Source organism: Pinus tabuliformis, chromosome 4_2 (assembly GCF_031772625.1).
Source record: "Pinus tabuliformis cultivar Carrire ecotype Pingquan chromosome 4_2, CPIR1, whole genome shotgun sequence".
Lineage (NCBI taxonomy): Eukaryota > Viridiplantae > Streptophyta > Pinopsida > Pinales > Pinaceae > Pinus > Pinus tabuliformis.
The window spans coordinates 723,421,992-723,494,080 of NC_142304.1; the positions used below are offsets into that span (position 1 = coordinate 723,421,992).

Genomic DNA, 72,089 nt, shown 5'->3' on the forward strand with positions numbered 1-72,089 from the left:
TGTAGAAATTTTAGATAAAATAAACAAAAGAAATGTTAGAAGAAATAAAGCTAGTAAAGGGACATAGATTTCACATCCAACAGAGAAGCCTAAAACAATGAGGAATAAAACTCAAAATACCCCTGTCATAGGTCTAAGAAGGAGCACCAAACTCAACTCAACAAAAGAATTACCCTCAAAGATCATATATCATATTAATGAAGAAACAGAAGAGGACTCAGAGGCAAAAGAAGGTTTAGAAATCCCTCCGAGAACATCTCCAAGAGTTTCATCACCAAAGGTTTAATCACCAACTTTCACCTCGCCTCCTTAGAGTCCAAGAAGAATAACACCAGAAATTGATCCTATGCAGCAAGATATTTATGATTATATTGAATCCCTAGAGAAAAGGGATGCAGCCAAAACATCAATCCCAATTCAAGAGGAAGAAGGCGTCTAGTTTAATGAACCATAAGAACCTCCAATAATTAATGTATCAAAACAGTAAATCTTCGAACTGGAGAAATTAAACAGGTACATTAAAAATGAAAATCAAGCCTTGAAAGAACATAATGAAATCCAAATATCTATGAGTTACAACCTCCTTTTACATCTAAGTCTGTGGTTTAAGAAGAACAAGAAACTAAAGAAGAAAAACAGGGCTTTACAAAGACATGTTATAAACTTGAAATATAAGATCCTCATGATAAGTGTCCAAGCAAATGCAATAGTTCAACAAATATATAAAATTTGTGTTTTGTATGAGGACATACAAAATCTATAGTGTGGGGGAATGTAGAGTTCCATAACTTTTTTGTTTTTACACCCTTTTTCCTCCATTTTCCTCTTTTTCATCATCATTATCAACTCAATAAAAGTAGTAAACCATAGATTTTGATAAGGTAAAATCTCTCATATGTCTTATTTTTCATATTCATTAATGTGCCTTATTATTATGTTAAAGATTTCATTAGCTACAGAATTAATATGATTCTACAACTATTTTACAAATTTGCAGCTATCTCCATGGTTTGCGGGGTTCTGGTGCACCAACGAAGCAAAGAAGCATATGGGCGGTTGAGGATCGATACCCTCATGGATCTCCTCCTATTTGCTCGAGCAAATTCACTAAAGGAATCAAACAGTGGCATCGTCAAAGGCACGGGTCAAACACATAGTAGCAGAAGTCTAAATGCATCATGTTTCTCTGATTTTCTTTCCAAATAGCAAATCGTCGAGATAACGCTTTTACCGTTAGGTTTTGAATTTGAATAAGGATTGATTAAAAGACCTGCAGGCGTAGAAGTCTCAAACTGTTGAGAACACATTTTATAAATAAACATGTATCCTCTGTAAAGGATCACAAGAAAGTAATAGTTACATCTTTGAAGAATTGTGAAATAGAACTTTGTTCTCATATTGAATTAAAGTTACCTTTCTGTTATTCGATGCATATGTGTGTGATTTACACCTACGTTATGTGGAGGGCTCCTGCAGATAGTCGAGGTTTATTTTATTTCATTTTATCACTTTATGTTATCACATTGCCATTTCGTTCTAGTCTAGTTTCCTTACTTTGCTATTTCATCATTTCATTATAACTCAGTTAAATATTGTTATTTTGTTTATCATTTCATTATTTCGTTTGTGCTTGAATTTCTTCACAGTTGTTTAATGGTTTAGTTTCTTCAATACTTTTTTCTTAATTATAGTTAGTGTTTTTATGCTTTTAGAATCAAAACTTGTATATACTCTATAGTCATCTTTAAAAGATTACTTTCATGCTTTTTAGAATCAGAGTTTGTGTATACTTTGTAGACAACTTTTGAAGGATCGTTTTCTTGCTCTTAGAATCATTTGAATTTCAATACTCTTTTTTAGAGTAGCAAGGTGTTTACGATAGGTTCATAATTTTAGAATGATTAACATAAGATATTTGAGAATGATAGTCAATATAGATATGACCTAGTAGATTAGTCTAATAGCTTAACTTCCATTCATTAATTTGTAGAAATCTAACTCTAATCTAATAGGAATCTAGATAACAACAAAAATCCCCAAAACAAATATAACCATCATCTTACAAACTGAAAGAAAGGCTTCTAGCATATATAGTGCAAGTGCACTTCATAAGTTTACCAACTCCAGTTGATAATTTATGCTTGCAATTTAAGAACATTAAATTAACCACACAAGAAGCATGAGGAATGTTGGACTTAGAATGATGTGGATGAATCACTGTGAAGATGAATGGTAATCGAAGCCCAACTCCAGCAAGATGAGTCAGAAGATGAACAACAGAATGTGAGAATCCCTGTTGGAGGTGTTGATCCCACAGAAAGTTAGCATCATCGGGCTCATGCAATTAGTATCAAAATATTGTCTTCTGATCTGCATTTCTTGTTGTTTTCTTAGTAAGAGTAATAAAGAAGTTTCCACTACTACAAAAATTTTGTGGATCCATGTATTTCCACATAATCCACACGTTTCTATAGAATTGGCACAATGCTACAAAATTGCTAAAGAGAAATGCATGGGAATTAATTGGGACAGTCAAATGGAGATTCACCATGCACTACCCCTGGGAGATTCACCATGCACAACCCCTAGGAGATACACAAAGTATTAGAGTATTAATAGTTGTTGAGAAGGTAGTAATGATGAAGGGTTAGAAGAACCAAGTAAAGAGAAGTCCAAGGCAAGTGGCAGTTACAAGTTATTTGATGTTAACAATAGAAGTTGAAGAAAAATGAAGGTAAATTGTAAATGTTTCTAAGATCGAAACTGGATTTAGATTTCACTAGGTTTAAGAAGGGAAAAATATTATCCTTCATATGGCATATCCAACAACAATAACTAATTTGGTGGCTAAATTTTTCAGCAACAAAGGACAACTGCATGTGGTATCAAGAAATACAAAATGAAGATAGCAGTACCATTAGATTATTGATATTCCATAAAGAAGAGTGGGATGATTACCTCAGCAGTGATGATTTCACTCATTTAGATGATGGCATCAGGTGATACTATATGACTTCATGAATCCATAATATTTCTAAGCGGTGAACAGGTCCAATGCAGCAGGTTCCATTCATAAGAAAAATCTCTGCAACACTTTGCAATTGAGTCTGTAAATAATCAATATGATTTTTTAGTGAGAAATATTCCTAACACAATGTTCCATGAACCAGTCACTGGATTATGTATTCAATGGAAATTATTTTTTCCACACAGACACCAGTGTCAATGACAAGCAAACTATTTCTAAAATCAAACTAGGAAATGGGAAAACAAATTAAAAGGAACAATTTAAAAAAAATTGTGATTTGAGATGTCCAAAAATGTTAAAAAACAATGCACATTTGTGGCATCAGAAGGCACCTCTTTTGGTAGCATAGGTGGAGTTGTGACGTGAAGCAATATTATAATATTTGAGGTACATAGAACAAGTAGAGGTTCAAAATGCTCTAGACATTAAAAAGGTGAGATCTTGGGTCTCATCTCAGCGTTCCCATTGGGGAGACCGATGAAAACCATTCACTAGTAGAAAATGATGAAATTAGTGACTAGGTGACTAGGTGACTAAAAACGTTAGTCACTGCGATTATTTCAAGTGAATTACTACTAAATTTGAACAATTTTAAGTGACCGAACTAAAAATGACTAACCTAAATCACTAATTTAGTCTAGGGATAAAATATACAACTAAATAATAAGTGACTAACTTAAGTGATTAATTTAGTCTAGGACTAAAATATATGACTAGATAATAAGTGATAAAACTAATAATGATTAGCTTAAATGATTACTATAGTCCAAGAATAAAAATATGACCAAATAACAAGTACAACAAGTATATGAATTACTCATTTATGTTAGTAATTTTTAATTATGTCACTTCGAAAACGAAAAATTGCAATTTTGATATTGAAGTGTTACATTTCACTACATGGGTCTCTGAATCCATCTACATTATTAAAATTTAGAGACAAAGGGGTCTCTAAATCCATCTACAGTGTTAAAATTATGAATACCCTTTTGTCTCTAAATTTTAGCACTGCAAATGGATTCAAAGATCCCCTTCTTTGAATCCATCTACAATGTTAAATTTAGAGACAAAGGGGTCTTTGAGTCCATCTGCAGTGTTAAAATTTAGAGACCCATTTAAGAGGGTCTCTAAATCCATCTGCAATGTTAAGTACATAAAAATGACTCAAAATGACTAAAATGTTCTAGTCATAACATCTAACATAAAAATGACTCAAAATGCACATACATTATCTTGAATCCCTTCTAACAAAAGCTATTATCCATTGCATTCTGAATAAAAGGTGATATGAGATTACTTTTGCTATGAAATGTTTGATTTAAATCATTTACTTGTAATAGTTCATGAATCTTAATGAAGAGCATTTTCATAAATATTTTGGAGTTAATAAGTTTCACATTACCTTCTTTTTGGACGTGTTCTAGAATATTGGCCTGGTTGAAATCTCCCTGAAACATAACATATGATAAAAAATAAATGCTAGTAAAGAAACAAAATTTCATAATTTTTTTTCTTTCTTCTATGCTATTGTTTCCTATGCTACCACCTTACAACGTTTACTTTGAAACATGTTGTGCAATTTCTAGTTTTATATGTTTGATGAATAGAGTGTTTAGAGTTTATATAGACTAATTTGTTATTGCCTTCTTGGGTGATATTCTTATACACTCCAAGACAAAAGAGGAGCATGAGTGACATTTGAGGATGGTGCTATACGTGTTGCAAGACCAATAATTGTATGCCAAGTTGAGCAAGTGCACTTTCTATCAAAGGAAAATCCATGATTTAGTTCAAAATGTCTTAGAGGAGGGCATAACAATGGACCTAGGGAATATGAATTAATCCATCAAAGGTTGGCCATCACCAAAGAATATTTCAAAGGTGAGACTCTTTATGGGTTTACCTAATTACCACATGATATTTATTCAAGGTTTCTATAAGATTGTACATTCAATTATTTCATTGCAACATAAATGAGTATAGACTGAATGGACTACAAATTGTGAAGATAATTTTCAATATCTGAAATATTTATTAACCAATGCACCTATTCTAAAGAATGCATATCCAAATGAGGATATTTTTAGTGTGCATAAATGCATGTAAAGAAGGAATTGGTGGACCCCTTATGCAAGATAGGCATGTCATATGAATTGAAGAAAATCAAAGTACATGAAGGAAATTATGCTACCCATGACTTGGAGCTTACAACTATTATCCATGCATTGAAAATGTGAAGACATTATCTTATGGGATGAAATTTTGAGTTGAAAATAGACCATAGCGGTTTGAAATACTCACATAGACAAATTAGATGGTTGGAATTCCCTAGTGAATTTGACTTTGACATCAACAACATTAAGGGAAACGAGAATAAAGAGGCTAACACACTCAACATTAAGAGGGTGCATGTAATGCATGATGCTATAGCTATTATCATATACAACATAGACTTAAAAAGAATAATTTTGGAAGATTATGATCAAACTAACACTATTTACAAATTAAAGAAGGCTTACAACAAGGTAATTCACACCAAAAATTTAAAGACTGCATGCTAGAAGAGGATGGAAACCTCTTGCAAAGGAACACAAGTTTATGATCCTAATTCTCAATAATTGAGAAATTTAGTGATAAAAGAACTATGTGATGCACCATATGTTGGACACTAGGGTACCAAAAAACTATTGTAGCTATAAGAATCCAATATTTTTGACTTAGTATGAAAAAACATGTGGTTGATTACATAGCCAAATGCATGTAATGTTAGAAGGTAAAGGCTAAACATAGACATCCAACATGATTTCTATATCCATTGTCCATTCCTAAATGCAAATGAGAAATTGTTACCATAAATTTCATCGCCAAGCTACCAAGGATAACAAGGTGAGATGATTCCATCATGGTATTGATGGACAAGCTTACGAAAGGAACACATATTATTTCAATTAAGTTGATTGATAAATAATCCAATATTGTGGAAATTTATATAAAAATGAAATTGTGAAGTTATATTTTGAGTTGGGATAACCTAGAAAACAAAGTGATTGTTGGGATATATATTATAAAAGAGATGTAAGAACATATGTTAAAGATACATAAAAATATAAAGGATACAATATAAGATAGGTAGAAAGTTGCGCAAACAAAGGAAAAATGCATAGATAATTTAGATTGGTTGGGCATGTGTTTTTCAAAGTGAAGGCTAAAAAGAGCTCACTAAAATTGGGAAGCTACCCAGAATCAATAGCACAATATTGTGGGCCATTTGAAATCCTAGATAAGATAATGTTGGTTATATACATTCTTGCATTACTCGCATCCACGAATATTCATAAAAGTATCTTTATTGAAAAAGTATGTGCCTAATCCTAACCTTGTGATTGATTAGACTATGGTCTAGGTGGAGCACAAACAAGACTTTTGGGTGGAGCCAATATGCATCTTTGACTCAAAATTCGAAGTGATCCTATACAAATCCATTATCTTGGTAAAGGTCCAATGGACCTACTGCAATCCTGAAGATACCACATGGGAGCATGAAGAGGCTATGTGGGAGGACTAGCCATAGATTTTTCATATTTTGAGGAAATATGAATGTGCATTTGTGCATAAATGACTAAAGACTCCATTTTTATAGCTAGGATTACTAAATTCCATAGCTTGGATATTTTAATGTCCAACTAGTGGTTGAGCCCTCAAAGGTAAGTGGGACAACCTAAAGGATTGTGATGGAGAGAAGGGAGTACTCTTCCTTGGATTATGTAGGTTTAGGGGAGTGAGAGTTTGGAATTTAAAATTTCTATAGGAGTTACAAAATTGTAAAATTATAGTGCTAAGATGTAATTGTTTTTTTATGTATATACATGTAAACCTATATGGTGATGTGCATCAAATATAGTGAAAACGTGTAGGGGGGAAAATGTAACACAACGGTTTTGATCACTAGATTAGAAATGTATATTTTTAAATATGATGAATGTGTAAATGCCAAGATATATAATATGTAAAAATGTAGCAAAATATCGCTAGCATTATTGGATTTCAATGGTTTCATTATGTAAGGTGACCAATGTGTGAAACTCGCAATAGTCGGGAGGAGACATCAAAAAAAATTATCCATGTTAAGGGTTGGTGTGGTCTAGGCCTAGTGTGATCGTCAAGTGATTTTGATGGCTTAGATGCCCTAGGTTATGGTTTCTTATATCACATGCTAGTCCCATAAGTCATGGACACAATATCAAACAAAAAATTATATGTAAACTTTTATATTGAAAATAATAATATAAAATACATCACTGGTTATAAAATGGACAAGAACATATTCATGGAGGACCTATCATTCCATAAAGGAGGGGGATAAAAATGGGTCCAAGGGTAAATCGCACATGCCTAAAATCCCATGTTATTAGCATAAATTAAATTTCATTACGATATAATCCCCATTTGACTTATTAAAACAAGTGATTGAATGCATTTTTGAGGTTGGTAGAAGAGTCATATCAATTAGTTATTGAAGCATGGGCTAAGTACACTCATGAGGGGAGTGGTTTTATTGAATGCATGTAAGAGGTGGGTGAGAGAGTCATCTCACCTAGATGTGAGAACATGTGATGAGTAAAATTATCTTTTGAATCATCTGAGTCAGAACATGCATAAGAAAAGGAATTTGAGTAGAGGAGATAGCTAACTTTCAAAAAGAAAGAGGACAAAAAAAACTAGAGTTTTGGTGCTACAAGAGGAGAAAATACAATTTGTGTTGAAAACCAATCTCTATTGTTGATATTTATGATAAGAACTAGCTTTGAATGTTTGTGAGGGGTTCTCATTTAGAAATCACTCAAGTGCTTGTGTAAAGGTTGACGTTGTAAGTGCTCCAATAATAGCTAGATTTCCTAAATCTCATAACTAAGAGATTCCTTACCAATCTATGTTAGAGCCCTAGAGGGGATGGAGATTAAATAAATATCATCCTTAGATTGTGAAAAATGATGGGAAATAGAGTTGGCAAGTAGGAATTATTGTAGGTGTCGCTTCACTCTTAATTTACTAGGTATTGGTATCTTAGTGTTGACTATAGACATCCATAGGAGCATGGTCACCTTTGTGGAATAATAGCCATAGATTAGGAGCGGCCTATTGTAGAGAGAATTAGTCCAAAAATAACTATGGTTGGATGGAATATTTGACATTTGTAGCTAGTTGTGTAAAACATTTATAAGGATAAATATTCCAATCACTCTATTATTTAATATGTAAATTTTATGCTTGAAGGTTATGTTCAATTTATGTTATGTATGTTTAAATGTTGTTGTGCATGATTAATTCATCTACATTCTTTAATTTTAAAATCATGGACAATCACATGAGCCTATATGTTAGACAACATACATTCATTTCTTTCAAAATGGTATTAGAGTTGGATTTATGGTAACATGCCTTAGACTAAGGGTCTAGGTATGTCACTCATCGTCTTATTGGTATGTTGTCAAAACCTAGCAAATTTTCAAGTAGAAGAATAAGTGTGATGAGGTTTAATCATATTTATCTCAAACATCCACAAAGAAATGCAAAAAAATACCCAGACAATAGAGAAAGTAAATCATACATGAATCCAAAGAAAAAATATTGGTTCTTATTCATCTCACAGTGGATTTTTTATAGTTTTACAAGGAGATCATCAATTGAAGAGTCAATCCTTAAATTTGGCATCCATACAAATTAAAGGCTAGAAGAAACAAAAAAATATGCAACTAACTAACAAACTAGCATTTAAGATCTAGAAAGGGATCCTTCATGGGAGGTGAACTACTAGTGATGATGCTCCTTGGCGATCATGGCCTAATGTGTCACATTAGGTCCTCCCAGCTTAGATGGATATTTTCCCCACTTTCTTCTCAATTTAGTGATGGAGCTATGTATGTGAAATTTATATTAGATAGGTTATCACTAAACTTGTGAGCACTACTAAAAATGATATGATGAACAAGGTTACAATGATGTGCACGAGCATAAGAATCAAAACGTACTCAATCTGTAGATGAAAAAAACTATGCTATGAAAAAAAATGAAAAATATGTTGTTGTAAGCTACCAAACACTACTAACATCATAGTGTGCCCATCATAAAATTCTAATATATAAAATGAAACAAAGATCTTATCCAAGATGTAAAAACTCATTGTGTAAGTATCTCACTCTTACACGCAAAATATTTAATCTCTAAGAGGAATTTGACTTTCAAAATGATCAACATACATACGTTTGTGACATTTCACAATGAATAAAAGTTATTATTTTACACAACATTTAAAAAAAAAACAAATGTCTAGAAAAAAACAAATGTCAAAAATTTTCAAATAAATTTAAAATAGATTGCTCAAAATTGAGTACCTAAAAATATATCTATCCATCCCATAATTTAACACATTTTGCTCAAAATTGGGCCTGTTGTTCAGCATATTTTACCATGATCTAATTCCCACCAAAAAACCAAAGGCCAGAACAATAGTTTTTCACAGCAATATCGATCTCCAATCTTCCCTGGAATATATGGAAACAGGAGGTCACACTGGATCAATCTTTAGGATATCTAGATCGATTCCCATTCTTCAAATCGATTGAAATCTGATGCCTTAGTTGTAGATTTGTTCATTTTCACATAGATTTGTTCTACATTTTCATAGGAAATTCAATAGTTATTCACGGACAGCTAGGGTTTTAGGGTTGAATTTCGATAAGGCGGATGGAGGAGGATCTCTTCAATAGCTCACCCCACAAAACATCGATTTTTTCGGCGCCTATTTTTGTATCTCCACCAATCTTGATCTTGCGAAGCTCCACCACGAAGAATGAGGATGTTACTTCGAAAATCTCGGCATCGATCGACAAATGCCCCTTCAGCCCCTGCTCAGGTCTCTGTAACTTCATCTTGCAATCCTCAGATTTCTTGACTCTGAATCTCAGTATTTTGGAAATCTCCTCACAGCTTCGATATTATGCTCCAGGATGGTTGAGTCGATGTGAGCCACAATTCTTGCTTTAGGGTTTTGTCCTCGAATAACCCTGAGAGGTCGAATGCAGGGGAAAGAGTGATAATGTCGAACGCGTTGAAGCAGACTAGATTCAGAATAAATAACACTGAATCAACATCGTTAAGGAGGCTAACATCGACATTGCAGTAGGATTGCAGGGGTTTGAAGCCCTGCCAAAACCAGGGGACCTCCATTAGTTCAGTCAGGGTTATCCTCGTCTCAGGGTTGGGATCCAGGAACCGGAGAATGAGTTGTCAGACATCGGAGGAAAACCAGGGTAGGAAAACCATCAAATTGAACAGAAAAGAACCTTTAAGATTACCTCTAAGATTACTAGCAACAAAATTGAACAGATATCGGGACAACAACCTTCCAAATCTGCATTGAATGCTGTGAATGAAAATCAACCTCAAAAAGTGGCAGCAGGTAAGACGCGTATGGCACATATGTTATTTTGAATAGGGGTTGGATACATAGAATGTGAAAGGGTAAATGAAGGTTTTTAGGTATAAAATTGTTTTAACATGGTTTCATTCCGCGTACAGGTTTGGAAATAGTGAAGAAATTATCTCTGTAACGCTTCCTCCAAAAGCGAAAGGAGAGGTAATCAAACTCTAGCTCATCTACAATTTCCCCTCTGTGTATTTAGATGATTCAATAGGAAATGAAACAAATAGATCATTTATCGATTATTTTTAATTTAAGTTGAGATGATTGAATACGCAAATTTGTATTGAAGCGACGGTTTTTTTTTGTGGGAGCTCAGATTGAACAACGTGGCTCCTTACAGCATGGTGGAGATGGCGACATTGCCTTCGAAAGCAGCGAAGGATTCCGATGAGAAGATCATACTGTCGTTGGGTTGTCGGTGGCAGCAAATTTAAAATGTGGGTGGATGCTATTGACCTTTAATTGCATCAAGCGGGACTTTTTTTCCCCTAATCTGTTATTTTCACCCTTTTAATCGAGGGAACGAACACGCTTTTGTACTGTCGATGACGGCAACGCATTTTCCATACTGCGGACCGTGAGTAGAGTGTGACAGGTGAAGCTTCTTATACAAGGCCATCAAGGTTCTCAAGAATGGCAAGAAACCTGCCAGGAGAATGAAAAATATGACCCCGCAAGACCAAATGTCGGCCTTGGCACCGTCATAGCCCTCCTTTTGGTATCTATTTGAGAAAATCTTGAATATTATGCTGAAATTCTTGAGTATGTAAATTGTTGGTAGGACTATATAAAAGCAATGGATACCTAATGGTCTCTTGCAATGGAGGCCTAGATCAGAATAGGTTTGCTCCCCTTTTGTCTATCAGAGGCATGCACATCTAAAAATACAACGAGAACAAGCCCAGCAACACATACTCCTACACCAATAAATTGTTTGATTTTGTATCTTGTCTTCAAGAATATCCATGTAAGGAAAAAGACACAAGGAATTGTCCAGTAGTCCAGCAACATGACACTTGTTATTGATGTATAGTCATATGCCCTCACCACAACATAGTTAGCTTCAACATCCATGAAAGCCAACAAAACATAGTAGTACCACCAAGCCCGAAGCCATCTCCTGCGATATATTAATTGACTTTGAAACACAATTGACAGAAGAAGATAATTCAAGGACTATGAGGTCAGTACAACAATTTCTCTGTGGGTAAGCTCATTTGAGGAGAATCTAGTGGATGTTATCAGCAAAGAAGCCACCTGACCCAGAAGAAGGGCTATCAATGTCTTCTTGGAGCATAGTTTTTCGAAATTTAGAGCGCAAAATGGAAGATGTGAGCTGCAATATGCAAGCTGGTTTATCTCCACATTTTATAATTATGCATGATTGTCCTTTAGCTAGGGCCTTGATTATGGTTCTCCAAACTCTGTAATTATTTACTTCATGTTGTCACTGTGTTTGCTGAATTTTCTTTTGTGACTGTTTTGTGATATATTATCATTTGATCAAGGTCAATATTTTTCTCATGTTAGATATGTGACATGGTTACAATTATCTCAATGTGATTGTGGTTGTCCCAAAGCTGGACAAGGCTTCACTTTGGGCAAATCCCAGGTGTTTAACTTCAATATTCCTCCTATCTGTTAACAAATCTTCAGTATGTTTTATTGATTCATTTCAGCATTGGGTATTGCATGGCATTAATTACTTGTGGGGGTTAAGAAAGATTCTTCGGCGAAAATCACATGGAATATCATTTGTCGACGCGTTTCGAACCAACTAGTGTGGTTCATTGTCAGGACAAGTTGAAGCAACAGATCCAGCTTAGCAAGATAAATAGTTTGAGCAGAGACTCCAACGGCTAAATTAACGGCTAATTTTGACCCTAGGACCAGGTCAAATTCTTATTTACTATTTTTAAGGAAATCATTTGAATTCGGTAAAAAGGATGGTTATAAAAAGGGAATCTGTTTGTTTATTTAAATTAATATATATATATATATATATATATATATATATATATATATATATATATATATATATATATATATATATATATATATATATATATATATAAGGTAGGATTAAATGGTTGGTTTGATAGTATATTTATTTATTTATTTTATTCAATTTATAAAATAATTATTATTGGTATTCTACATATATATATATTATGATTAAAATAATAAGATGACTAGTTTTTTATTCAATAATAATTTAATGGTTAGTTTATTTTTATGGAAGCTAGTTAAAATAATTTTAAGGTTAAATATATAAATATATATATTCTATGATTAAAGTTAAAATATTCGGTTATTAAGATGAAAGTTAGGGTTAATGGTTAGAATTAAAAGGATAATTTATTTACTTATTTAAATTCTTTAATAATTATTATATATATATATATATACATGCCTATATATATAATTAACCATAGGTTGAGAAAGTAATTAATAATTAGTATATAATAATGTTTAAGACCAATCCCATACAAATAATTCTAAGGGGGTGTTTTATCCTTCATGTTTCCTTTTGAAAAAATTAATCTTTAATCCTATGTGAACAGTGAATTTGAAGACATTTTTGATGTGGATCAGTTTATCACATCTCTGAGAGGCAAGTTTCAGATAGTAAAGAAGCTTCCTTCAAAGCTGAAGGCAAAGGCAGAAGATGGGGCAGTCTTCACCATGCCTCCTGTGAGCTGGCCAAACATGTCCTATTACCTGCATCAGGTTGAGTATCGAAGACTATCATTTAATACTTTGGGCTTTTCACAGAAGGATACTAACAAAGTTTCCTACCATGATAAAAATCCTTCCCCTTATAAGAAAGCACAAAGTTTTTCATTTGAATAAGGCATATGCACATCTAGCAAATGATAGCCTACCACTTGAGGTTTAAAAGCTATGATAGCCTGCCACTTGAGGTTTAAAAGCTATGTTGTCATGCGAATTACAACACTCTGCTTTTCGCTTCAAAAATTGATGAATTAGGTCATTTTTTTAAATATTGCAACAACATGGTCCTTTTGCGGCTCTTCATATTTGTTAGGAAATGGATATATTGGTTTTTTCTGGTTGCACTCTTCGTTGTACCGGTGAATAGGTTGAGGAACTCACCAGACTGAGATATATTACATGTTTGGAAATCATAATATTTTCCTACTCAAGTCAAAATATTTATTGTTAACAATGTTGATCCTATTATCTTGTTGTATTTCTTTCACAGGCATTCCTACCCTTGGTGGAAGGAGGTCATAATTTCTTAAATGAAGAGGAAGGACGAACTATGTCCTATAACACCAAAGGAGACTCCATTAGTATTGAGAGCTTTTTATTTTGATAGAAATATTTAGATATATATTTCTGCTGAAGAAATCTATGGGGAGAAAGAAGGATGCCTGCCCTCTATTCAACTTATCCAAATATTGTAAGTTGACTTATTCACTCACTTCAACTCATTTTCCTTTGAAGTTGGATTTATTATGCCATGCACTCATGTTGATAAACAAAAATCTGCAGGTGAGGAAAGAGACTCTTTTTAGTCCTATGGATTTAAAGCCATTCCAAAATCATTCATCTAAAATGGTTGCACTGGATTACATGGTGTATTTGGCCAGCAATGTGCTTATTCCTACATATGACGACAACATGGAAAAAGTTATTGAAGTGAATTGCAGGTAATCTTATATTAATGTTTTCCATATATCTGGCAGAGAGGATATAGTGGTTACCTGGTGGTACGAGTTGTCGTGGTGAAAAATTTAATTCTCTTAGAATAGACCTTTGTAAGTGGCATTAAGAATCCTTAGGAATCAGGTCACGGGTATTATTAGTAATTTTCCAGTTAGTTTTATACATTATTTATTATATGTTGCCTTTTTATTTCTTGATTTTGTTGGATACTTTCTTGAGTGAGTTTTAGTTTCATTTAAATTGTGGAAATGCTTTGGATGCGTTAATCTTGTTATCCTAGTGATGCATCAACATTTGAGAATTATTGTTATATTAATATTTTAGAATAAAGATCCCTAGTTGTGAAATCCTTAAATGAACCTCTTAGAAGCCCATTTCTAATCAACCCTGAAGGGCCTCAATTTTAACTTAAAAAGTCGCTCTGAGTTGGAATTATTTTTTGAAGTGTGACAAATGCCTTGGAGATTGATTGAGGGCTCTCTTAGAAAGCCTTTGAGTCTCCATCTCAAAAATCCTTGGAAGCGAAGTTGCATGGTATTGGGAGAGGGTACATGCTGGAAACATGATCCCTGCCTCATCCCCCATCAAAAAAGTAAAAAGACAAAAAAAAATTGAAATAGGGAAACAATATCTGTCTGTCTATCTATAAATATAAAATAGCACAAGAAGAAAGGATAATTGAGTAAGAAAATTTAAATTTAGCCTCCAATAATATCCATGTTGTCCAAAATGCACATAACATGCTTATTGTAGCTATAGAAAACACTTTTCCTAAAAGTTGTTGAAGAAAATGTGAAGAAATGAAGTGTGGAACAATGTTGTTGCTCACAACTGTCTTCTGGTTGTGACTACAAAACTAGATCACAATGCTTCACACACAACATAAGTGCTTCTTGTTTGTGTAGGAGATACCTTTGCTCAAACAATCTAGAAGAAAGTGTGAGGAAATAATAAGTGGTAAATTGTATTTAGAACAAAGACAGGGTGTAAGGGTTTTCTAGAAGCTTATTCAATGTGAAATTAGTGTCAAAATTTATGTCAATGCCAATTTAAAGCACTTGGGCAGGTTCCTATGGTCAATTTCCCTGTCAAAACACAGTTAAACCAGATTAAGATGTGCCCATTTTGCCTTGAAATGCCACTTTCCATTTTAGATGGCATTTTAGAATTGTGAAACATTATTTGAAATGTTTTATGGCATTTCAAAGGCATAACTTCTTGAGATTTGTGCTAACAACTGAAAAAGGTTACAGTCATCCTTATATCTAGGGCATTCCTTAAAAAACTCCAATCATATATTAATATTAAATTACCCTTGTATCCCTGAGGCATGGATCACTTTACTTCTTATTGACTCTTTGACCTTGGAGAATATGACAGCTTCCTTGTATCCCTTAAATATTGGGTATTCTTCTTCATGTTAACCAAATCCTCATAAAAAGGATCTCAAGTGCAAGCTACAACTTCCTCAAAATGTGGCCACCTCCAGGCTCCAAAAGAGGTGCATTAAAGTAGTGGTCCATGTGGACGGGATGGAGTTCTCCTCTAATTTGGTCTTTCAATCTTTTTAACCAACCAACCTTCAAAAATAAGAAACTTTCAAAAATGAGTTATGCCTTTGAAACCTGATGAAAATATTCTTTTCAAATCTGGGTATAGAAATCAAATCTAAACCAGTGTTCTGATATAACTGTTGGTTGAAAATAATTTCTTTGCAATATCATCACATCGAGGCAATTATCAGGTTTTCTTAACACCTCTGCATATTGTCACCAATATCCAAAGAAGGTAACTACTTTAACTTTTTAAGTCATTTTGTAGGCTCTAAGCACCCCTAAATCATGATTATAGACCTAACAGGGGTCACAAGTTACAACCCTTCTAAATAAGGGTTTTTCCTTGTTACTATATGCTGGCTTGGTTAATATCTCATAGAATTCATTTTCCATATGCTGGATTAAAAAATAGGAGTGCTGGCATAAACTAGAAATTTGTACCGTGTGTAAAGGTCCACAGGATCCACTTTTGTATCTTCTCTTGCTGATGTGAAAGAGATGCCAGAAGAAGGTACAAAGTGAACAATTTCCAGCAAAGTGTATCCATGTGGACAGATTTCACATCATTATAAAAGCTACAACAATAAGGTCATCTCAGAAACAAATCTTGGACATTATTTCAGTTCAACAATCATTCAACAAATGATCCCCCCCCCTTAGCCAGTGATGTTCCTTGGTCAAGCTTTTTGGAGTAAGGTAAAACAAAACTTCCTTAAGTGGTATTCATAGCCACTTGCACACCCAATCATAGAATAGCCGGGCCTAAAATCAACTATGGAAAGTTTTGGATGGAATCCTGAGAAGAGGATGGTATAAGTGATGTAATTATGTACAGACAGTTGCACTGGTGCACTGACTTCCATATTCTGGTGCTTCTTATACCCTGAAGCCTAGCAAATGGGACATCCCTTGCAAGGATGGAAAAATAACTGGTGTAAAGACCTCAAAACCCTTAAGCTTCACACATTAAATTATCCAGAGTAATGCAGATATATCGGTATTTCCAATGCCTCGAAGATGGTTGTATGTTGTCTTGTAGTTGCATACAATGCTTCCTTGTGCATCCTATTTGCATCTTTTATTTGCATAAAGAGGAACTCTTTTACTTCTTCTCTGTGCTGGTTATTTCTCCACGCAGTAAACAATTCACTTACTGCTGGTAATATACTAGAAAATGAGACTCAACACCCATGCCAATAACATGTTGGGAACAATGTTTTTGGTGCCCACCTCTTCTTTTTGTTGAAATCTAACATTTTCTTAATTCTTGCATTCAAGTGGAGAATGTCTAAATCTAGAAAGGTGCGAAAGGTTGAACTCATTGTGACAATGAAGGAAGAGATGAATCAAGACCAAACAATTGGTTAATAATTGTCATTCTAAACTTGATCAATGACTACTCATGCATAAATAGTGAGGCATTATTTAGTGACAGCCATCAAATTAAAATTCTCTTGGGCTAGTGCATTATTGACAATGGTGGCATAAAAAAATTGACTTATAGGACCTATTTCAGCAATAATGCTTGCCCCAAATTTCCATCCACATCCATATACACCAAGACCAATTATATAATGCATGCCACAAACATCGAATCATATTTTTAATTTGAGGAAATGGGAGGCTAAACCTTGGGCCTCCATGACCATTTTAGAGGGAACTAGTTGAAAATGGCTTCAATTATGGAGTCTCTATAAATGATGGTTGGGTGCACATTGGTTCACTTCAACCTCCACCTAGAGGTTAAGCGATCTCCCACTCTCAACTTAAGAAACACCTTTGTAGACTCTACCTCCTCTGGCCCACCTCATTCTATGGATACACCCTAAGTGGTCATATCTCGAAGCTACTGGAAAGCCCCACTGAAGACAATCATGTGGCTATCTACATTGATACTGGCTCCACAATTGTGAAATATGAAGCCCTAGCATGTCATGTGGACCAAGTAACTAAAGCCCAAAACGGGCATTACATTTTTACCTTTTTTTAGTAACCTAGTATGTTTTGTTGAGTTTTGTTTTTATTATGCCAATATGTTAAGCAATATACCTATGGAATTCTAAGAAGAAGATATAGGTAGGCCTCCATAGTATTTTGATTGGTTCATCCTTAACTAGGGATTCCAGATTATGCTTGCCCAGGACTATATATTTTTAGTAAACTTAATTTGTATTGTATGGCCACAAATTTTTTAATATAACCACTATTGACCCCCACCCACCTCACCTTGAAAAAAAAAACATAAAAAAAATAACTAAACTAGAAAAACTTGAAATTTACAATATCCCTTAACAATGAACAGGGATAGTGTTTTTTGTTTCTGTTGCGGGGGTAGGGTTTAGGTTTAGGGTTTTGAACAGTGCCCTTAACTAATACAAACTACACCCAACCCATTATATGGACTACAAGCTTGTTCGATTAACCATGAGTTTCCAAGGAATATAATTCAAGTAAAGGTCAATATATACTTCAAAGGAATTAAGTATAATCAAAATTTAATTATTAAATTAAGTATAATTAGAATTTAAGTACAATTAAAATTTAAGTATTAAATTAAGTATAATTAAAATTTAAGTATATAAAAATTTAAGTATAATTGAAATTAATTAATCATAATGAATTATAAGTTAATAACAAGAGTTTCAACTTAATAATTACATTTATAATTAAGAATAAAAACTAATTATGACTTATTGAATTAATTATAATTTAATATTAAATTGTTATAATTAAACATTATTTAATATAAATAAATTAATAAATTCAAATATGTTAAAATAAATAATTAAATTCATAATGAATTATAAACAGTAAAATTTGAATTTAAATTAATACTACTTGAAATTAATGTCAATTGTGCATCTCAAACATCTATTTATTGATATGAAGGATAGACCAATCTTCCATAAATCTTTCTCATCCTGATGATGAACCACCGTAGATGGTTCGAAACGTCAATCACAACTACAAACCTAATGTGAGATGAATCCCGAAGAAGATGTACACAAACCTGAAGATCACAGAAACCTAAAATTTGAGTAACGGAATGTATGAATTGCTATACTTACTACCTAGAAACAATTGCAAAAAGGATTCCAATCAAGTCAAAATGTTTACATCATATTACTTCGTAGTCAAGAATTGGATATTCTATGAATGCATCCAAATAAAACCTTTATGTTTTCCTTGTTACTATGTTTTATTCATTCGTAATGGTGAGTGCCAAATTGCTTTTTAACCTAGATATATACATTTTTTGTAAATGATTGTGTGAGTGATCCTAAGAACAATTGTACTTTTATTTATGTTTGTTTTTATCTTTGTTGGGCAAGAAATGTGCCGAAATAATCATAATACTATTTGTGCTTCTATTTCTTTACGCCAAACACTTTATCAACAAACTCTATTGTTGTCTCTTAGTGAATGGATTGATTCCAAGATGAATTTTCTCAACAAGCAATTTTTAATGGTAGCAGTAGCATAGTTTTCATTGAATTTTTGCAGTATGCAATGTTAGTGGCAATATGTAATTCACAATAAGAGCATAAGATGGTAGGATCTGTAACATAAGCAGCTACAAAGCTTATATGAAATCATATTTTGTGATCATTTTTCATACCCTCTATTTTGGTAACATTATTAAAAACTTGAAACTTTGCAACAATTTTTTGTATGATCCGTAGAACACCAAACTAATTGCGATAGGTCCGGAGGCAAGTATTTTCCATCATTTTGTACTTGGCACTAAATCAAGCATCAAGTAAGTATTAGTCATAGCAGTGATGGTGTATGATACATAGTAGAAATCATTTTTGACAATAATTTCTAACTATCGTTCCCTTAGCAACCAACCTTTCACCTTCCTCCATCTTTCCTGTGAATGCCCCATAAGTAGTACAACTCAAAAACAAACCCCTATTCAAAATTGATTTCAATTGGTTGTTTGCATCCTAAATTTCACTAGCCTTGCAGAGGTCATAGATCATAGAAAAACATATGAATGCAAACAATAATCTTCAAGAGCAATATTCCATAACATTATTAGAATGAAATTTCCTCTGGCAGATCAGGAAACCTTCTTGACATGAAATTTGTGTACTTGGACTTCAAATCATATATTGCAGTTTTTGATGGCCTTTTCCCTTTACTTGATGGAAATTTCTCTGAAAGAGTTTCTTCCACCAATTTCAAGATCTCCTAACCTGATATATACTTCTCCTCGACATTGACATTGGTGAGAAAAGAAGAAATATTATTTTTTGCTAACTAAGAGGAAATCTCCTTGGTAACTATGATAGGACCAAGAGACACTAGACCTAACTCATATGCGGGTACAAAGTTTCCATTTTGGTATCCAACCAAAAAGTGATAGGAAACTTGACCATGTGTGAGGGCGTTAGCTTGAATATGTCATTTTATTATTTTGATTGCTTTATGTAGCTAAGTGTCTCTTATTATTAGGCCTATCTATACTAATAGAGATTGGGTGCACAACATTAGGATTCCCTTTGGATCATTCAGAGTGGGCTCCCACTAGCTTTGGTTTGAGATAGCTCACGGCATCACACACCTCAAAGGGAATTTTCAACTATGTGACTTACAAGAGATCAAGTTGGGGGAGCACATTGTCTTCAAATACTCCATCTACACGTAGGAGATAGCATTGTTACATATTTATTGGAATTATTCTTGACTGATAACACTTGTTGTTTGGTTGTTTTGTCATGACTCACATCTTATTCATCAATTTTAAAGTTTTGTTTGTTGCTTAGAGTTTATACCTGAGGGACCAGGCACTATGTCTTGCCTAGCTTTCCATTTCAAATCTTAAAAGACAAAAACAATATCATTTTGCAAATATGCTTTTTTAGCATTTGAAGGACAAGTTTGTAGGCTTATCATGGATTCCTCCCTTATGTTGGAGAAGAGCTAGCCTTACGTGAGAAGGATGATCACCAAGGTGACAACGGGTGATGTTGTCAAGTAACTTTGGGGTTTATAGTTGATAATTGAATCTATATTTCGAAGCACATATTTTAGAGGTAGAAATGAAGTGATTTTCTCCTTGGATTGATGGAATGAGTTTAAGAACTTATTCCATTTCTTAACAAACCATCATTTGGATGATGTTATGGTTCTTTTGCTTTTGAGAAAGAAGCTGCCACAAGATATTTGAAAGCTTTTGTCGCTGGATCAAAGGAGGAAAGGGAGCCACCCCTCCTTAGGGAAGTCATGGCTACCTCTAAGAATAAAGCACTTGAGAGTGAAAACCTAGTTGTGCAAGATGTCGTCGCTATTAAATTGTTGGATTTGAACAATCAAATCTACCTTTGACATCATATTTAGCTTTGAACAATTTGCATGCTTAATGTAGGTGTTTTTTTGTAAAGTAACAATGTGTAGTACTTTGTATTAATTGGGACATTGCTACATTCTATAAGTTAAAACATTATTTCAGTTATTGTGGCATTCATTTTTACCATTTAGAAAGACATGACAATTAAGGTGATTAGACATTGGTGTCAATTGTGCCATTTTCCTAAATGCATATATTTGCAATATGTTGTAGTTTTTATCTTTAGTGTGCTCTTCGACTCAGTCTCACCTGAGAAGGGATCAAATTTCCAATTCTGCAGTTTGAAATAAGCCATTTAGAAGGATATGAAAGATAATAATTGGTTTTATATGTGAGAACCATTGCAACAAAACATCGTGTTCTTGTTTCTATCTGGAGCCTTCTCTTTGTAATATTGTAGACATTTACTAAGACATCTGTATTAGTCAGGCTTCAGCATGCCCCCTAATTCTGATCATCAATAGTCACAAGGTTATCTACATGGTAAAATTTAATGTTAGTATGTTGTGATAAACACAATGCTTAACAACATTCTTCATGTTTTATAGTGATAAAAATACTTTTGTAATTTTTTTTGTGAAACATATTACACTTTAACTTTGCTTACATTATATATTGTAAATTTGACAGGTTGAGCTTCAATATATGCATGATTATGCAGGGGTCAGTACAAGCATTGTATTGACACCATCTCCAATAACACATTTCTCAGGAGTAATTGGAAACGAGAATCTTTCTGTAGGGGGTGAAGTTGCTTTCTACATTGCATCAGGAAACTTCTTGAAATATGATGAAGGCCTGGGTATTTCAAAGCTTGATTTTGTTTATTCTTTGACCTTATCCTTGTTCCTTGCCATTCTTGTAAACTAAAATAGTAAATTTTAGTGGGTTTTTTGGTAAAATTTAGGGGCAATTGCAAACTCTTTTATGAAGCATTGCATAGAAATTTTTTTGGTGTCATATTGAAAGTGACTCATGCTTTGCAAAACTGGTAAGGGTGATACCTTGAAGGCATCTTACTTGCACATTGTTAGTCCTCTAAAAAAGACTATTGTTGGAGCAGAGATATCACATAGCTTTTCAAGGAACAAGAAAATGTTCACCATAGGCACTCAACATGCTTTGGACCCACCAACAACAATTAAGGGGTGCCTCAATAATTATGGAATGACAACTGCACTACTTCAGCATGAGTAGAGGCCTACAAGTTTTGTTACTCTTTCTGGTGAGGTGGACACCAAATCCTTTCACAACCATGCGAAGGTGGTGTTATCTCTAGTTTTGTAGACTTGAAGGATATGTCATGGATATGCACTATTTGGTACAGATTTAAGCGAAGGTCTGTGCCAAATTTTGATTGGAATTTTTGAGTTTTTCCTTTCAGAATAATTATTTCAGTTCATGTGTTTTCTTTTGAGGCACAAAGCAGCTCAACACCTTGACTTAATTAGCAATGTAGTTTTGTGAAGTCAGATGTTGTAAATTTTATAAGGCATATGCTCTTGAAAATGGGTGTTGCCAAACATGGTTGGCTGAAGCTTCAATCTGGTTGAAAAGTTGTGAAACATTTTTGGTTTTAGGTAATGGTAAGATTATTAACTGAGCTCTTCAATATTTGATATGGGTGGGGTTTTGTTCAGGCCCTTCATTTCATATTGTTTCAACATTTGGATGAGGGCTTAGACCTTCCCATTTTGATTGAATTAATAATTTGAGGGTGTGTTGGCTTGCCCAAATTTGTCGTGGACATCAGTGCTTGACCTTCAACTGATCCAATTGGTTGTCTTTTTTCTGCAAGAAAAGGAGATGGCACTATTGTGTGTGTAACATATTCATTTTTAGCCAATAATAATTTTTTGTTGGGATTGATATTAACACCATAGTTGATATTTCTACTTTATTTCCATTTGATATTTAAAGTTGATTTAATGTACTTTTTCATAGGTGTATTCAAGTTCCATAGAAAATTCTGAAGAATCATCTTTCTTTGAATTATACGAGGATGCACATTCCATGCATGACTTGATGGCTACAATAGCAAAGGTATTTTTCCATCCAGTTCAGGATCTTGTGATATTCTTTTTTGCAGTTGGAAAATGGAAATTTGTTAATGAATTGGGCTCTACCTTTTCTTAGAGGCCATGGCCAAGGGTATCTCTTCCATTAAATTCATCCAAGATTGCATCTTTCCTCGTCTATTGAGATATGCCATAACCATGGGCCATCAAGGTTGCTAAGACTTCCACCCACTTTTGGATGGGGTAGATAACTCTGTTGGCCACATTAAATTCATCCAATACTTGCATCTTTCCTCGCTTGTTGAGACATACCACAACCATGGGCCATCAAGGTTTTTAAGACTTCCACCCACTTTTTGATGACGTAGATAACTTTGTTGGCCATGTCTTCGGGTGGCTTTGAACCCAGTTTTGTGTACTGAAAGTTCTTTGATTTAACCACTTGACCACAATCCACCTAAGAGGATTTTGAGCAATTCGCTTCAATTTGTTTTAATATACAATTTAACTCTTTATTTACTAAATAAATTGTGATACTCTTGTGAAAATATCCTTGACAGATCCCAGGTGAGGACCAGATCCAGGTTTACCATGTCATAACCTAGGTTCATTAAGATGATGACCTTGGTTTGAAGATATCCACCATACAAACTAGGACCACCCATATTTATCGTTTCCATTTCTCTTTCATTATCAAGGCTAACATACTGAGGAGTTGTAACTCGTGGAGGCCCATGGTAGTCATTGTAATGCAATTTATTAGAATACATGCCATGTCCACAAGTTTTTATATTTAATCTCTACATCTAATGTGGCCATTTCTTATTATGAGATTTACCACATCCGAAAATGGCATCATTCACATCATTTTGAAGAAGTCTACAAAGGTCAACATAATTTTTTTCACATTTACAACTTCCCTCACATTTGTTGGTTCCTGAAGCTGGAGCACTTTCATAACAAAAACAGGAAAAGTCAAGCGACAAAAATGGTCCACTCTCTTTTCATCTGCTAATATTAGAATGAAGTTTTATGAGAGGCACTGTTTGTTTTGGTTAGAAAAGGGTTTGCTCTTGGTTTTATGTGACTTTTAATTTATCATATGTAGCATGTTGAGAAATGGGAAAGAATAATGTGTGACATTTATCTTGCAGAAATTGATGCTGAATGAAAGGATACCGAGTTTAACCAAGCTACAATTCACTTTGGTAAAGGCAGAGGAACATCTTAAAAAGTTGCCTAAGAATACACCATATACAAAGTTTGAACATAAGTAATATATGGATTTTTCTTTTGCAGATATGTTATTTTTTATACCCAAGATATCATAGCACGAAAAATATATTGTAGAAATTGTTTGAGGACCTCAATGAGGTCGATTTTTCTGATGTCATGCTTGATTGGTACCTTCTCATATGTCAGGAAGACTTTAAATATGAATTAATATGTTCTCGAAACAAAACAAATTCAAATTTTATAGATAGAAAAGATAAAAACAAATGTTAATGTCTTTGTTTGATTGTTACTTGACTATGTTGTGGGCATGTTACAGGAAATGTGATTGGAAAAAGGATGGGGAGACAATGCAGAGCATGTATTAGATATGATTCATTTGTTGTTAGAGGTCCTCCAGGCACTTGAGCCATCAAATTTGGAAATGTTTCTAGTAGGGATTCCTATGGTTTTTAATCTTGTGATTCTTTCACCTCATGGTTATTTTGGGAAAGAATTTTTTTTAAGAAAGCTAGACAAGACATTGGTGGACTAGTAAACAATTTTTTTATAATTGCAATGTCCATTCCATCATATCCTCTCGTTATTGTTTGATTGTATTTTGAACGTTTCTTATGATTTTGTTTTGTCTTTTAACAATGAAATTGAAAATACTTGGTATCATGTCACTTTAAACAACAACCAAATCTTGAAGATGAAATTAGTATTACACAATATTGATTGGAATCCTTATAACTATTTTGTGTTAAAAGATTTTCATGACTATCAGAAAAGTTTACTTTCATGTTGTTATTTGAGCACATGTTGTTTATATACTTGACCAAGTTCATGCATTAGAAAATGAAATGTTGTTGCGAATAAAATGACAAGGATTAAACATCACATCTTAGATTATTTGTTTTCACAAGTTACCTATAGCTTGAACTTTTTAGCATGTAACTTAGTTGGCATGATTGTGCCTAAGCTTTCCCTGAAGGTTGAATACTAAGTTACTAAGGTGTTATTTTATATGGTGACATTTTATTTGCTTTGTTTATACAGGTCATATGGCCACATTATAGTGGCCACTATTGCCAAACTAAAGAAAACTTGTTCGAGTTTCTTGCTTGTATGGGGAAAATAGATTTGACATTACTGATGTTGAGGTATATGTCATATAAACTCTTTATAGTCTACTTTAGTTTATATTTTACTGTTCATTGTATTTGATGTCTTACACTCTGCATTGTATCTTCTTTTGTTTTCAGAAAATGAACTGAGTATTGATGCTAAGAAGCAGGAATTGAAGAAAGAGGCTGAGATCATTAACACTGGAGCGACAAATGAAAAAAGAGAGAGAGAAGAGAACCGATCTAGCGATATTCTTAGATTCAATATCCCACATAAGACACACATAAAGACTGATGGTCAAGTCTTCAGAGTTGGTGAATTCACCTGTAATGCCTTGGCAACACAATGATAATGTTTTGAAGTGATGAAACATCATTTCATGTGTAAATTGTAGTTCAAACAATATTAAGTTAGAAACTCATATTGTAATACTTTAACATTTCATATAATATAATTTATGTGGTTGAAATTATTTATAGATGCAATTGATATTGTTTAGTATTGTAATTAACATATGAAACTCTGTGTTTTCATATTAGATGAACATGCACATTGTATGACATTTTTTAAATTTAGTTGCAAAATCATACTAATTAATTTATGTTGATTAATAATGAACACATAAAATCAATCTAAAACTACTAAATTAGTAGTTTATATTGATTAATGATGAACACAAATAAAATGAATATATGACTAAATTAGTCATTTATAATGATTATTAATGAAATTAAATGAAATGAATATAAACTACTAAATTAGTCATTTATATAATAAATATGAAACTACAAAAAATTTGACTACTGCAAATGGTAAATTTGTGATTCCAAAGGATGACTAAATTTTGCATATATATGACTATTAGTAGCTAATTTGCAGTATCTTATAACACGACCAAAATTTAGTCATATTTCTCTGGTCATTAATTGGTTTCAAATGATGACTAAAATTTGCATATATATGACTATTAGTAGTTAATTTACAGTATCTTATAACACGACCGACATTTTGGTCATATTTTTTTGGTCATTAATTGGTTTTCTCAGGTGACCATATAGTAATATACTTTTGTTGTATATTTGGTCATTAATTTGGCAATTAATGACTAAATCAATGAACAAATTTATGATTAAATATCATAATAGACGATAAAATTGAGACAACCAATTAATGACTATGCTAAAAACGGCTAAAAATTGGTCGCATTATAAGATACTATAAATTAGCTACTGCTAGTCACCGGCTGAAAATGGTTGTTTATATGCAAATTTTAGTCCTTTTTTTAGTAATTAATTAGCCATTTTGTACTAGTGATTGAGACTAGTTTAATGATGCTGAACCATACATCAATTTCGCAGGTTCTTAAAGCACCAGAGGGACCAACCCCATAAAGTTCCAGAGCAAGGTACTCCTGACATGTATGGCTACATCCCAATCCCATAGGAGTGACCAAAGACCTATTTAGAGTTTCTTCCTTTTGAGCACAGATGATATGAGTATCCCTTACTCATACAACCCCCCAGGATCATATGATTGGATCCATTGTTGGCCCTAGGGGACTTTGACAGAGCACCTGTACCCGATTCGCCTTCCTTGCCATCAGTCATTAGAATTAGGAGCCCCTAACATATCTAGCTCCATTTGTTGTGGGGAAAAGTATCTGATGCGGATGACCCTATCCCTACTCTAAAGGTGACAGTCTTTAGCAACAACTGAAAGTAAAGTTTTGATGATTTCCTTTATGAAAGTACAGAGAGAATGAAGAAAGATTAACCAACCTGGTGTCTTACACTTAGTCGATCCTTGTCCTCTCTCTTTGTCTCTTGTTCCCAGCTCCTTGCTCTCTTTGCCGGTCCAGCTACACACAGATTCTGCACAAACAAGAGAGGAAATTACAAGATACAAGTACTCATAACTGATGCATGGATTAGAGTGAATCAAATATACATGTAAATACAATACATCAATGCAATACAAGTATATAGGAGAACATGCAAAACTTTATTGATAGAAGTAACAGGGTTCTGAGAAGGTTACAACCAATGATGGCTCCAATCCAGCAGCACCTCCCCAGCAGCAAGAACTCTCCTCTTCACCTCTAGTAAAAAAATCACCCAATAGCTCTAACTGTAAACCAACAGCACCTCCTTGCTTTACACAAAATTCCAGCCTCCTTAGACCTCATAGAAGAGCTCTATATATAGGAGAGAAGAAGAGAGGATGAGTCAGCTTGAGGCTGGCATAGAGCTGACTAGTGTCCTCTCCCTCTTCAGTTAATCTTCAGTTCTTGAGTCCACTTGGAGATCCTTGCTTACACATGGTGATCAACTACCTCTTACTCATCACAGGGCGAATCTCATGAACCAAGTGTCAGTTTGGAAGCTTCCTGGGCAGTTGACACCTTGCAGAATGACTGTGCCACTTGGCCAATCTCGCCCAGCGCAGGTAGCCTTCATTAAATTTGACTTCCAGCGCAGGTACAAGGAGGGACAGTTGCATTCCAGCGCAGAAGCTCAGTGGAGCAGCTGACATGATCCAAAATAAGCCTGTTTTGAAGTGTTTTCAGGTGGAGAACTGATTGGAAGTGCTGTTGTTTGATGACCTTGTTCTTTTAGGGGTAAGAACAACATGTTTAGGGACTGAGGATCCCTGTGATTATTGACATTTCATGCTCCATGATGCGAAGCACAAAAATGTCTATAACAGTTGCCCCCTAAAGTATGAGGCCGTTTATCGGGTGAAATGCTTTATCTAGAGGGTCCGAAGTTCATTCCAGTGCTGAGGAGGCGCCCTATAATACAATACAATACAATACATTATTTTTCATTCTGTTTTCATGATCTAGCTGAGGCGGGCATTCCCATGCTCAGCTTTATAAATACATTTTGGTACATAGAACAGACGATCGTCTGATGGTAGACTGATAATTTTCTGCTGAAATTATCATCCTTTGAGTAGGATGATCATCTGTTGCAATGATGTACATGATAAATGCTTTTATATTTCCTGAATATGTATCGCAGCCCGGATGGATGAAACTAGATCCGGGGTCTTCAAACTCGTTCGATCTTCACTCTAAGTACAAGTCGATCCATGTGAGAATTTCGCTGAAGTCGAACATGGAAAGACATCGCTTGATTACCGGTCAATGATGGAAACCGTTAACAAGCGCGAGAGGAATCACCGATAATGATAATGACCCTCAAGGTACTGCAGTACAATTCACGTGGCGTGAATAAAGGACTTGGCGTCGAACGCCACGCAAAATCTTCTGGTCGAAGGTCATTGATGTATACCTGTCGCCGAAAGTGAGAAACTTGCCATTGAGGCATGCAAGCTTCAAAGTACTGATGGGGATGTCCCTAGATCAACTTCTTGGATAATGAGCTGAAGTCGACAAGAAGCGATCCGTCAAAGGAGGGCCTTAATGAATCCCACATCAATGACACGGAACGGAGCTAATGATTTTAGTGGAGGTGAAAACAAACTATGATATATGATTCAGGGTGGCGATCATGAATGGATGAAGGACAATGTATGGCAGTGGATGGGACACGGTTGACACTTTCAGAATGACCCCTCTTGAACATATAACGACACTGATGCGATGGATCAGTAGCATTACCCCAAATGTGGATGGTTTGGCGAGGACCATGGCGGTGAGACCGGTGAATGAAACAACCCAACCCGATGTGGTACGGAGGAAAAGTGTCATGTTCAAGAGTGACTTGCTACCATTAAACTTTGATGTTCTCCCAATTTTTCCCTAGTCATTTCTGACCAGTACCTCTTTATTTTTGTCAAGCTTGAGGAGGATAACATATGCTTGTTCTATAACCTGCCCTTCGGGCAAGCCCATCGCTATGATTTAACGAGCCTAGCGATAGGGAAACTCGTTCTCGTCTAAAGACAAGTTTGTCGCTATTTAATCATTTTAACGAGTCTAACGACAAAGAAAACTCGGTCCTTTTCATTTTTAGAGAGTCTGAAAAAGTACGGAAAGTCAACTCCATGATTCCTTTTTCGTCAGCAAATCCCTTAAGTCCGAAAAAGTATAAAACAATACAGAAGGGATGGCTGTTCGGTACTTTTAACGAGCCGAACAAGACAAGCACTCGATCCTTTTGTGCAATAATCCCTCAGGTCCAAAAAGATTAAAATTTAGAGGAGGGATAGCGTTCCGGTCATTTAACGAGCTGGAAGGCCAAAACTCGGCAAACTTTTCATATTTTACGAGTCAGTGAAAAGAGCTCAAAGAAGACTCGTCTTTTGAGGAACGAGTGATAAACAGGGATAGCAGCAGATTCCAGGTACAGGTTGGAATTTTCCAATCACGGCAGTGTCACAAGGACGGCTAGGTGAAATCACTCTTCGCAGCTGTTTCTCAAAAGAGGTAAACACACAAATGGAGGTGAATGATCGGCCAAATGAACAGTGGAGGTGACGGTGCACAAACACGACCAAGGCTTTTATGGCTGATGAATTTACGATCTCAAAAGGTTATTTACCGGTTCGTTTTTTCTGAATGAGCTTGAACTCTGAAGGAAAGCCTGCTCATAAACTTATGTTTATTTTTTAACGAGCATGAACTATGTGCTAAAACTGCTCGGATCTTGCGTTTATTTTTTAACGAGCATGAACTATGTGCTAAAACTGCTCGATATATCAGTCATGCCCCCAGCATAACAATGCTAAAACTGCTCGATATATCAGTCATGCCCCCAGCATAACAATGCAAATCGAGGTGCATGCCCCCCAAGCTTCATTGCATTCAACTTTGTTGATTGGAATGAAGGTTTACCATTGAGATCTGGAAAGGGGATTGTTTCATTTTTTAATGAGGTTGACATAGTAAAAGAACTATCCTCATGGTTTTTCATTTTTTAACGAGGTTGACCTGAGATAGGAACTATCCTCGATCTTTCAGATCCGCTAGAAACAGAAGGTCTCATATTCCATTGTGGTCATTTCCGCCAGATTATTTGAAGGTGGCAATGCGGAAGTACCCATTAAAGTAGGGTCTTTTAGGAAAATGACTCCGATATTTTGGAGAGAGTGATTCCTTCCCTGGATCATAGGAATGCTTCCCGTAGTAAATGGTGGCACAACTTTTGTCGAAGTTGTCGTCGAACTGCTTGGTTGATCATTTCCTTTACTGTTCGATGACTGCGGATTTCCGCAGTTTTTGCATTTTGTTGACCTCGAAGCATCATTCTGTTGTTCAGAGGTCGACACCATTAGCACCTGGCACCGGGAAGTATCTCCACTATCAACCAGATTTTGACTTGGATTGGGAAACGGATCAGTTAATACAGCTGGGGTTTGTGAATTCTTTAAGAATCTTTTAAACTCGGCTTTATATGGACAATTCGCTGTCCAATGATCCTCATCGCATATATGACATGGACTCGTTGGTTTCCCTTTCCTAGGAGGGCTTGAAGAAGTTTTTTGAGGGGATGACTCACCTTGTTTTTTCTTCTTCCCTTCGTTTTGTTTCTTCTTGCTTCCTGGTTGATTGGAGTTTTTTCCTTTATCCGTAGATACAGCATTTACCTCCAAAGCAAGAATCTCTTGATTTGCTTTTTGATTCGAAGTCTTACGGGCTTTCTTATTTGAATCCCTTGTCGACTTAGCGTTTGCAGTTCCAATCACGCCGTCACCGGCATGAGAGTCACTATTCGATCCGGGAGGAGGAGGGATTGAAAATTCCGGTCTGGGAGCATCAGGTATCTTATCATAGAGCGTGCCCGACTGAGTATATACTAAGTCCAAATATTGAGCACGAGCAATAACCTGCTCCTCTATTACGACGCCTCCCTTGGCCACATCTTCTGTTATTGCAGGCAGAAGCGACTTTATAAACCACTCAGCTAATAGCTGATCTGGAACATAGGTTTTTACCATTCTGCGACGACGACGCCACTCATGTATATGATCTGATATATGTGTGGCCGTTGTCTGCTTGAAATTGGTCAATATCTCTGTTCCAGTTTCGTACCTTATAGGTAACTGAAAGTGCGTTAAGAAAGTCGTGGCTAGGGAACTAAAATTGTCGAACGAGGCTCTAGGTAATTCAATATACCATTTGGCCGCCGGACCAGTCAATGTCCTCTGGAAAAGACGAAGCCTTATCGAATCATCATTCAAGGTATTCGATGAACACCACAGATGGAATGTCATCACATGATTTGACGGGTCTTCGCCAGGATTTCCATTGAATTTAGGAATGTCCGAAGGAAGTTTGTGAGGAATCGCTGGCCACCAATGGGCATAGGCGATTGGATCGTTCGTTAATCGATGTAAATCTGGTAATTCTAGGGTCGCCACGAATGGCAACTGCTGATTCAGGTTTGGCGAGGCGTACCCAGGATACGATGGAATCGCCTGAGCAGTAGGTCTTTGCATACCAGCATAATGCAACTGATGTTGATATGACTGATACGGCTGGTGGGCTTGGCCACTGTAAAGTGGTTGGTTTAACCCGTTCTGAATATAGGGTTGCCCACTATTTGCAAAGATCTGTTGCTCACACCCTTGGTACACCTGTTGAAACTGAGGTTGTTGGTATTGCACCATCCATGGTTGTGAAGCCATGTTTTGCTGTGCGACACTAACCGACGGACCAAGATGCGGGGTTATGGTTCCCGTTTGTATCTGTGTCGTCCCGGCAGTTGGCGATTGTGGTTGTGTTGCAGGGTCAATAGGCTGTTGCATTACAACTTGGGGTTGACATACAACAGGCATCGATTGAACTTGCGACACGGTTACAATTGCTGGCGTCGTCGGGATACTGGACATAGGTACACATTGTTGCATGGAATATACAACTCTTGGTTGTTGGGGTAACATAGGTACCCAACCACTCGTCGTTACCTCAGTTAAACTTGAATGTGGTTGAAAACTGCCGTATGGGTATCCCCCGGAAGGGGAAGTGAAAGGGCATATTGCCCCCCATACGGTAACAATCCGGAGCTCAAGGGTGTAGATGGCCTTTGAGGGCTGGATGGCCCAAACTGATTCCCAAAGGGATCAATTTGTCTAGTTTCAACATAAGAATTACCGGGTATTATACCGGAAGAACAAACTGGAACAAACCAAGTTGTCATAATAGTCCCTGGGTGGACTTCTTCTAGCTGATGAGAGCTAGTCGGGACAGCTGGTATGCCGGCAAACATCGTTGGAGTGACAGCAGGAGCTTCTGCTATCGCTGTGTCATTTGGCACAGTCCTAGATGTCGACGGTTGTTCAGACATTTTAAGTCTATCCAATAAACTTCCTAACGATTCTTCAGGAACTTCCGGTGGCGATAGACAAACTTCTGATGCAGAAGGAAAAAGAGGGGTACCTACTCCAAAATGAATTGGAGTATTTGCTTGCTGGTCCTCTACGATTTCCTCTATTGCAATCAGACCAGGAGGAAGAGGAAGACCGTCAGGTCCGTAAAAGATTTCTGGCGCCGAAGAAGGGGTTGCTTCGACAGCGACAGTTGTTTGAACAACAAGACTCTGTGGACCGGTTTCAGATGGAACTGGTTCAGTTATGCAAGTACTTGTCTTTAGACTAGGATCAGTACCACTGTCCTTCTGTTGCTGTTGAACTTCTTCAATAGAGGCAGGGATTCCAGAAATATTGGGAGTGACCAGAATCTCAGATGTTGTTGGAACTTCCATTCTAACTTTAAAAGGAGATTTTGACCTGGTCAAGCGAGTTCGCTTCGTCCGTACTACTCTCGGTTCCGGAGACAAAGGCGGTTGACTCGCAAGCCTCCCTGAACGACGGGGTTTTAATTGACTTTCCTCCACGGTTGCGGATTACTTGATCAACTAAAATACAAAAAGGGGAATTATGTTTCCGTATTGAATGAATTTTATTAGACGCTTTTAGACACAACTTTGCTTTTTCATGTTTTAAGAGTCGAGAAAAAGCTAAAGATGACTCTAGTCGCCTTCGATGTATTAACGAGCCCGAAGTGACAAATGCTCGGCTGGACCTTTTCAGTTATAGAGTTTGAAAAGGGCCAAAAGAAACTGCTCTGGAGATCTAGGCAGAGGGTGTGCCAAACCTTTCGCGAAACCACAGAATACGTTTTACGGTACAGGTGGTCGATCTTCGTGAATGCTGTGTTCACTGCATCGCGATCAGTAGGGCAGGTCGACACGGCTTCCTAAGGATAAAGGATAATTGCCTATAGGGGTCTCCCAATATACGCGACGGTACGCGGGAGCTCAAGTCCGTATTAGTGTTATCGTCCCTCAGGAGGAATCACCCACCTTCGTAGAGATCGACAGTCACTACGTTTAACGACGCCGGAACACGTCTCTACCTAGACCTCTATTGTGAGCGTTATGTTACAATGCGTTTTTAGATTCATTCAATATATTTTAAGTTGATCTTGTTTATCAGTTTGTCTTTCAGGATCACCACGAGATGTATTGGTACAAATTCCTAAATGCAGCTAAAATGATAAGCAAGCTTTCACAATCTTTTTAGCTTTGAAAATCCTAACTACTGAGGGGAGAGAAAAACAATATCTTTCCACACAGAGCACAAAGCACAAACTAATGCACTTTCTCCTAGATCAGACACGCAAACTTATCAAAAATGCAAATGCAAGATGCATGTATTTCTTTTCTTTTCCCTTAATGTTGATGCAGACAAAAGGAAATTGTTGTATAATTTTCGAATTCAATTTGAAGTGTAAACAAACAAGTTTCGTCTAAAATGAAAAGACACCTTACAGGTACTTGTTTCAACACTAAAAATATATGAATTCAAACCATAATATGAAAAACAAACAAACTCAAACAGCCATGAACAGTAATAAAACTAGCTCTTAAGATCACAAAGACACTTTTACAGTTCAGGATCTAAGAGGCCACAGCTATACTGGTTCGCTTTTCACAATGGGAAACTGTAACTGAAGCAAGAAATACTGAAAGAACAATCACAGTTTCATCACACAACTGAGGCGGAATAATGTCAAGGATAATGGTTTACAGCAAGTACAATGACCAGCAAGCAATCAGCAAAAAATCAGTGAAAACAGGGCTGAGGCACAATGGGAAAACTGAGCAAGACAATGGCTAACTGGACCAGCGCAGGCTCTGGTCTGTCAGTTTGACTCTCAGCGCAGTTCCCGAAGGGAGTACCTGCGTTGTAATGCAGACTGCCTGTGGACAGCCTGCTCTGGGACACGAGAGTTACGTCTACAAAGTTTTCCGGGTCATAAAAAGCTCAAAAATGCACTGTTTTTGCTGAAATAAAAAGCTATAGGTCAAGTACAGGCTAAGGGATGATCAAGAGGATGAATATCTATCACAAAGAGTAAAGAGTCTTTTGTAGATAAGCTCTTCAAATCTTGAATTTGCTCAGCAAATGAGCAAGAGTAGCAGTCCCTCTACTTCGCTTTTGATATAGTCAAAAGCTTTTCGATTTGGTACTCTTTTCTTCAAGAAATGAATAGCAAAATACTACAAACACCAACAAGATACTAGGCTCCCCAGTGGAGTCGCCAGTTTGTTGTGGGGAAAAGTATCCGATGCGGATGACCCTATCCCTACTCTAAAGGTGACAGTCTTTAGCAACAACTGAAAGTAAAGTTTTGATGATTTCCTTTATGAAAGTACAGAGAGAATGAAGAAAGATTAACCAACCTGGTGTATTACGCTTAGTCGATCCTTGTCCTCTCTCTTCGTCTCTTGTTCCCAGCTCCTTGCTCTCTTTGCCGGTCCAGCGACACACAGATCCTGCACAAACAAGAGAGGAAACTACAAGATACAAGTACTCATAACTGATGCATGGATTAGAGTGAATCAAATATACATGTAAATACAATACATCAATGCAATACAAGTATATAGGAGAACATGCAAAACTTTATTGATAGAAGTAACAGGGTTCTGAGAAGGTTACAACCAATGATGGCTCCAATCCAGCAGCACCTCCCCAGCAGCAAGAACTCTCCTCTTCACCTCTAGTAAAACAATCACCCAATAGCTCTAACTGTAAACCAACAGCACCTCCTTGCTTTACACAAAATTCCAGCCTCCTTAGACCTCATAGAAGAGCTCTATATATAGGAGAGAAGAAGAGAGGATGAGTCAGCTTGAGGCTGGCATAGAGCTGACTAGTGTCCTCTCCCTCTTCAGTTAATCTTCAGTTCTTGAGTCCACTTGGAGATCCTTGCTTACACATGGTGATCAAGTACCTCTTACTCATCACAGGGTGAATCTCATGAACCAAGTGTCAGTTTGGAAGCTTCCTGGGCAGTTGACACCTTGAAGAATGACTGTGCCACTTGGCCAATCTCGCCCAGCGCAGGTAGCCTTCATTAAATTTGACTTCCAGCGCAGGTACAAGGAGGGACAGTTGCATTCCAGCGCAGAAGCTCAGTGGAGCAGCTGACATGATCCAAAATAAGCCTGTTTTGAAGTGTTTTCAGGTGGAGAACTGATTGGAAGTGCTGTTGTTTGATGACCTTGTTCTTTTAGGGGTAAGAACAACATGTTTAGGGACTGAGGATCCCTGTGATTATTGACATTTCATGCTCCATGATGCGAGGCACAAAAATGTCTATAACACCATTTCAAGACCTTACCATCTCAGTCACACGTTCCTTTTTAATAGGCCATTGAGTATTTTTTATTATACCATGGTCTCTTATATACGTGTTGCAACAACATTACCACTAATTTCTTTCTCTCTATATGTTACTTTTAGCATTTTTTCTAGGATATGCACTTGCACTCGTACGTTGTAGTCATATTGACTGCACTCTTATTAAGTCCCATTGACCTACTTTTGTGATTATCAGTAGGAAATTACCAAATTTAATTACAGGGTTTAGTGACAACTTGTAGGTAGCATTTAAATGCCCAACAATGGTGTCGTGTGTAGGGATATGCAAGTAAATAGTGTCCAAACTATCCCTAAGGTTGGTAGTGTGCAAGAAGCACCCAAAAGAGTGGTGTGAATCTGAGAATAGATCAAATTGATGTCTTGAATGCTCTCAAAGACATTAGTGGGAATTTCAAAATATTTCATTACTGCTTCAAATTCCATGGGTATGGGTCCCCTGAAACCTGTAAGTAGTTCTTATGTAATCATGGTTGTAAATTTGTAATCCACAATATTCTTGCATTTTGTAGGAAGTACAATAGATATATATATATATATATATATATATATATATATATGTATATATATATATATATATATATATCCAATTATAAGTTTTATTTTCCATTGTTTCCTTAATTTAGGCCCTCCAATTGTAGGGATGCTAGTATTAAAATTTAATTAGATATGATAGATGTTATCTTCCATGCATGTGTGGAATGATTTCATAATTTCCTTACATACATTCTAGTTGTGGATATATAGCTCAATTTTTACACTTGGTCATGAGTTCATATGTTAGGGTGTCACTCTCTTAGATCACTTTATAGTGTATCATGTGGATTATGCACTGAGGACAATGTTGCATAGGGGGACCTGTCACTACTTTAGGAATGCATCCTTTGGATTTTTCCCTCCTTGGGGATTGCAAGGGGAAAGTCCCTATTTTGAGAGAGACATCTCTGAGGATGTGTGATCGTCTCCCACATTGTCTAAATGTTTCATATTAGATGAGAATGCACATTGTATGACATTTGTTAAATTTAGTTGCAAAATCATACTAATTAATTTATGTTGGTTAATAATGAACACATAAAATCAATATAAAACTACTAAATTAGTAGTTTATATTGATTAATGATGAACAAAAATGAAATGAATATACGACTAAATTAGTCATTTATAATGATTATTAATGAAATTAAATGAAATGAACATAAACTACTATATTATTTGTTTATATAATAAATATGAAACTACAAAAAAATTGACTACTACAAATGGTAAATTTGTGATTCCAAAGAACGACTAAATTTTGCATATATATGACTATTAGTAGCTAATTTGCAGTATCTTATAACATGACCAAAATTTAGTCATATTTCTCTGGTCCTTAATTGGTTTCAAACGATGACTAAAATTTGCATATATATGACTATTAGTAGCTAATTTACAGTATTTTATAACACGACCGACATTTTGGTCATATTTCTTTGGTAATTAATTGGTTTTCTCGGGTGACCATATAGTAATATACTTTTGTTGTATATTTGGTCATTAATTTGGCAGTTAATGACTAAATCAATGAACAAATTTATTATTAAGTATACTACTAGACGATAAAATTGAGACAACCAATTAATGACTAAGCTAAAAATGAATAAACGTTGGTCGTGTTATAAGATACTACAAATTAGCTACTGCTAGTCACCGACTGAAAATTGTTCGTTTATATGTAAATTTGAGTCATTTTTTTAGTAATTAATTAGCCATTTTGTACTATTGATTGAGACTAGTTTAATGATGTTGAACCATACATCAGTTTCGCAGGTTCTTAGAGCACTAGAGGGACCAACTCCATATAGTTCTAGAGCAAGGTACTCCTGACATGTTTGGCTACATCCCAATCCCATAGGAGTGGCCAAAGACCTATTTAGAGTTTCTTCCTTTTGACCACAGATGCTAGGAGTATCCCTTTCTCATACACCCCCCCCCCAAGATCATATGATTGGATCCATTATTGGCCCTAGGGGACTTTGACAGTGCACCTGTACCCAATTCGCCTTCCTTGCCATCAGTCATTAGACTCAGGAGCCCCTGACATATCTAGCTCCATTGCAATACCTTACCATCTCGCTCACTCATTCCTTTTTAGTAGGCCATTGAGTATTTTGTATTATACCACGGTCTCTTATATATGTGTTGCAACAACATTACCACTAATTTCTCTCTCTATATGTTACTTTTAGCATTTTTTCTAGGATATGCACTTGCACTCCTACATTGTAGTCATATTGACTGCACTCTTATTAAGTCCCATTGACCTACTTTTGTGATTATCAATAGGAAATTACCAAATTTAATTACAGGGTTCAGTGACAACTTGTAGGTAGCATTTAAATGCCCAACAACGGTGTCGTGTGTAGGGATATGCAAGTAAGTAGTGTCCAAACTATCCCTAAGGTTGGTAGTGTGCAAGAAGCACCCAAAAGAGTGGTGTGAATCTGAGAATAGATCAAATTGATGTCTTGAATGCTCTCAAAGACATTAGTGGGAATTTCAAAACATTTCATTACTGCTTCGAAGCCCATGGGTATGGGTCCCCTGAAACCTGTAAGTAGTTCTTATGTAATCATGGTTGTAAATTTGTAATCCACAATCTGCTTGCATTTTGTAGGAAGTACAATATACATACATACATATATATATATATATAGATATCCGATTATAAGTTTTATTTTCCATTGTTTACTTAACTTAGGCCCTCCAATTGTAGGGATACCAGTATTAAAATTTAATTATATATGATAGATGTTATCTTCCATGCATGTGTGGAATGATTTCATAATTTCCTTACATACATTCTAGTTGTGGATATATAGGTCAATTTCTACACTTGGTCATGAGTTCATATGTTAGTGTGTCACTCTCTTAGATCACTTTATAGTGTATCATGTGGATTATGCACTGAGGAAAATGTTGCATAGGGGGGCTTGTCCCTACTTCTAGGATGCATCCTTTGGATTTTTCCCTCCTTGGGGATTGCAAGGGGAAAGTCCCTAGTTGGAGCGAGACATCTCTGGGGATGCATGATCATCTCCCACATTATCTAAATGTTTCTTGCCATAAAATGGGATGTTTAGGAGATGTCTTATGATGGTTTTGGGGACTTATCCCAGATCCTCTAGATGGTTCTTTCCAAAAACAGGGAGTTTTGGGAGATCTGTTGGGATGGTTTCGAGGACATTTGAATAGCCACTATCGAAACTAGTGCCCATTTGGTTCTAATTCTCAAATAAAAATATTCACCAAGTTTTTCTACATTCAAACTTGGACAAAGGTTATATATGCATTGCATGCCTAAATACTATGTAGTATGTTTTTTTAATGAGGGCTAATTTCCTTCACAATTTAGACTCCCATGTTTGTTAGGTTTGTGTATCCTATATCAACTCTTTCTTTTGGGAGGGTTATAATATCTATGTAGACAATATATTTAAGATCTATTATCTAAGACTTGTTACTTTTATTGAGTTACATTAGATCTATTATTTATGGAGGTTACTTTTATTGACTTATATTATAGCACCATGTTCTAGAATATTTGTTTTTAAATTTTATATTACTTAAAAAAAATAAAAAAATAAAAAAAATGGGTTGTTCCATTGAAATTTGGGGTTAACTTATATCCATCCTTGACACCATTCCCCTCGCCCATATCCATGAAAAACATGCAAAATAGCCCAAGTTGTTCACAAGTTGTAGGATTTTGTATGCAGTGTATTAATTTCTTCAAAAAATAGAGATTTTCCCCTTTTTCCCACTTATCATTTGAAATTTGACATCATTTTACTTTCCTCCCTTGATTTTCTCCTTGGGTTCACCATGAAAAATTGCTTTAGTTACTAATTTACCTCACATCTTCCTTACCCCTTTATTTTCCATTCATTCATTTTTTCAAAGTTATAAAGTATAATAAAATGGATATGGAATTGTATCTCGGGTTTTATTAAAACTGCCATCTTATTTTTTGAGTTTTACATTTTCACTTAAGACTTTCAATAAATTGAAGCACACCTCAACGCAATATGTAGGATCAAACTTTGAGGCTTTGTGAAAATGAACCAATTATTTATTCTTTATATTTCTTGGAGTTTTATGGATTAGGACAATGGTGGACCATGTTTCTATGTTTTTCCATTTAATTTCTCTGATGTTTGTCCCGTTGTTCCCATGCGTTCATTTTTCCAAAGTTATAAAGGATATTAAAGTTGTATATTGGGTGTTATTATAACTGCCATCTTATTTTCTGAGTTTTCCATTTTCACATAATACCTTCAATAAATGGAAGCACATCTTAATACAATATGTAGGATCAAACTTTGATGCTTTGTGAAAATGTTCCAACTATTTATTCTTTATATTTCTTGAAGTTTAGTGGATTGGGTCATAATGGTGGACCATGTTTCGATGATTTTTTATTTGTCTGTTTGGCTAGTTATGGTAGAATACTAAAACTAGAAGTTGTTATATGGTTTCTGGATAGTTAGCCTAGGATTGAATTTTTCAATCAAATTACTTAATATGGGAGTTAGCTTGTTCAACATAAAACTGATTCGTATGGTATTGATGTATAGGGATATGTTCTGTACCTATTCCTTGAGATAAAGAATGCTATCACAATGTCAGGAGACATTGGTGTGGAAAAGAACATTAATCAAGAGCCACCTAAAAACATTTAGGCATTACTTTAGATGAAGAGTTTCATATTTCTTATCCTTATGTCGTTCACTATGATAGGGAGGTGAGGAAATTTATATCTTATTAATGTGATTTCGTAAACATATGTTTGGAAGTGAAGGATGTTTCATTGGGGTTCTTGTTTAATTAGAACTAAAAGTTGACTTCTTGAAATCTAGGTAACTTCTATATAATTATGATCTCACTTTAAGTATAAGATTCTTATTAATACATGCATTTCTTACAACCTTTGTCCACATTTTCTCTTCTATTTTATTGATATTTACACACTCAATGAGCCAATACCTAAATGGGTAGGACCTGTACTCTCCTTAGGGTACGTATAGGTCAGTTAATGGGGTTTTACCATTCACCCTCCCCATTGTGATCATGGCAAAGTCCCAGGTCATGGTGATTGCAATATAGAGTTCTCAAAGTGGTTGGCATGAACCTCATAAGCCATGATGAGAACATGGGTGCGTAATAAACACAGAATTATGTTCAAGCTCCGAGTCTCACCAACTCTAAATCAAAATCAATTTGCACTTTTCAAACTTCATCTTGTCAAATATAAATGAGACAATTTGTTTAGTAAATGGTTTTGTGAAAATTTTGAGCGACATTAGGATTAATTGGTAAACTTTTATAGAAGAAAATTGTGATGCGGTGAAAGAACAAATGCATTCCTTGGGATTTTGGTTAATGCATCTTTGCTTTGTAAAGAAGGTTGTTAATATTGAAACAATGTTTCAGGAACCTAGAAAGATCAACATTATTTGTTTTCTTGTTTTAAATTTGTTAGTTTGAAATCATGTGCATTTCTCCCTTTATCATCCTCTTTAGGGTACACTTTAAAATAACAACACTTTTTAGTAACAACAACTTGATGATGTTTAGGAGCACTAGTATGAACAAAATGGTAATAAGGGTGGCATTTTTCTTGTGTAAATATTGAGATTTATTTTTTATTTTTGCCTGACTTTTTCCTTATGCAAATAAATCAAGTTTCTTAATTTTCATTCCTTTTTCTCATTATGTCATCGTTGTCATCTATTTCAATTTTATATGTTTTTTCTGCACACTTTCTTCTTACACTATTGTGTTGTATATGCAGATATACATGATTCCTGAGAGTTTCCAAAATGGGGATCTTCATCTTCACCAAGCATTGAATTTTCCTCTTGAGTGGAAGATGGAGAAGGTTATTCTTAAGAAGTTGCTTGTAGAAACTTTCTTGATCCACTACAATGAAAATTATTGTCTTTTTGGAGTAGATATTAGTCGGTTTGATGCAATAAAAAATAGAGAGCTGGAAATATGGTACACTAATTCACCACTTGGCCCTTAGAACATGTGACTTAGTTTGCATGATTATGCCTAATATTTTTTTTGAAGGTTGAATACTAAGTTCCTATGGTGTTCTTTTCTATAGTGACGTTGTATTTTATTTCTTTATACAGGTCATCTAGCCACACGGTGGCCATTATTTCCCAACTAAAGAAAACTTGTTCGAGTTTCTATTAAGGATTCCCATTGTTTTTGATGTTGTGATTATTTCACCTCATGGTTATTTTTGGAAAGAAAATGTTTTAGGAATGCCAAACAAGACACCGGTGGATAGATAAACATATTTTTTTGTAATTGCAATGTCCATTCCATGATATCCTCTCTTTATTGTTTGATCATATTTTGAATGTTTCTTTTGATTTTGTTTTTCCTTTTAACTATGAAACTAAAAATGCTTGGTATCATATCCATTTAAACAACAACCAAATCTTGAAGATGAAATTAGTATTACACTTAATTGATTGAAATCCTTTTAGTTGTTTTGTGTTAAAATATTTTCATGACTATTAGAAAAGTTTAATTTCATGTTGTTATTTGAGCACATGTTGTTTATATACTTGAACAATTTCACGTGTTAGAGAATGAAATGTTGTTGCAAATAAAATGACAAGGATTAGACATCACACCTCAGATTATTTGTTTTCACAAGTTATCTACAACTTGAACTTTTTAGCATGTAACTTAGTTGATATGATTGTGCCTAAGCTTTCCCTGAAGGTTGAATACTAAGTTACTCAGGTCTTATTTTCTATGATGGAATTTTATTTGCTATGCTTATACAAGTCATTTGGCCACATAGTGGTCATTATCACCAAAAAAAAAAAAAAAATGTTCGAGTTTCTTGCTTTTATGGGGAAAAATGGCTTTGACATTGCTGATGTTCAAGTATATGTCGGATAAATCATTTATAGTCTAATTTAGTTTATATTATAGTGTTCATGGTCTTTCATGTCTTATACTCTATATTGTATCTTATTTTTTTCAGAAAAGGAACTCATAATTGATGGTAAGAAGCAGGAATTGAAGAAAGAGGAGAACAATAGCACTGGAGCGACAAATGAAAAAAGAGAGAGAGAAGAGAATCGGTCTAGTGGTACCCTTTGAGCCAATATCCCACATAAGACACACACAGATACTGATAGTCAAGTATTCAAATTTGGTGAATTCACCTTCAGTGCCTTGGAAACACAATGATAATGTTTTGAAGTGATGAAACAATATTTCATGTGTAAAGTGTATTCAACCAATATTAAGTTGGAAACTCATATTGTAATACTTTACATTTCATATAATATATTTTTAGTGGTTGAAATTATTTATAGTTGCGCTTGATATTTTTTAGTATTGTAATTAACATATGTAACTTTGTATGACATTGTATTACATTTTTTTAATTTAGTCGCAAAGCCATATTAATTAATTTATGTTGATTAATAATGAACACATAAAATCAATCTAAAATTAATAAATTAGTAGTTTATACTAATTAATGATAAACACAAGTGAATTCAAATACGACTAAATTATTCATTTATAATGATTATTAATGAAAGTAAATGAAATGAATATAAACTACTAAATTAGTTGTTTATATAATGAATATGAAACTACCAAGAAAATATAAATGACTAGTGTAAATGATAAATTTGTGATTACAAATGACGACTAAAATTTTCATATATATGACTATTAGTCCCTAATTTACAATATCTAATAACACGACCAAAATTTAGTCATATTTCTTTGGTCATTAAATAGTTTCAAGTGATGACTAAATTTTGCATATATGTGACTATTAGTAGCTAATTTACAATATCTTATAACATGGCCGAAATTTAGTCATATTTCTTTAATCATTAATTGGTTTCAAGTGATGACTAAATTTTGCATATATATGACTATTAGTAGTTAATTTTTAGTATCTTATAACACGACCAACATTTTGGTCATATTTCTTTGGTCATTAATTGGTTTTCTAGGGTGATCATATAATAATATATTTTGTTGTATATTTGTTCATTAATTGGTTGTCTAGGGTGATCATATAGTAATATATTTTGTTGTATATTTGGTCATTAATTTTGGCAGTTAATGACTAAAGTAATGACCAAATTTATGACTAAATATACTACTAGACTATAAAATTGAAACAGCCAATTAATGACTAAGCTAAAAACAACTAAAAGTTGGTTGCATTATAAGATATTATAAATTAGCTACTATTGGTCACTTGTTTATATATAAATTTTAGTCATTTTTTTAGTAATTAATTAGCCATTTTGTACTAGTGTCTCAAGGACGAGAAGGCCAAGATTTAGAGATTCATTAATGGATTATTGATTGCATTAAAAGACAATATTGAGTCTAATGAGCCTAGATCATTGGAGGAGGCCATCTGAAAGATAAAGAATTGTGATGAGCAATCGAAGTGAAGATATGAGACTAAGACATGCTGGAAAGATAATGAACAGAACAAAGGAAAATAGGACAAGAAGCAAGTAAGACCTGAGGATGCAGGTAATAAAGAGAATTCCATTCCATCTAAGAAGTTCAATGCAACCGACAGAGGGCAAGGACTTTGATCTGAAGAGAAGACTAAGGATGAATGTTAGAAGCCTTAAAGTGTTGGACTTGTGGCAAATATAATCACAAGAGAGAGTTTTCACAACATCAGGGTGGTAGACCACATATCTACAATGCTTATGAGGCAAAGATAGTGGGAAATGTTGGGTAGAGTATTCCTAGGATCTATGCAGTGCTAGATAACAGACATGCAAATCATTAGACATTTATCATTGAGATGGGTGATAATCTTTGTGATCAAGTTGTTTCTATTTTGATTTACCCTAGATTTAATTATATTTATGTTAATCCTGACCATGTGGATAAGTGTGGTTTTAATAAGGAAGTGCACACAAAGTTGAAAGTTGTAGGTCACCTTAAGTAGGATACAGGATCATTGTTGGGTAACAGGTAACCCTATCGAGGCTATAAATTCCTGCTGGCAACAGAGGCTCTACCTACGACAAATGAGCATATTTAAAACTGGTTTACAGAGGAGACTTTATTTTATCTTTACAAGACCAAGTAATGGCTAATGTAAACACAAGGACTAGACTGAGGAAGCAAATAATTAGAGTAGAAAGTGGTTGAAACAAAATATCATTGACATTGTAAAGCATAATGTACTCTATCTTTCCATAACAAAGTTTAATTTTCTGAAAAATTTTCTGTTTTGGAAGTTTGAAAAATTCAATAGAAAAACAGAGATAACTGGCTCTTCCAAGTGAATCACCAATTGTTGTGGCCACCAACAACCCCCTCCTTATTTAGTATTAGAAATAACACTAAGTAAGTGGGGACCCTTAGTAAAAAATTCAGAAAATTCAATTAAGGCTTATGTATTCTACTCCTTAAGAATTCCATCGCATCGCATACATTAAGAAACAATCATAATGGAATAACCTTAAAAAAAAATCGCCGATGGCCGATATGCGATATCGCATATCGCAAAATCGCATAAAAAACACATAACCATTTAACGATTGTAACAATCTGCGATCTTGCGATCGCGCGATACAGCGATCTGCTATTCTGCGATAAGCGCGATCGGGCAACCCTGCGATAACACATCTTAATGAAAAAGGTGATAATTCGATACTGCGATGATGCGATGCTGCGATGTGAATCGTAGAAACTGTCCATCGCAAATTTTCCCCGGCTCAACATTCAAGAAACGCTGTCCATAAACCAAAAAAATTGAATATGCGCTTTAATGAAAATCAATGAATGATATGCCAAGTGTTAATGAAAGACAGTTTTGTGTTTTTCGAAGAGTTAGTTCATTTCAAGTGGCATGTTTTTGTATATCCGTAGAGCTCAAAGCTTTCTTGTCAATTTTTATTATCATTACTCTGTCCTCATGTGTGAACTGCAGGAACGAAAAACAGAAACAATATGAACCAATGTGCAGGAAGCGGTAAAGGAAAAAGGGTAAAGCTCCAAATGCTCAGAAAACAAAGAATAAATGCTCTCATGAACGGATATCGCATGCAATAGAGCCGCAAATTCCAGAGCGCTGCTGAGCTATCCATTACAGATCGTTCAGTCAGTGCCATGGTTGAATGAGTAGTTCAACAATGCTAATATCAACAGGCGATTTAGCGCTCAAGGTCAGAAGCTCATGAAAGCAGTATGTTTACAAAATTTTGAAGCTTATACCCAGTGAAGGAAAAGGCGCTAGAGGCGAAAAACGCACCAGAAAGGCCCGGATCAAAGAACGGAGGCAGTTTCCGATGCGCGATTAGCGGCATTGCTGAGAAAATTGCTCAAAAAGAAAAGTCCCTAACTGCTCAGTCACTCATAAGCCCAGAAAATGTAAGAAAGCAAAGGCAAAGGCAATTGGAGGATTAACCAAGCGGAATTTGGATTATTACTGGGCATACACAGTAAATCCACATAGCTAGAAGATGACTCTCGAGTATATCTTCTATTTTGCTGCAAAGATGGTGCCAGCTCTTACCATTTCTGTTTGCTTAACTCAACCAAAAGCGGAAGATAGTCAGCCGACTCTACCCAGGCAAATATTGAATGCTAGCAACCTTAAGGAGCAAATGCAGAAATAGTTAGATATTAGATTTAATTTTTAGAAATAGTTTTGCTTAGAAAAAGGGCGGTCATTTAAACCGTATCCTAAATCTGTGTAATTAAGTTATTTAGCTAGTAGTATTTAAACCCTTCTCATGCATTTAGAGAAGGGTCCAAAAATTTATCAAAAACTTATTCTCAGAACATGCACTTTTGCACCCTCAGAGGAGGTTTTGGTGAATGAATGGATCAAGATTTATCAATGTTTGCATTTGATATCTGCTACTGATGTTGCACTTTTGTACTCTTAGTAGATGTTAGAGCAAGGAGAGATAAATCATTGTTTCTTGAAGCTTATGAGTAGGACCAGTCATAAATGGTACTTTTATCTCTTGACCATTTCTGCTTATATGTTAAAGTGATATACAGTTTTTAGTTGTTTATATGTTATTACATGAATGCTTGAGTTATCATTTGGCACTTTTGTACGGTGGTAGCTATTTATTTATGTTTAATAAATGAATAGCTTATTATGTGATATGTTGTTCACAACTGTTTCGCCTAACTTTTTATGCGAAGTGGTTCATCTCAATTGATTTCCTTTTCTTATAATCGCTGAATGATCTTTATTACCAGTTGTTATTTGAAATCTCTTTAGATCGCATAATAGAAGAATTACATCCCGGGTTAGCATAGATTAGATGTGCTATTTTATTAGATTACAATAGCATAGAATTAGATTAAAGTTTGCATTAGAATAGCTTAGATAGGAACTGTTAGTTCAGCAACATCCAATTCTACACACACACACCCATAGATTGGGAAACTGGTCCCATTATCCCCAGTCGGACCCGCTATACCAAACGGATAAGGAGCTGCCAACCAAGGTCCGGACCGGGCGGGTATCCCCCTTGTTGTCGACCCGATTTTCGGGGCTTCAACAGGCTCTCATCATGTTTTTACTTGTAAATGGATGAAAAATGTATCTATGGTCTAATGGATGAAACTGCAACTAATGTGTTGAGGCATCAATGCTTCTTAGAAATTATCATATGAGTATAAGACCCTTGTGCTAAGATCTATTGTTTAAAAATGTAGATTACATAATTGTGACATTTGACGAAATTCTTGTCATGGCTAGTAGGGGTCTAGTCAGGTCCTTGTTCAAGTAGTTGTATATGTACCATTATTTTGTTGTTATCTTGCAATTCTGAAAGTGTCATTGAGTTCTTTGTAGTGACCTAGGCTCTGGGCCTAAAAAAAGTGGCTCAAATATCGAAGACGTAGGCACAACACTGGGAAAAAAAGTCCCTACACGCATGTATACCCATTCTGTGGGAACGTCTGCTGCCTCCTAGACACATGCTTGTCCATATCAAGGGAGAATCCAGGGATTTAATTGTCTAAAAACTTAATTGGTCTCAATAGTTGGTTACTTAAGTGGCTGGGATGGCTCCTAGGAGTTCTGTTGCTGATGTGGAAGGTTTGTATGGTATGTTTCCGCCGATTCCACTTCCTTAATTGACACAGAGGGAGTTAAATCAAATCATAGTAACTTCTCATCACATGTTAACCCTAGCTGGTCGGTTACTTGGGTAGATGTGGGAGGAGGGTGTTACAACACCTTGGTTTTGTGGACCTTTCAATATTCTTGAAAGGATTAGACCAGTAGCCTATTGACTTGCACTGCTTCCAACAGTGAAATTTTATGATGGTCTCCATGTGTCAATGCTAAAGAAATATGTTAATGATGTTGATCATGTGATTTACTGGTCTATATTGCAGGTGGAGCCATATGGAGAATTCCTACCAGAACCTCAGTCTATATTAAAGAGAAACATTTTCATGCTCTGAAACAAAGAAATCGAGCAGGTTAAAGTGCAGTGGAAGCACTTTGGGCCCAATGAAGCTACATGGGAGATGTCAGATCAGATGTGGGTTATGTATCGTTCTATATTCGCTGGTTGAGAAAATGTTTTTGGTATATGCTTTGGTGTGATGTTTTGGTATATGTATATCTATAATCAAAGTTAATAAAGGAAAAATAATAACCATGGTTATGGGACACTTATTCCAAGCTGAATGTTGGGCAAAAAAAACATCCTAGTGTGGGTGTTCATTTGGTTTATTATGGCTAAAGAAAATGGAAAAGACATGGCAAAGGCTTTGGAAAGGAAAAGAGGCATTAGTTGGAATTTTATTTATGAAAATAAATGAAATTAGGAGAAAAGTAAGGTGAAAGGTCACAGGTTGCATATGAGGAGGAAAATGAAGGAAAATAATGGAAACTTGAAGAAAATAGAGGCCTCATTAATAAAAAGGATTTTGAGGATTAGTTGGTACCTTTTGTCAGTTCATTTTTGGAGCTCTCTCTCTATTCTCTCTCACACACACTCCTGGACACTCAGAGTTTTCTTGGAGCACTTCAGCCTTAGATCAAAGTAAGAAAAAGAGGAAATAGGAAGCAAAGATCAAGCAGCTACAATGAGATTATTTGCAGGTATCAATTTGCATGTGTGATTTCCTTGCTAGTTGTGGCATGCATGGTTATACATGTGTGTTATTGGTTCTCTTGTTGTCATGGGTGATGATTCCCATTAATAGGTACATTTTGAAGATCAATATGCCATCATATAACCTTAAAATTATTTTTCTCTTACATTAATTCACAGTTTTTGTTATCTTATCCTTAGTAAGAGGAGTAAAAGGTGTTAGTCATAGTATGTGGCTTAATGTGGTTTTTTTTGTTCTAAATTTGTCTACTCCTATATTGATACAAAATATATTTACAGAGAGGCCACAACCTCGATAAGTCTAGCCCAAAGATGCAGCATGCTTACATTGTAGAGCCAAACACTGTCCAAAAATACCTGTTGAAGACCGACCTAAAGGGCTTCTAGGAACATGATCATGACTAGTACATAGAAACAGAAAAACACCATTATCGTAACTAAAACTGAAGACTGACCCGAGGTAATTCAGCAACCAAAACAAGATGACTGGGCTCAGGCAAGAAAATAGAGAAGCGCTGCCCAAATCAAAATTGAAGTCAGACCTGAAAAACAGTTGTGACTGAATTCGAGACCAAAACACATTGCCAGAAAAATGCCGCCCACGCAAGGGAAATCGGCTATTGGACTTTGGAACAAAGGACTGAGCATGAGAACTGTCTAGCATATTATGGCTAAAGAACAGGAGGAAATTGAGCACCTTCGAGCCACGGAAAAACAAAAACCATTGAATGCAGACCTGTTTAGGCGTCATGAGAGGTGGAGGGATGCTCTTCAATGATGCGGCACCCAAAATTGTAGAGGTCTTCATCCTCGGAGGGATGGCCCTCTTTGCTTGTATAACCACCATCAGTAGGGACGCTCGGACCAGCCTGATTATCCTTGACCTGGGTTGCAATGCTCTTACTCGGACCCGGTGCCTTACTCTGCTTGTTATCAAACTGTGTAGTGCCATGCCTATCTTCCGCCCTCATCTCCAGAGTCACTCCAGAGGTCACGGCAGCCTCACTAGAAGTAACCTCACAAATCTCAATGGTGACAGAGGCTAAGAAGGAGACATTACTGAGAGTGCAGGGGAACTGAAGATGAGCTGTATTAGGAGGAGAATTGAGAGAGCGCGCTGCCAAATTGAACTGCCCACGACCACTCCTGGTAACAGGATAGCGGGCAGAGCTGAAGTCCAAGGAGAAAGACGAGGAATCCGTCGTGGAGGAGGAGGCTTGGCGGATTACTTGCCCCCGGGAACTTCCCCTCCTGCAACTCATTCGCTGGCGCAATCTGGGCATAGTGGGAAGAGCAAGAGGTTCAGAACTGACTGCAATACTGTGGAGGCAGAAGGGGACAAAAAGTAACTGAGCTTCAGCACCCAGAGGGGCAGTGGGAGGGACAGAGGACGAGCTGCTATAAAAATTGCAGAAAGGGCTGTGAGGAACCTGAAGGGCCAACAATAATTCCACCCAGCGATCCAGAGCCCAACGTTTCCCAGGGCTGGTCCGGGAGTGTGGCTCTACGACAACAAGGGAGTGATGCGAGCGTAGAGGAGGAATGCAAATGAATCTGGGAAGGGGCGTCATGATAGAAGAATGAACAGGCTAGTAAGGAGGGACAGGCTGCATTAATGCAGCATTGAAGTTGAGAGCATAGGAATTAAAGACTGTAAATGTGCGAGGCCGAGTGGCAGTGGTACTAAGCCACACGCCAACCCAATTAGCCGCCCACGTACCAATCAGACCATTAAACACCAGGATACGAGAGAGATAGATCTTGTTGCACCAGGAGAGTGCACTCTCATTTGAGTTGTATATCATTGGAACTGTTCAGAGGGCCAAAAAAGAATGGGAGCTGTTGATCGGCTCCTTGATTTTCCAGTCTATCTGCTACCTTATTAGCTATTCGTCGAATGTGCTTGAAGGTGATGTTGCGTGGAGCCCTGAGCCATTCTTCAATTTGTTCCAATCTACTTAGGAGCCGCCAGCTCGAAGCGATCTTTGCTACTAAAGAGCCTGAATGAATCCGAATGACAGCCTCTATTAATACTTGAGAATCCCCTTCCACCTCTAGAGGGAAAAAATTGTTTATTTCTTCTATACAAATGCCCTTCCATAAGCCTTCAAGTTCAGCAGCGTTGTTGGTCTCTTCCGAGCAAACCGTGATATATGTGCAGAACAGAGCCTACAACATCTCTAAAGATAACACCATATCCAGTCGGCCCAGGATTGCCCTTAGCAGCTCCGTCAAAGTTCAATTTGTAGGGGTGGATGGCTGGAGGATACCAGAGATGGGGAGACTCCGAGTGGATGGAGGAGCTGGGCTTGATATGAGCTAAGAAAGTGAGATCCGGGTTCCAATTGGCCAGAATGAGGCGTTCCTGGGGTGAAACTGGCAAATCTGATTCTTGCCAATGTCTTAGAGCTAGAGTTTCTTGAAGGTTTTTCTTGAGAATTTGCCAAAGAGTGTCAAGGGGTTTACTGTGATTTTTGAAGATTTTGTTATTTCTTTCCTTCCATATGATCTAGTAGACAAAGCCTGGTAAGAGGTTCGAGAGGGAATTAAGTAGAGGACTTTGGAAGGGATGTCGGGGCCAGTTCCTAATGGTATTTAAAATATCTCCCACACATCTGCCCATTCTTCTATTACACTGCAATGTTCTCTCCCAAAGTTGATTTTCTAATGGGCAGGTGTCCAATAGATGCAAGATGGTCTCTATGTGACGATTGCAGTTGGGACATTTGGAAGGCCCAATGAATCCTCGCTTGTGTAAATTATCCCAAGTGAGGATACGTTGTTTGCTTAGTAGCCAGAGGAAAGTGGAGACCTTAGGCCAGATACTTGGTTGCCAGACCTGATCCCATAGCTGATCCTTTATGATCTGTGTGGGTTGATAGAGAAGATGGTATGCTTCCTTGGTAGTGAACATACCTTTGGGAGTATATCCCCATTGCACTTTGTCCTTCTGATCAGAGAGTTTAATTTTCCTGAGTTTGAGCTCTTGATCGATCTCTTCGTAGGTTTCCTCTTGCTAGTTAGCCTGCCAGGTGTTAGTTGTTCTCCAAAGTTGAAAACCTTGAGGGGATTGCTGCTGCCAAAATTGATGGACATGGATTAGATCATTTTGCTCCATAGTTGCTTGCCACTTAGGTTTGTGAAAGAGTGAGGTGAGTTTGGTAAGTTGTTGCCAAGATTCCTCCCAAAATCTTGCAGTGGTACCCGAATGGATTTCCCAGAAGCTGTGTGCTTGAATAAAGGCATTGTGTTGCTTGGCCGCATTCCAAATCAGTGAGCAGGGGTGGTTGTGCTAATGCGGATGAGATCCTCCATTGGACTGCCTAGAGCATATTTGGCCTGCAAGAGACGTGCCCAGGGAGTATGCAGTTTTGAGATCCAATTCCACCAGATGCGAGCGCCCATGGTGTTGTTGTTGTGGAGGGGATCCCTCAGACCAAGCCCACCAGCTGACTTCGGAAGACAAACCTCCGTCCATTTGACGAGAGCCCATTTTCTGTTGTGGCCTAAGGAACCCCAAAGAAAGTTTCTTTGAAGATTGCGGATATTTTTAAGAACCCATTTAGGGGCAGCCAGGATTGAAAATAAATACAGAGGCAAGGCTTGGAGAACGGATTTGATTAGGATAAGCCTGCTTGCAATGTTGAGCGAGCGGTAGGTCCAGGAGGAGAGCCTGGTTTCTAAATTGTCAAGGAGGGTTCTCCAGGAAGCATGTTTGATGGCTGAATCAAACAAGGGAGCTCCAATATATTTCAAAGGAACCATGGCTATCGGAAAGCCTAAAATCCTTGCTATATTTCTCTGGGTGATAATGGGAGTATGGAAGAAGAAGAGCTGGGATTTGGAGGCATTGATAGTGGTGCCAGAAGCTTCTGAGAAGAGATTGAGTAGGGACTTGAAGGTAGAGGCCTCTTGAACTAACGGATGGCCGAAAATCATATTATCGTCAACAAACTGTTGGTGAGAGATGGGGGGTTGACCATGCATAGAAATGCCCTTTAAAGAGTGTGAATTGATAGTAGAATGAAGAAGGTGACTAAGTCCTTCGGCCATGAGAACAAAAAGGAATGGGGAAAGAGGATCGCCTTAACAGATACCCTGGGAAGGACGAAAGGGCGGGGAAGGAGAACCATTAAGAAGAATGGAGAAAGAGGGGGAGGAAATGAGATTCATAATCCATCGAGTCCAGGTAGCATGGAAGCCGAAGGCAAATAATATATGATTAATGTGGGTCCAGCTGAGCTTATCGAAGGCTTTAGAAAGGTCTAACTTGAGAATCATACCTGGAATTTTTAGAATCTTGAGGGAGTGGATTGTTTAGTCAATTTAACGTCTTAAATTTCTCTACATAAATTATTAATCCGGGTATCGTAAACTGATGAAGTGTGGTGCACTATATGTGCTTAGTTAACCTTTTTCTTACTTCGTTGTTTTATAGTTTATGTTATTTTTGGAGTTTTGTTCTTTTTGGTTTCCTAAAGTGTCTAATGCAAATGGAAATCCTATTCTAAGGTCTTAAGAATATTTTTAAAGGTCGAGTATGGATAGAGATTTCAAGACAAGGTTTATGTCCCTTATGATAACTTCCAAAACTTAGTGCTTCAAAAAATCTCAAAACGTGTTATTGATCAAATCAGTACTTGAACAAAAGTGTAAATATGCAGCTATTTAAATCAAACAAAAGATGAAATACTGATCATGAAATCACTGTCTCTGCCTTTTATCTAAATACATAAATAAAAGTTAAGCTATTGCACTCAAACAAATCAAAGACTGCAAACTAATAAAAGTAAAATCAATTTACTTCATTCATAGTCTGATAGCTCACCAAGTAGTCTAAGCTATGGCTTTAGGAGATAACGTCAATGATATGAAGAATTTGATATCTAATTGCAGAAAAATAAAGCTAAAATCAAATCACATCATTCATAGTCCGATAGCTTGCCAAGTAGTCTAAGCTATGGCTTTAGGAGATAACGTCAATGATATGAGCAATTTGATATCTAATTGCAGAAAAGTAAAACTAAAATCAAATCACATCATTCATAGTCTGATAGCTCGCCATGTAGTCTAAGCTATGGCTTTAGGAGATAACGTCAATGATATGAGCAGTTTGATATCTAATTGCAGAAAAGTAAAACTAAAATCAAATCACATCATTCATAGTCCGATAGCTCGCCATGTAGTCTAAGCTATGGCTTTAGGAGATAACATCAATGATATGAGGAATTTGATATCTAAACTAACTAACAAAGCAAATGAATAAGACTGAAATCAAAGCATAACTGAAATTGAAAAGCTAAAAAACAAAGTCAGCAGAGAGGCAAATCTCATGTCACTATTTGATGCAAAAACATGTAAAGAAAAACTAATCTACAATCAACTGGTTGAACACACTTGCATGAATTAAAATTGCATGAATGGAAAATCTAATCTATCAAGCTTGAAAGCAATAAAATGACATACTTGAATGAAATCAAAGCAAAATTACAAAATAAAATCTACTCTACCTTACATTCTAATGTGCTCCATGACATCTACTTCACATCTCCTTCCATGTTGAGAACATCAAAGCTTTATTCAAATTCTTCAAAATTACAAAGTACAACAAAGCTCTCTAAAGCTTTCAAAATCCATCAAGGAAGAACTATAAACTCCAAGCTAAGCTAAGACTAACAAGCTAACAAGCTAAGCTCCAAAACTAACTAATGAAGGAGAAAGATCTCCTATTTATACAAAAAGATGAGAAGCCATCTCATTAATGAGAGTCCATGAATCTCTCCCTCTACCTCTAGAGTCCTAATCAAAATAGGAACTGATAAGACACATGTCTTCTTAGAGTTTCAATACAATTAGGAGATGTGACGCATATCCTCATGATCCCATGATTCTTTCCACTCAAATTCGAATTTGGCCTTAGAGTGTCACATAAGGGTCTTCTAGAAGCCTCCTTCCGACCTACACATGTCAACAATCTCAACCCACTTGTTAGGTATAAGCATATGCACATTATTTTCTAATTTTTAACCACAAATTCACTTAAAAGGCTTAGAATTAATAAAGTTTGGAAAAACATAAATGTGGTCCAATGATAATGAAAGTGGGATAAATGTGGTGACATAGTAGTGAAATGGAAGTGATATAATGAACATAATAGTGAAAGTGTAATGGAAATGAATGACATTTTCAAGACCCAACATGGATCACTTCATGTGAGAGAATGATATCATCCAGAATCTGGTGCCCTTCTACATAGCCTGACTGCTCTGGTGAAATGAGGAGAGGGAGAAGAGGTTTGAGCCTGTTCGCCAAGACTTTAGATATGAGTTTGTAGATTACATTGCAGAGTGCAATAGGCCTATATTTATCAGGTGTATTGGATTCTTCCACTTTAGGAACGAGCGCTATAAAGGTCATGTTTAGGGAAGGAAGGATCCAATGCATCGATCGTGATTCTTCCACGAGCTCCCAGACCTCTGTTTTGATATGCTCCCAGAAAGCATGAAAGAAGTTGGCTGTGAAGCCATCAGGGCCAGGCGCTTTGCCATCCTTGAGTTGGGCCATTGCATCCTCCACTTCCTGCATAGAGATAGGCTGGAGAAGCATAGTGTTGTGGTCCACAGTGATGATTTTAGGAATGTGCTGCGTAATAGATCGAATAGCTTGATTTCTGCAGCCCGGGGGCTCCCGAAGAATGTCCTGAAAGTACTCTTTGAATTCCTATTCCACTTCTTCATGCACCTCCAGACGCTCCCCTTGCTGATTATTAATGAAGGCGATGTTATTATGCATTCTCCTTTGAATGGTAGACCTGTGAAAGAATTTGGTATTTTTCTCCCCATCCTTTAGCCATCTGATCCTGGATTTTTGTCACCACAGGGTCTCTTCTTGTTGCCTTCGTGCTTCAATCTAGGTTAAGAGGACCTGCTCCTATTGTGCATAGTCTTTCATTCTTCCCTCAAAGATAATGCATTGTTGTAGTGTATTCATTTGCTGCTCCAGCACTTTCCAATGATCAAAAATGTTACCAAACTGAGTACGATTCCATGATTTGAGAACTTGTTTAAGGTATTTTAATTTTTGTTGAAACTGGAACATCTTGGCTCCTGCAGGGGGAGTGAAGGATTTCCAGGGTTCGGTGACTACTTCTTTGAAGTTTGGATGAGAAAACCAAAAGGATTCGAAGCGAAAAGGTCTATTGCACTTAGAGCCCGGATGCAACCACTGTAGCATTATGGGCCAATGATCGGAGCCCACTTGAGGCATGATGGAAGCATGAAATTCCCCACCCAAGTGAATGGCATTATCCGACATAAGGAATCAATCCAGCCTAGAAGCTATATGTTGTGGTCCCCTTCTTTTATTGGTCCATGTATACATACCATTAGAAGTCTGAAGGTCCATTAACTGATTTCTGTGGATGAAGTCTTTGAAGCCGATGTTGTCTCCTTCTAGCCTCGATCTGCCTCCTGATTTTTCCTCCAAAGCTGTGATGATGTTGAAGTCACTGCCACAAATCCAAAGGGGAAAGCTCTTATCAGAGTTGAGAGTTGTGAGTGTGTCCAAAAGATCCAACTTTTTTTGTAAGTCTTGCGCGAAATACACATTAGAGAGATGACCATGGATATTGGTCCTGATTAGGTGGAAGGTTGTCTGAATAAAGAAGTGTGAGGCATGAAAATCTTGAAGGGAGAGAACTTGAGGGTTCCACACAATTTCTAGCCCTATTGAGGCCCCTGAAGCATCCACTGAGACTGAGCAGCTTCCCGACCAGGCTTTATTTAGAATCTTTTCTAGTGCAGTGCTATTGCATTTTGTTTCTTGTAGAAAGACTAATGAAGGATTTTATTGCTGGATCATTTTTTTTAACATTCTATGTTTTGCAGGGCTATTAAGCCTTCTCACGTTCCATGAGATGTGCTTCATGAGGAACAGTGTGGAAGAGATTTGAAAAACTTGGTCAGCGTGGGAAATCTACCTGATTCCACCAGCATTTCTCCAGTAATAATGGTCCTCTGCAGATCCGTTTTACACCCGTGTTTCTTCGTGTCTTTTAGTATTTTTTTCCATCCCAAGGACTGCCTGCCTGAATACCAAGACATTTGTTATGCTGTGCTCTGGCTAAAACTACTTCAAGTCTTTCTATTTCCGGGGGGGTATAGCACTGAATTCTTTCTGTCAACACACTGCTTCCAGGCTGAGAATGTCCAGACCTCCCAGATCTACACTTTCTGGTTCCTCATCCATGTGTATCGGTATGTTTTGTTCTTCCTCGTTTGACTTTTGATGGATTCTGAGAGCTAGAGCTGCATCTATCTCCATGTTGGAAGACTGTAGGGTTGTATCTAGATCTTTTTTATCAGAGGAGGTAGAGGCGGGGATGCTGGTGAGATCGGAGGCTGAGAGCGGAGCTGAAGATTTTGGAGGAGGGGGGGTGAAGAAGGAGATGGATCTGAAGGAGGGTTTAAAAGGAGATCCTCCATGTTATTTTGAGAAGTCAGGATTTCGAAACTGTTCCGAGTTTCAGGTATCTTGAGATTATCTAGGGCAACTGGAGATTTCTTGGTGTAATTTCTTCTACTGGAGACCTTTGTGAATCCCTCAGCATCTTTGCTTGTCTCAGTGACAGGGGATTTAGACTGAATATTCAGTGGGCAATCCCTGAAAAGATGGCCATGTTCATGGCATTTCCTGCAACGAAAAGGAACATGCTCGTAGTCTATTGTTTGGACCCATTCAAAATCATCATGAAATAGACTTACCGAGTCCGCGAGTGCTTTAGCCAGATGCATGTGTACACAGATCCTGGCATAGGAGGTGTATCTTCGGAGTTTAGTTTCCTCAGCGACTTTGATAAAAACCCCCAGGCTATTGCCTATGTCCTTTAAGGTCTCCTCGTTCCAGTATTCCAGGGGAAGTGAGTACAAACGGATCCATACTAGAGCCCAGTTGAAATCTTCTTTGTCTGGATTGAACCTCTCAATCCAGTCACGAAGGTACAGGCCTGCAGAGTTGAAGAAGTACGGGCCTCCCTCAAAGATACGAGTTTTGTCCTCCAGACAGTTGAAAGTAGTAGTGAAGAAGCCCTTGGGACCGAGTTGCAGGGTAACTTGTCCTTTAGGCTTCCATTTGGAGGCAATCCATCCTTGCAAGGCCTTTTCAGTTGGCCAGAATCCGAGGAACTTGCCTATGAGTGCATGATCCCTCATGTATTGGATTTGGCTATTGATTCGGTGACTGGGGAGATCTATTTTGATTCTTTCTGCAGACTTGGGGATGCATGTTACAGAAGACGCCTTTGTCTGTGACGTCGAGGCATTCTAGTCAATGCCTTTGTCTTTGGCGGCCGTAGAACCTGCAACAGAGCCACCAGCATTGTCGATGGCAGGATCTATGTCATAAGCAAAGAGTGGGGTGGAGCAAGGACTGGCCTGAGTGTCTGCGCTTGCAGAAATGTTAGAAGAGGGACCGATGGGGGGAGGGGGGGCCACGCCCACCCCTCCAGAGGGCGGATTCATGGAGAAAGAGTCAGCGTAGAAGCAAAATTAGGAGAGCAGTGAGCACAATGGAGTAGGGCAGCAGGGTTTACGCAGGAACCCTAGCAGGAGCAGCATCGCCTTCTTCCCTTCGTGGCTTAATGTGGTTTAATTGAAGGAAAATGAAGCATTTTTTAGGCTATTATTATTCAGCGGCTTAATGGAGACAACTAGTAGAGAATCTAGGGGGTTTGTCCACCTCCTTAACTCCCTAAACTCGGCTTGGGATCATCATATCCTCTCTCACTAGTTCGAGTTCATTGGCAGTCGAGTGACTCCTAGTCCAAGTGAAGATCAAGAGGGACAAGATCCACCATTTTCGAGATCAAGGAGGGAACCACTCCTACTTTCAAGGGAGCTGCTTCAACTGCCCTTTTGTATAAATAAACTAGAAGAAGAGCTCATTAGGATTCAGAAGTTTTTGTTTAGTTAGGTATAGCTATTGAACTTCAAGCTTGATATTGTTATTTTGAACTTTTATGTGATGTATTAGACTTGCACTTTTTGATAATGAGAATTTGGATTGTAAGTTGCATCTGATTTAGTTTCATAGTGCTAAGACCCTTGGGTTTGGGCCCAACCTAGAGGCTTTGGTCCCTCTTCTTGTACTTATGTTTCTTCTTTATTCTAGGTAGTTCATGGTTTTTTGCATTTCAATAGAGATTAATCTATAAAATCATGTGGTTGCAACCTCTACATCCCCTGTCTTGTGGAAGAATGAGTGGAAGGACTCACAACCACAACCCAAAAAGATTGTGTTTATGCTTTGTTAGAAATATATTAGTGTTAGTTGTCTTGTTTTAAATTTTCTTTCTGTAGCTTAGAAGTCAGTTTAGTGATTGTATTAGTGGTATTGCATGAATTAGATGTTATTTAAATTCAACTAATCTTTTCCATCATAAATTGTTTCATTTTGTTAATGATAAATGGATGCATGCATGTGACTGATTGCAGTGACGGTTGATCTGCAGGGAAGGGCACCTTCACCGCTTCCATCCTAAGCTCCTTCATCTTCTCCATCCACTTCCAAACTCTATCCCAAAACCTTGTTTTATAAGCCATTCTGCCTAGTACACCGAGAGCACTCACCCTAGCGCAAGACAGGCCTTCAAGAGATCCCGAGCTTGGCTAGGGGCTCAAACCAACCTCCTTCCATTTTCTTCAACTTCCATCCACCTCTCCATACCCTAAAGGCAATGTTTTCACCTTCAAAATCCACTCAGATGCCCTCCTATAGAATTATAGGCTTGCCTGTAGCATTACAAGCCTCCTGTAGAAATAGCCTTATATAGAAAACTTGTAGTAGCATTTTTCTTCATCAGTTTTGATCCCCACTGCAACTTTGACTTAGCATAGATGCATAATGACCCCAACTATGATTCAATGATCAGGGAAAGTTACTAAGCCACCCCAACCCTTCATTTTCATCACTACAAAAACATAGTAGAGTTAGTTTCTTTATCATGCAAGTAGGTTACTAATTTATGAGAAACCGCGATCTAGGTAGATGGTACATGCAATTCTGATTGGTTGTTTGATGAATTATGCAAGTAAATTAACTTCCTTTCTACAAGTATATGAGGTAAATTTTTCATGAATTATGTAAGATAACATAACTTTGTTTCTATAAGTAGATTATCCTTTGTCCTTTCATGAATTGATTAGTTAGCATTTACAAGTTGAGTCAATGGAATTTCTATTTTCATAGCTAGAAGAAATTTCCCATTGTACCTTTATTAGAAAGATTTCATTCTAATTCAATAGGAGGAAGGTTCTTTGAGCACTTTTTGATCTAATGTCATAACTGATGGTGACATCAGTGGAATCATATCTATTCTGCATATAGCACTATCACCTTGAAGTTTGTACGAACCTCGGGTTGATAATTTGGGTTGTGGAGCCCTTGGGAGTTGCAACATTTTTGGTGCAATACCAGGGCTCACCACTTTTTGGCGTCATTTCCGAGGAGGTGTCTAAGTAGATTTTGTTTCTACTTAAGCATTTTTTTGTTTTGCGTACAATTTTTAAAAAGTAAAAAAAATAAAAATTTCACACCTCGTAGGAGTAGAGATATTCAAGGAAAATTGTTACCAAAAATCCCCACACCCTCAAACAGTCAACCTTCACTCTTCTTTGGTGACTGTGACCTTCCCTCTCTGATTACAGGGGAGTTAGAAGACCCTCTAGGTGAGCAACCTAAAATTTTTGAAGAACCTATTGGGGAAGAAAAAGAACCCACTTCACCTACCCAAGCTCTGGTTGAAAACAGGGACAATGAGGTTTTCCCTATCAGAGAGACCAATGGAGAGGCTAGAATGGAGAAAATAAGCCCTACTTCCCTTCCACACTTCGATGGCTTAACCTCTGAGGATCCTGATACCTTCATGTTTGAATTGGTTGTTGTCTCTAGGACCTATGAATATGCCTCTAATGAGTAGAAGTTGGAGTTATTCCCCTCTACCCTTAAAAATGCAACCTTGCATTGGTTTATAGTTCTTCCTGGGGGTAGCATCACTACCTTGGCCCAAATGCAACAAGCCTTCAATAGAAAGTATAGGGACTATTGTAGGTCCAAAGAAACCAAGGAAGAAATCTTTAGGATGATCCTTGGACTTGACGAATCCCTAAAGGACTATGAGTATAGATTTCAACTCAATTATATGAGGGCCAGTTTCACCCTTGATCCTGAATCACTAAAACTAGTTCTTCTCCGATGGATCAACGAGGATATGTTGGAAAACCTTAACATTCTTTATGGAGGAGATATCTATCAGTTATCCTATGATGACATTAAAATTTTGTTCAAGAATCACTCTAGGGCTACCAGGAAGAAGGGTAGTGTTAGTTAAGGCTTGGACAGTCCTTCTCCCTCCACAACATCCATTAAGAATGAGATAGGTAACATGTAGGAAGATTTAAACAGTGAAATGTTGCATACCTTTGCACTACAAAGGGACACAATGCAAATCAAAAGAAACCAGGAGGAAGTTGAAAGGTCATTAGCAATGTTCTGCCCTATATGCACCAAAATACATCCTAGGAATGAGTGTCCATTGAATGTCATAGAGGTCTACCTAGTCTCTGAAGAAAATCATGCAACAGACAAGTGCCCTTCTTTGTGAGGACTAAAATTTGTATACCAAGGAGCAGAAGGGGGGGTTAGAGCAACCTTTTTTCAACAATCAAAGAAGACCTCAAGGACCTTGGCCATATCAACAAGGCATGAAAAGTGCACACTACACTTATTATAATTAAAATCAGAATGCACCCTTGCAACCATGGTACTCTTCCACTCACCCATTCTGATCCATAGCTCCTTCATGGCCTTATGCTCCTTCATAACCTCCTCAACCTATCAACCATCCTTTTCAGCAATATCCACCCAAATATTCTTAATGGGGCAACCCATCACAAAGGTGGACACCTCAAGTTAAATAGCCTCCTACTTTGCTACCTCCACCCCATCCTCAACAACATCTCACTCATCCTACTCCACCTAAGAAACCTAAAATTCCTTCTCAACCAAATTCAAACCCGAACAACAAGCAAGCACAACAAGTCTATAATGGAGATACATCTTATCCTTCTTATGCCATGGAAATATAGGAGTTCAAGCTTTGGTCTAGGAGAGTGCTTCCATATAACCATCCACCTTATCCACCTGAAGAGTTTGAGGAAGAGAAGGAAGAGAGTGTTCCTCAAGTCAATCCAACTCCTTTTCCTGAGAGGTTAATCCACCCTAGCCAACACAACCCAGAAGAGGTTGAACTTCTGAGAGAATTGAAGAATATGTGTGTTAAAATACCCCTTCTTCAAGCTATTAAATATTCTCCCATCTATAATAATCTCATGAAGGAGAAATGTTTCAAAAATCCTGGAAGAAGAAAAAGATACAGCCCCACCATAAATGTTGTTGGGCAATTATCTAATTTGATGCTTGGGAGGCTGATCTTCCTTAAATATCTAGACCCTGGAAACCCTCTAGTAGACGTGCACATTGATGGCCTTACAATCCCTAACACCCTCATTGATATTGGGGTTGCAATAAATGTGATGAATAAGGAAACTCTTCTAAATCTAAACCTCCAAGGTGCTTTGAGAAACACCACCACAGTGTTGCATCTTGCAGATAGATCCACAATAGATCCCGAGGGAGTTGTTGAATATGTTATGGTCTCCATTGACTCTTGAGAATATCCTACTGATTTCTTGGTTCTCCAATCCAAAACCAATTTTAATGGCTATCCTCTCATCCTAGGAAGGCCATGCTTAGCCACTACTAATTCTTACATTAGTTGTAGGGTTGGGAACATGACCATTAAGAATTGATATTTTTCTAAAAAATTGGTATTGTATCCTCCTTCTCAACCTTCTATTGATCATGACTTACCCTTGTGGTTAGAAGAGGAGGAAGAAGATGAACTATATTACAACACCCCCCACCCAATCTGTACTTTGGACGTTATTATAGGAGGGGGGGAACCTGATGAAGATGATCTCATTGACCATATCATTCAGAATCAACCTCCCACTCCCATACCAATTGATTAGTTGATAAAAGAATTTGGGAGTAATCATTGGGCTAACTTATGCCCTATTTAATCAATTTTTGACCATGTCAATATTGTATATTTTTTCCCATCCAAAACCTTAAATATCAACCTTTCTCTCTCGGCCAAACATGAAGAACAATTATGCAAAGTGCTGAGGCAACAATTGGATGCTTTTTCTTGGGACTATAAGGAAATGAAAGTTGTGCATCCCTCAATTTGTGCTCACCATATTTACATCAAGGAGGGATGCAAGCATGTGTTCCAACCCAAGACGAGGATGAACCCATCTCTTAAGGACATTGTGAAAGAAGAACTGCAAAAACTACTCGATGCAAGGTTCATATACCCCAATTCATATAATGATTGGGTGCCACCTCTTGTGTTAGTTCCTAATAAGAATGTGAAGTGGAGAATCTGTGTGGATTACCAAGAACTCAACAAGGCTACAAAGAATGACTGTTTTCCCTTTCCCTTCATTGACCAAGTCCTAGATAGCCTTGCAGGGAAGAAGATAACTTTCCAAAAAATAATAAAAATAACTAATTAACTAAACATAATATATCTATAAAAAATTCAAAATAATTAAATCTTATTAATCTACATTCTATTTAGATACTAACAATTTTAAAATAATTTAAAATTATATATTTAAATCCATTAAAATAATAGCACAATATTATAATTAAATACATTTTACAATTCAAACATCAAAATTAAATTTCAAGATACTAAATAAATCAATTGATTAAATAAAACATTAATAAAATGCATTTCTACATGACAACCCTAATAACTAATCAAATCCTAATGTCATAGTAAAATCAATTAATTCTAAATTAAATCATCTAATAAACAATTATATATATATATATAGCAAATAAACCTGGCTGACTAACTCTTTTCATATTAATCCTTTCCAGAATCTATATACATACATAAGTTTAGCTCTACAATTCATCATTAATCTTCTCTTAAACTATTAGCCTATCCCCTGAAGATGGACTCACTTGGAAGTCTGAAACATTGGGTTAATTAAACTCCATTAACAGGTTATTCCTCTCTTCTCTTATAAAATTTCAAATTTATGTTGGACCAGCAGTCGTCAAGAGGCCCTTGAAGTGTTGAAAGAAATTTCTACCATTACACCCATCCTAAGAGGTCCCAACTGGGCATTTCCTTTTCATATCCATACTAATGCATTAGATAAACTTGTGGGGGGAGCCTTGGGACAAGTAGAGGATAAGTTTCCTTATTTTATTTACTTCATTAATAAGATTTTTTCTAAAGCTGAGCTAAATTACACTGTCACTGAAAAAGAGCTCTTAGTTGTAGTACATTATTTAAACAAATTTAGGTATTATATCACTGGGTACCAAAATTTTGTTCATACTAATCATGCAACAACCTTTAAATATTTGATGAAAAATCTTGATGTTAATGCTAGGATAATTATGTGGTTGTTATTGTTACAACATTTTGATTTGACTATTATTGAAAAACTAGGAAAATAAAATGTGGTTGCATATTTTTTGTCCAAGTTAACCTTGCTTGTAGGTAATGAAGAGATGGTGGATGATCAACTACCAGATGAGCACCATTTTTCCATCTCGGTTCTTTCCCCTTAGTTTGTTGACATAGAAAACTACTTGGTAGATTAAAATGAATATTAATTCTTATAAAGTTATTAATTATAAACTAATGTCGGAAGTATTATCTCTAAGAATTTCATAAATTTCTAAGGATTTTTAATTATATTGTAAAAACTCAATTATAAATAAAATAATAAATTGTGGATTAAAAAATAATATTAATATTATTAAAAATTAAAATTTTATAATTATACATTATAATTCGATAAATTGAAATTAATATTAATTATAATTAAAATCATTTCAATATTGATTTATAATCCAAATATTCTTATAAAATTACTAACTGTAATAATTATTAAGTATTATTAATTATTAATTAACCTAACCTAAAACATGTCGGCTACCATCATTCCCATTCTCTCACACCTCTATTTATTCATCCCATTGAGATCTAGCTTATATATCTTTTGATATATCCTGATGATGAGCCACAGTGGATGGCTCGAAACATCGGTTTAAATAATCATGGATGCGATAATCCCGGAAGAAAACACTACACAGAAGACTAATCGCAGAAGCCTCAAAACAATAATAATATCTTCTTAGTGATAGGTACAATGCACCCTTAACAATCTTGGAAACATTTTTATGTTCTATTTGGTAACATGCTCATCACAACACACTTTCCTTTTTACACCAAACTCAAACCTAAAAATGTACTCATAATTTGTTTCAACCAACATATAAATTGTGTAGTGCTACATGGATATGCATTCCCATAGTATGGGACAGTCCACACACTCCCTACCATGAGGATGTGGGTACTCAATTCTCTTACAACTTAGATCTTCATCTTCCAAATTATATGAATGAATGAAAAACAATGGCGATGAATGATTTGGGAATTTTGATTATTATGTTGTTACATCATTGAATGTATCTTATGATTTATTATGTTGCTTGTGAATTGTAATGAAATAAGATATTGGCATGTCGTTATGGATAAGATTTCAATAATTCATGTTCAATTTTTAATATTTTTTATTTTAATTTTTTAATATTTTAGGAAGGCCCCCTATGTTGGACACCTCGATGTCCTGTATGCTTCCACACATCCCCTACTTTGATATCCTAGAACCTTGGTGGAACCTTGTTTTCTAGACAATGTGTTATATTTCATGGTTAGTGATAGACATGGTGCACATTTAACAATCTTGTAGACCTTTTTATGTTTTTCTTCGATAACCTACAAATCACAACACACTTTCTACCTTTTATACCAAGCTCATACCTTAAAATGGACACATAATTTGTTTTCAACCAAAATAAGTTTTTGAAAAAGCTTTATATTTTATGGATCTTCAACAGAACCATCATCAAACCATCTCTATGTTAAGGTTCACTTGTGAACATTATTAGTTGGATTGGCTATGAAGTAACAAAACTATTGGTTGTCCAAGAACTTCCATTTTGAGGAGCAAGTTCTGCAGATCAAAAGCTCTAATTTATGAATGAAATGGGGATTGTGATAAATCCTAGCCAATTATTCTAAAAAAAACACCTAATTGATTAGCATTCAAGTAGTGTGATTTTTCTACCAGTGATATATTAGTCATGGAAGAGCTCATTTTAGACAATTAATCATTTTTTGGCGCAAATGAACAAGTATAATTTATGAGTGAGTTTAGTTCATGGTAAAATATAAACAATACATCATTTTAAAAAGAAGTTAATCCTATCATCTACAGAGTGAATATTGTACATCTTTCAGTTATAATTTTCATGTGCTCCAAAAAAATGCTAATGATCATACAAATAAACATAACTATCCAAACCATTTTTCCATTTTAACATTTAATTTAAGTTGTAATGAAACAAACCAAAAATAATTCATATATCAAACATTAGTTGAAAACACCTACACTTGAAAACAAAAGGTCATTAACATACAAAAATAATAAATATGCAAATACAAGAATTTTTGTGACCTTTCAAAATGGAGAGATGAACTCCAATGGCATTGGTCTCCTCTAAAGAAGAAAATCGTCTGACCGATAAACTAAAGATTGAATATGAAGCAAAAAGCAACTTTCTCAAAGTGGAAAACTAAAACCAAGAGTTAAAAACATGTTAAACATATTTGGTTACAAAGTGAGTACATTCACCACCTTGCAAAGTGACCAGGAGGGAAAGTGTAGGATTTTTTATTTCCATTGGAATTGATCTCCATGAATTGAGATGAAATATGAAATATACCAATGCAAGAAATGACAAGCTCAACATAAAGGGAGTGCCTAGATGTTGGAATAACTTAGGTAGCAACATTAAGTCCTTGGTTCAATTCAATATACTATAGGATTTGGCTCCAAATAAGTGTAAAGTGATAGAAAAATAAAATAAAATGAAACCTTTGTTGTGAGCTTGAGGATCGAATTGAACAACAAATCTTGCAATGACACAATCACTTGACTCCCAAGCCAACTTAGCATACCACCAAACCTACTAGTATTAGGAAAACCTGTGATTTTATCAAAAGAACATGTTTACATATTTGGTTATAAAATAGGTCACAACCACCATATTATACAAAGGTTGGGAGAGAAATTGGGGCTTTTTTTCTCTCCATAGAAATTGCAATTAGTATCTTGAGGTCAGATGTGAAGCACCTATTCAAGAAATAATAATTCCAATGCAAAGGCATGCATGGATATTGGAAGAACTAGATTTTAAGATCATTGATCAAATCAATATCTTAAATGGGTTAGTTCCAAATAATTGTGAAGTGACAAAAATAAAGTGAACTACTAACATTTCCACAATTCTTGCATCACTAAAGTCACTAAACACCTAAAAACACATGGCCCCAACATGATCTAGGTCAAGGAATTTAATTTGCCCCTTCAAAAATCATGAAACAAGAGAAATAAATCCAAGAGAGTTAACCTGTGTTGGTGGCCATTTTTGAATTTCCCCATTGACAAAGGGAGAGAGAGGTTGAAATAAAGGGGATTATAAAAGGTAGATCTAAAAGGGTGAAATTGGAATTTAGTGACACGAGTCAAATAAATAACAAACTAACAATGTTCTATCTATGTCAATTCTAGTTTGTTATATTTCTAAAGCATTGCAAATGATCTTCCTATATGTCCCAAACTTGAATGTAGTGATAGAGGAGAATCCATAATCACTAAACAACCAAACAAAATTACCCTACAAGTTTTGGATCAAGGTGTTCTATGTCCCCAATAAAAAATTATGAACAAAATAATTTAATCCTTGGGAGTTTATCAAATATTAATAATCTTAGTTTGGCATTGCATCACAACACAAATACACCTATTACTAAACCCACTTTCAAGAAATATGCAATGTACGAAATTCAACGACATCAAAACTAGAGAATATAACTAATATGCCATACAATACAATGTTAGAATTTGAGATAAATATAAAAACTAGTCATGAGCCATCTTTGACCATGGTTGACTATGATTGGACATTGTTGAAAATAGTTAGCAATAATTGTTTATGATTCACCATCATTGGTAATGGTTGCAACGTTTAACCAATCTTTCTGTACTTTACCTCTGTTTTATAGAGAGCTACTATTCTTTGTAGCCTTGATACCCAAGATACTGTTGCATCTACAAATGTATACAAATAACCTATAGTGGACTTTCTAGTGTCCATATCTACATCTGTAAATCCTTCCAGCACAACCTCATTATGAACAAAACGTAAACAATAATGACTAGTACCCTTGAGATACCTCAAAATCCTTTTTACTGCTTGCTAATTTCGTTTTCCTAGATTGGCACGGAACCCACTCACTACTCCCACTAAATATGCAATGTCTAGTCGTGTACATACCATGGCATACATCAAGCATCCAACTACTCAAGCATAAGAAATATTGCTCATTTCTTCCTTGTCCTTGTCATCATTAGGACATAACTCATTACTCAACTTGAAGTGGGATACAAGGGGTTTACCAACCGGTTTGGCATCCTTCCTATTAAACATATCAAGAACCTTCTTGATATATTTTTTTTGTGACAACCACAACCTTTTGTTTTCCTGTCACGCATGATCCTCATGCCCAATATTTTTTATGCTAGACCCAAATCCTTCATTCCAAATTTGCTGCCAAAATCTTTCTTCAATCTATTGATCATATTGTTATCATGCCCAACAATCAACATGTTATCCAAATATAATAATAATATGATATACTTTCCTTGATCATACCTCTTGATATAGACACAATGGTCAGCTTCCAACCTGTGAAAACCATGTTCCAACATGAATGAATAAAATTTCTTATACCATTGTCAAGGTGCATGTTTCAACCCATAGAGGCTCATCTTCAACCTGCAAACTAGGTCTTCCTTCCTCTTTCTATGAAGCCTTTTGACTGATCCATATAAATTTCTTCATCCATTTCACCATGAAGGAAAGAAATTTTTACATCTAGCTTTTCACATTCTAAGTCTAAAGAAGCAACAAGGCCAAGAATGACTCTGATGGATGAAATTTTGACAACAAGTGAGAAAATATCAGTGAAGTCAATACCTTCTTTTTGGGAAAATCCTTTCACCACCAACCTTGCTTTATACCTCTCCTTATTTTCGTCACCTTAATGCTTAATCTTTTATACCCGTTTGTTTTGTAGAGCCTTTCTACCTTTTGAGAGATTTACCAATCCCCAAGTTTTATTTTCCAGCAAAGAGTTCATTTCTTCCTCCATTGTTTTCTTCCATTATTTATTGTGCTCAACTTTACACGCCTCTTCAAAATGATCAGACTCACCTTCATTAGTTAATAAAATATAGTTTGAATGATGATACCTTTGTGAAGGCTTATGAGGCCTAAAAGATTTGTGAACGAACTGTGGTGGTGCGTTATCAGTTTGAGTCTCCTTTAAATGTTCATGTAAGATTCCTTCTTCTTGGTGTTCATAATTTTCCACTTTCTATCCTTCCTTCTCTTGAATTTGTTGTCCATTTTCTTGCATTGGTGGGATTTTTTCATGCTGCTCTTCAAACGAGTCAATAATGTTTTTGACCTCCAACTCACCTACAAACCTCTTAAACATTTATGACTCACTAAATATAACATCCCTACTTCTAATAACTTTATGTTTGACTGGATCCCATAGAATATAACCAAATTATTCAACAGCATATCCCGGAAAAATGCATTTCATAGATTTACCATCTAGCTTAGTTCTATTTTCTTTAGGAATATGTACAAATGCTTCACATACAAATATTTTCAAATGAGAATAATTCAACTTCTTACTAGTGAAAACTTCATCAAGAATGGCTCCATCCAAGGCTGTAGTAGGAGATCGATTTATAAGGTAACAAGTTATCCTTACTATTTTTTCCCAAAAATGCTTCTCCAAACCAGAATTCAGCAACATAATACTCACTTTCTCCATAATGGCATGATTCATCTTTTCTAGAATACCATTCTATTGAGGAGTACCAGACACATTCTTCTCATGCTTTGTGCCAAAAGTATTGCAATATTCCTTGAATGCTTTTGAGCAATATTATCCACCATTATTTGTTCTTAGGCACTTGAGAAATTTGTTAGTCTTTCTTTCAACAACAACATGGAATTTTTGAAATATTTCAAACACTTCACTTTTACTTTTCATAGGGTAGGCCTAAACCTTCTTAGATGCATCATCTATAAATGTTGCAAAATACCATGCTCCTCCTAATGACTTAATGTTAACAGACACAAACACATATGGCATATCAATTCTAGCATTTTTTTATTCCTGTCATGGCCTCCTCTAAGGAATGAAACCCTTTTTGGTTGACCTTATATAAAATGCTCACAAAGATCAAGATAGTAGGATTTCAAACCTGGCAGTAAATTTTTACCAATGAGGATTTTTAAGCCCTTCTCACTCATGTGACCTAAACACTTATGCAACAGATCTGCTAAACCTCTTTCTTTTGTGACAACAACCAAATATGATTTTCTTATCATTGCCTTCAATGTATATAATGTTCCTGTCTTGTGTCCTCTGGCCACGACCAATTCTCCTTTGCCGATTTTCCAACCTCCTTTTACAAAACTTGTGAAATATCCTTCATCATCCAGTCGTCCCATAGAGATCAAACTCATATGAATTTCTGGTACGCGCCTGACCTCTTTCAACAATATATCGTGTCCATCCTTCATCCTGATTTGGACATCTCCCACTCCAACAATACTGCAAAAATTATTGTTCCCCAAATGCACTCTACCATAATCACCAGGATTATATACAACAAAATTATCTTTGCATGGGGTTACATGGTGAGATTCCCCAGAGTCAAGGATACAATCAAATCTATTGCTAGATGTATATAAATGTGCATTCTCTACTAGAACAATAAATAACACATCACCATTTGTGACTACAATAATAGTCTCACCTTCATTTGTGTTGGATGACTTGTGATTTGTGTTGGCCGGTTTCTGATCCATTTTTCCTTTCTTCTAGACTTGACACTCTTTCTTCATGTGCCCAAGTTTGCTACAATGAAAGTAGATGAGCCTTCCCCTCCTTTATTTTGATCGGCCTCTCGATCTTGATCGCTCTTGTCAGCCTCGATCAGTTCTCCTACCACGATCAACTAGAGCTAGAGCTTCACCTCCCTGGTTTTCCACAATTGACTTGTGTCGTAGCTCCTCATTCATTAAACTGTAGTTGACATCACCAAACTTCAGGGTCCCTACAAGTGTTGAAGTGTTCATGGCTACAATTAAATTTTCCAAGTTGTCTAGCATAGAACGCATTAACAAAATAGCTCTAATTTCATCATATATAATTATTTAACAAAGGCAAGCTGACTAGTAATAATATTGAATTCATTCAAGTGCTCTGCAACTAAAGCACCCTCCTTCATCTTGAGATTATAAATTTTCTTCATTAATAACATTTTTTGATGTCGTGTTCTTCTCATATAGATCATGGAGCTTCTTCCATAATTATTCTACCATCTTTTCTCCGAACACATTGAAATACACATTCTTTCCTAGATATTGGAAAATTATAGCAATCGTTTTCTATCCAGTTTATTCCATTCTTCATCTGTCATCAATGAGGGTTTCTTTGCTACACC

The 72,089-nt window shown here is 36.2% G+C and overlaps 2 pseudogenes; both read left to right on the plus strand.

Moving 5' to 3' along the window:
- The first annotated feature begins 9,772 nt into the window (after positions 1–9,772).
- LOC149171606 (rhamnogalacturonan I rhamnosyltransferase 1-like) lies at positions 9,773–14,192 on the plus strand (annotated as a pseudogene).
- Positions 14,193–21,743: 7,551 nt separating this feature from the next.
- Positions 21,744–22,403, plus strand: LOC149171607 (mitochondrial outer membrane protein porin of 36 kDa-like; annotated as a pseudogene).
- The last annotated feature ends 49,686 nt before the right edge of the window (positions 22,404–72,089 follow it).